The sequence below is a fragment of the Propithecus coquereli genome, unplaced genomic scaffold, assembly GCF_000956105.1.
Source record: "Propithecus coquereli isolate 6110/MARCELLA unplaced genomic scaffold, Pcoq_1.0 Scaffold155, whole genome shotgun sequence".
NCBI lineage: Eukaryota > Metazoa > Chordata > Mammalia > Primates > Indriidae > Propithecus > Propithecus coquereli.
This window is the reverse complement of record NW_012139969.1, coordinates 4,396,212-4,448,577: the sequence shown is the minus strand read 5'-3', so window position 1 is coordinate 4,448,577 and position 52,366 is coordinate 4,396,212. Positions and strand designations below refer to the sequence as shown.

General features: G+C 47.0%; 2 protein-coding genes across 2 annotated transcripts in view; one reads left to right on the top strand and one right to left on the bottom strand.

The window, feature by feature from the left end:
* Window positions 1–20,654: 20,654 nt before the first annotated feature.
* On the bottom strand, window positions 20,655–21,781 carry CT62 (cancer/testis antigen 62; the record flags this gene model as incomplete). The annotated part of the gene is given in 5 exon segments (XM_012640556.1): window positions 20,655–20,728; window positions 20,731–20,821; window positions 20,823–20,868; window positions 20,870–20,927; window positions 21,655–21,781. Coding segments are annotated over 5 exon segments (396 nt in total), but the record flags the coding sequence as incomplete, so codon positions are not given.
* Window positions 21,782–48,442: 26,661 nt separating this feature from the next.
* THSD4 (thrombospondin, type I, domain containing 4) overlaps window positions 48,443–52,366 on the top strand; it is a 655,655-nt gene continuing 651,731 nt past the window's right edge. Inside the window, exon 1 of the mRNA XM_012640568.1 lies at window positions 48,443–48,549. Within this exon, the coding sequence (XP_012496022.1) occupies window positions 48,521–48,549 (29 nt within the window). The 5' untranslated portion in view covers window positions 48,443–48,520. The remainder of the gene's footprint in view (window positions 48,550–52,366) is intronic.

Below are 52,366 nucleotides of genomic sequence, written 5' to 3'. Positions count from 1 at the left end.
CAGTTCAGGACGGACTCCCTCAGCAGGGCAGGGTCGGGCTCTTCCCAAGTGTGCCTTTCTGCCTGAGCTCTGTCTAGATTCCAAGCTGACTACTTCTACTTGATTTCCATGGATTTTATCAGCTATATTCTGATAAAATATAAAATGAACATATTTATATTGTATATGTTATATATAAAATATGATATAAAATACAGCAAGTGCAAGGGCCCCAAGGCGAACGTGTGCCGGTGGGTTTGAGAACCACCATGGAGCCCCTGCAGTTGGAGCGGAGTGGAAAGCGGCTAAGTAGCAAGAGGAGAGATGAGGGAACAAGGGGCTAGACCAGGGCAGGCCTCGAAGCGCATGGTGAGGACGTTGGCGTCCCCTCCAAGCAGGACTGGAAGTCTTCCAAAGCTTCGAGCAGAGACCGACGTCTGACCTTCACGTTGACAGTGTCGGTGTGGTTACTGCGCCGAGAATCGGTGGCGGGAGGGCGCGGGGCAGAGTGGGGAGGTGCCCGGGAAGCTAGGACAATAATCCGGGTGACAGGCGATGGCCGGGCAGGCGGGAACAGCGGGGGTGTGAGGCGTGGTCAGCTCCCATTGCGTTTGGAGAGCTGAGCCAGCAGGCTCTGCTGACGGATTGGATGTGGGTGTGAGAGAGAGAAGTCAAGGATGACTTCAAGGTTTTGGCCTGGGGAGCTGGAAATGCCTTTAGCCGAGGGGAAATAAGAGATGGGCAGGCTGGGGGAGGACAATCAGGACCTCAGTGTTTACTGCGTTAGGCTTGCGGCAGAAATGTAGGAGGAACAGGCAGATGGGACAGTTCCACAGAGGCTGAGGGCAGGAGGAATGTGCCGGATACCACAGAAAGGTCAGCAGAGATGTGCACGCAAAGAAGGTCCTTGGATTTGGCAAATAAAATGGTCACGAGATCACAGAAGCGGCACAGGGTGTGCTTTGTGACTGTCCCCCAGTCCCGCGCTCCCCTGCATTACGAACGGGCTCTCTTGGCCGTGTCCAGTCCCCTCCCCAGCTCCTCTCAGACCAGGGCCGGCCTGAGCCCATCCGCTGCTCCAGGACTGGCTTCAAAGCCTGTGCAATTTAATGGTCACTCCAGGGATCTCTTGGAAACTGGTGGGAGGGTGCCCTGTCCCCCTTTGGTATTTTTATGTTCATTTTTATGGGGCATTTATTTTTCCTGCTAAAAATATCTCATGCCTTTCTGAGGGGAGGGGAGTGGGGGAGTGGAACGGAAAAATTATTTCAGCATCTCGCTTACAGATCTGCTCAGTGGAGCTGGAGTCCTTACCTACCGTGGGTTTGAGCGCTGGTTTTCCATGCTCATTTCTGGGTGTCCTCCCAAACATACTCCAGCCCAGGCCCTTCCTGTTTTAATAAAGGAAAGCAGCGAGATCCCACCCACTCATCCCAGAAACTCCCTCCGGATGGCCTGGCAAGTTTCCATTCCAGTGGATGGCATGACACTGAGTTCATGGAGCACAGAAAGTCCGAACATCTGTTTCTATGGGTCGCCATGATGTCATCTGAAACACCCCCAGCCCCACACACAGACGGCCCAGATTTTACATTTGGAGCAAAAAATAAAAAAGCCCAGAAGGGGAATTCCTACCGGGGGTAACGTTCCGGATGTGGCGGGCACCCAAATCTGGCTTCTGGGAAGAGACTGACCGAGCTAGGTAGACACAAGAGGGGTGCTCTCCCCTCGCTGCTTCCATAAGCTCTGTCTTTTGAAAACAGAGAAGAAAAATAAGCTGAGAAAAGTCACTGCTGTGTGGCTGGAGCTCAGGATTAGGATTTCCATGGGTCCAAGAGCAGTTGAGTCATTGCCATCGTACAGACTTGAGGGCGACTTCTGGGTGGTTAAATTCATATGTCACAGAATATTTGAACCGAAAACTTCACTGTGTTCCAGCCTGAGGTGGGGTTACAGCTTGCTTCTGAAAGGCAAAAAGAAGCCAATAAGGTCCCACATGCAGGAGCTGGGGGTAGAGACTGGAGCGAGGAGCAAGAGGGGGGCGGGCGGTGACCTCCTCCAGGTGTGGGAACCAGGGGCTGGGGAGGCCAGGCTGGTCAACTCTGGCTTGGGGAAGGGCGAGAAAATGATTGTTTGTGAATGATATTTAGTGCCCCAAGTCAGGTGGGGGATTTAAAGCCCAGCTCAGTGAAGGCCACGGTGCAAGGTGGTCGTATAGGTGGGGGTGGGCGTCAGGGGCTGGGCAATGGGGGACGTTCCATTTTGCCAACTCAGAGCACTAGAATCCTGATGGCAGTAGCACGTGGGGTCCTCTTGTTAGAAAAAATACATCCGCGTCAATATTTGCAGGAGTGCTCTATCTTAGGACTTTAAGAAGATAGCAAAGGATTTGTTAATACTTGAACCTATACTTGTGAATGAGAACTTTGTAGTGTTACTATATGGATAACACAAGTTTACCTGCATACACCTGTGCAGAAAAGCGTTACTATAGCCGCCTGAGACTGCTGTCCTGAGAAAGGCCTGCTTGCAAAGTTGGCCCTTGGCTGGCATGTGGGAACTCGGTCGGTAAACAGTTCCCTACACTGATATAAAACTTTCCACCAATGATAAGGGCGGCTCGCTGCACCTACGCTGTTTGTACGAATGATGTGGTTTATGCTGAGCACCTGCCTGCCTCTGACAGTGGAATTTTGGTCCATGCTAGGCCGAGGGTGCCTACGTGACCAGCCCCCAATAAAACCCTGGGCACTGAGTCTCTGATGAGCTGCCCTGATACATAACACTGCCCATGTGTAGTTAGAACCTGTCGCTCGAGGAATGAAGCTTGTTCTGTGTGACTCCACTGGGAGAGGACTCTAGGGAGCTTGCACCTGGCTTCCTCTATGTTATTCCTATTGCTGGTTTTGCTTTGTGGCTTAGGTGTGGGTACATATGTGGATTCCATATGTGGAATCCTATGAGTCTTCCTAGCAAATCACTCAACCTGGGGGTGGTCCCGGGGACCCCTGGCACAATTAAATCACCCACACTATGGGGCCATGATCTAAAAGTAATGACCAGATTCCACTTTACTAAAAAACGTCTTTAAGCAGGTTGGGTTAAAGGTGGGTGTTGATTGCAGTCTGGATAGTTCTGTTGACCCTGTACTCGGTGTTGCTGTCGCACGCCCCAGCTCATGAAGTAGTTGCTTCCCTGTACCACGGCCCCAACTCTGGTGTGCACCATTCTCGGTCTCAACTTATTTGTCCTGGAAGCAGAGGCAGGTCAGCCACAAGGGAGGAGTGTTCACATCTGTCAGTGGGGGATGCTGAGGACACCACAGGTGTTTGCATCTTGCCTCTGAAGCCAGCAGGAGGGTGACTGTGACCAGCTGGCCTAATGGTGCAGTTCAGGACGGACTCCCTCAGCAGGGCAGGGTCGGGCTCTTCCCAAGTGTGCCTTTCTGCCTGAGCTCTGTCTAGATTCCAAGCTGACTACTTCTACTTGATTTCCACACTTTCTTTCCTTAGATACGCTAATGCCATTGATTAACTAATGCCCAGTCTTGCCCGTGGGCCTCCAGCTTCTGCAAGGTCTGCAACCGAGTGTGGATTTTGCTCTCAACAAGCAACTTGATGCAAGTTTTGGGGGCACTCTTCACTCGTGGTCCCTTCCCCCACTACAATTATCACCTTGTACACAGAATTGCCTTGAAGCATGGTGTCCTTTCTGGACCATCCCATGGAAAAAAGCGAGTTTTTAGCTTGCATGTGCTGTCCAGGGTCTTAGAAAGCAATTTTCCATGTCCCCAATTCTGGGTGCCCAGACAGCCACTGAGATGTGGAGGCTTCCTGGCAGGATGAGTCTATTTCTCCCCCTCACTCCCTTCTTCAGACATAGCCGACACCAGTGGGGAGATGAGGAGGAGCCAAAGGAGTCGTGCTAAGAGGAGGACACTCTTGGAAGTCTGGGAGATTTGATTATCTCATGGACCTTTGAGGACACGAGGGCCGGTTTTCTGAATTTCCTCCTTTAACTGCCTGGGTCTGTAGCTCTCATTAGCTCATCCTTGGAAAAAAACAATTCATGGATCTGACAGCCCCCACAGAGGGCCAAAGAGATGTGGGACTCCTGCGTGTGGAGGTGAGGGGACGGAGGGAGCTGGAGTATCTAGGTGACCACAGGGCCCAGGGCAGTGGCGAGAGTGGGAAAGAGAGCGTGTCCACGGAGGAGGCAGCTCCTGCAGGGCCAGGAAAGAGGTGAGCATGTGAAACTCCAAGCACTTTTCAGAGCGAAGTCTCATCACCCCACTGGGCAGTGGACTGGGATCAAGGGGCCACTCATGGCAGTTGGCCCAGTGTGGACTTCAGGAGTTGTTATAGGTCAGGTGCTCGGGTCCAAAGTGAGAGACGATTCAACATGTTTCTGCCTCTGTGTGATTGGTAGGCTGAGAGTAAGTCTCTTGGGCAATGTACTGACCATCCTTCCAGGATTACGAGACTATAGGAAAATAGGCAAATCTCAGAGTTATCCCACCATTATCACTGCAAAAGGTGCTGGATCACCAGGGGAATATACTAGAACTCCAGACTTCCAGTAGGGAAGCTTTTCCTCGTTGTTAACTCCAAAAGTCTTTTTGTCAGTGGTATTTGGGGTCCACGCTCCAGGTTCAGTAAGAATTCTACAAAGGAAATGATGTGAAGAGGGTCTCCCTTTATATCTAGGGGGTCTGCTCTCCCTCTCTACCAACTGTGAGCAGCGGCCCCGTGACATCTGTGCTGACACGCATTGGCTGAGTGTCTGGCGATGCCATAGAGAATTGACTAAGACACGGCCTATTCTTTTAGAGAGCTGACAGTCTAACACAGCTAAGATCGGTATGTGGGGCTAAGAACATGCTTGTCACTGAACAGATGCCAGGTCAGTGGACCCGTCCTGGCTCTCTGTGGTGGAGAGTCCCATTAGGTCATGTTTCTCGTCGTCAGACAGATTTGCTTAGAAGACCTCCTGTATTGGCTGCAGAGGCCGCGTTCACTGCCCAGAATAATGGTTTTCTGCATCGTCTGTAAATATTTTTTAAGGAGATCTTCAACAAACAATTTTAGCTTTTCATAATTCCAGTCAACTCAACATTTACTGAAGGCCTGCACGGATGGAGAAGCACGTGGTCTCTGACCTCACATCCCTGCTTTTACTCTCCTGCGACTGGCTGTGGACCCCGAATCATCGCGTGGCTGGCAGCACAAAACCTCCAGCCCCAGTCGAGCCATTTCACAGGTGCTTAAGTTGAATTTTTGGAAATTTTCTAGAGAAAAGCCATTTCCGTAAGTGCCCAGGAATGTGTCACACAGCTGTACTTCTCCCTGCTGCAGGGGATGGCCGGCCGCTGCCTCTGTCCCAGGCATCGCCACCTGTACACAGGGTGCACCCTCTTTCCTGTTCAAGGACTTGACATCTTTCTCTTGTATCGTTGAGCTTCTCATTCCTAGTGCTTCATCCCATTGGCATTCCAACAGGCGATAACGTCCCGTATTATATTTAAAAATTAATTTAAAGATAAGTATCCCCTCGACCTCCAACTCCTCCTTCATCTATTGCTTTATTTTGCTCTCTTTATAACACAACTCTTCAAGGCAGCTGTTGCCACCATCTCCACTTCCCCTCTTCCCATTCTTCCTTTGACCATGTCCATCAGGCTTTCGTCTCCATAGTAACACTGAAACCACCACGCTCAAGGTCACCTGCGACTCCCACCTTGCTCAATCCACTGGTCATTCCTATCTCCATCTCCAACAGCCTCAGAACCCTTTTCCTGCTTCCTCTCTCCAGGGCCTTGCCCCGTCTATGCTCTCCACCGCTGCCCAAGTGCAATTTTAAAAATGCAAATCAAATCATATCCACCCTGCTCAACACTTCGAATGGAATCCAGATTCCACCGCTCACGCTGCCCTTCTCTCCCTTGCCCTCCTTGCTCTCCCAACAGTGGCCTTCTTACTTTTTCTCAACCCACTAACTTTATTCCCACCTCATGGCTTTCATATTTCCTGTACCTACTGCCTAGAATGCTGTCCCCAGCATCTTTGCATACTAACTGCTTTGCATTACTTAGATCTCTGCTCAAGCACTTATTATTACCTGAAATTATAATGGTTATCAGTTTACTTACTTGCTTATTGTCTGTCTCTAAGACAACAGAATCTAAATTCCATAGCGATTTAGATGGACTTGATCTCCATCAACCCATTTATCACCGGTGCCTGAAATAGGGCCTGCCACATGGAAGAGACTCCATAAATATCTGTTGAGTGAGCATGAAATAAAAATAGCTAGAATTTGTTGAGTATTTGTCAGGTGCCAGACACTGTGAAAAGGGCATCGTCTCATTCAACTCTCACAGCAACCCTATGGGGAGTTTACTATTATTTTACCCAGTTTTACAGATGAGGAAATTGTAAAACTTCAGCATAAAAAGATGAAGGAACTTGCCTACAGTTAACAAGGGATGGAACTGGACCTCGAGCCCAGTTTGGTCTCACTCTACACTCCTGCTCCTAAACACTAGATGTGCTGCCCCCAGGGACAGCAGCCTCCCAGTGACAGTCCCAGAGGCATCAATGTAAGATCCCTGCTTATGGATTCTGCACGTGACTGCCATAAAAGCACCTTGCGTTGACTCACTGTACTGAGAAAAGCCATCATGGCTTAAGCAGGAGCTGCGAGGGCACTCTCAGCCTCCAGTTCTCCCACCCTGCACCCTCTAAGCGGGCACCTACTGCGCGGGCGGCCTGGGGCCAGGAGTGTGAGTGGAGTGAAAGAGAAGCCTCTACCCCGGAAGCCCGCCTTTCTAATCTTCTAGGCCTAGGCTTTGATGTAGGGCAAACTCCACATGTTTTCCTGATGCCTTAAACTCCAGCTTCACTTTCCTCTGTGGCCGTTTCCCTCTCCTTTCCTGGAAGGAGGGGTGGGACTCTCTTTAGGAGACATTCTTGGTCCCCAACCACAGCCCCTGGGCCTGCCCTGGCGGTCTCCTGCAGACAGTTCTGCGGGCCAGCGGTGCCAGTAAGTTAAGGCTATAGGAGTGATCCCCTGCCTACCAGTGGTGGATAAAGACCCCTGCCCCACCCTTCTCAGTGCGACAACTCCAAGGTGTGTTCCACAGTTCTCCAGAGAGTGGCCAGGGGGACAGAGTCCAGCTGCCCACAGTGGGAACCCTGACAATAACACACCCTCGATCAACTCTCCTCCCTCCCGGCCTCGCCTCTCCCTCCCTCACTTGCCTCCTGAGCTCCCCTCCCAGATAAGTGACACTTACTGAATCCTTGTCTCAGGCTCTGCCTTTGGGGAAACCAACCCAAGACGGACTCCTTCTCCTGAATCTGCACCACCTGCTGGACCCCGCAAACTCCAGGAGTCCCAGCCACAGAACCAGCCCGTCTCCTTCCAAACGCAGGTTAAATTACAATCCAGTGAGCTGGAAGGCACATGATTTCATGCTACGCCCTTAATCACTCCGCAGTAGACACTTTTAGGTAGGGTCAGCCCACTTCACACGTGTGGAAACTGAGGCTCAGAGAGGTGAATTAAGTACCTGTCTACAAAGAGTCCAGGTCTGCTGGATTAAATAAGCTTTGCTCTATAGTGCACCTAGCACTTCAACCCACCCACCTAATTTCTTTTTCCTCTTTTGACTTTTATTATTTCAATAAATGGTCTTCAAATCGTTTTGTCGGTGGAGTTTGGCCCATAGTTCATAATGAAAAAGATCGATGCAGTTCGAGCCGTCCTTCTCCTAGGTGCGCCCGTGCACGTGGTTCAGGAATTTCCCACTGGGGTTGCCCCTCTTCCCTTTACAGGCACGGTCTGTGAACCAGCCTGGCTGTGACTGGACAAGCTGCCCATCTCCAGGGGCGACATGTCTGCCTCCATTGTACCTGCCCCCTGTATGTCCCAGACGCTGCGACGCCCGGGCAGCCACACTTCTTCTCAGGCTCCCCAAGAAGGCAGGGACCCCAGTTCTCTTAAGGGCTGAGATCAGAGCAAAACAGCCTCAAGTGGGAGCACTGGGGCTAAGCTCTGGGTCCGGCACAGAGCACACTCCCCTGCAGGTGTGGCCTTGCTGTGGCCTGCAGCCCAGAAGGTTGGTCTCTCTAGTGCCACATTCTGGAAACGTGTCCGCTTCTGACTGTGGCTTCCTCGGGCGGTGGAGTGTGCGCTCTGCCCGTTCATGCTGTGTTTCCCCATGACGCCTTCCTTTGCTATTCAACAATAAGGCCCGTCTGCCATGGCAACGCCCACAGCCAATGGCACCGTGCAGCGTGTTCCTTCTCAGCTGCACAATGTTTCCTTAAAGAAACACACACCTGGAAATGGAATTTCTAGAACGATTCTTGGATGCTTTCCAGAGGAACCCTGGCAACATGTGCAAATATCCTTTTATTTTTAAACATGGGAAAAAATATTTCCTATCTTTCTTTAGTGTTGGCGTTGGGTACCATAAATACTCAGGTGACACTTTTCTGGGTGGCAGGGGTGGGTGATGGGAATGACACTAAATTAATACTTGTGAGTTTGTGTCATTTCCACCAGCACTGAGAGGGTGATTATTTTAGTCTCCAAGTGGAAATTATGGACTCAGGAAAACAAGAGATAAAAATTCTGGAGTTACCTTCAGAGGGGAGGAATTTTCAGCTACGGGAACGGGTAAAATCTCCATGGAAGAGAAAAGAGAGAGAGGGCAAGAGCAACAGGTGGGAGGAGAAGGGGCCTTAGGTAGGTTGATCAGATGATTTTTTGCCCCGACTGGAACAACTTTGAGAGTGAAATTGGGTCACGATTAATGGTGACACTGGGGCTTCAGATGTCACCCAGGATTGTCTTGGGTACACAGGGACATATAGTCACCCTAACACTAGGGTCAGTTTATTGAGGGGGCTGGTGATGATTGCCTGAACTTTGCCACAGCCCTGACACTCGTCGCATGACAGCGGGAAGTGGTGAAGAGGCAGTCACTCGTACAGCCCAGCACAGGAGACCTTCCGGTAGGGCCTTCACTGGGGAGCCATTGTCAACTGCTGCAACTCATCTTCCCTTGGCTGGCAACGGCCTCCCTCCCTTCTCCCACCTGCCTCCTTCATTGCGGGGGCACATAGGGAGGACAGGACACAGATGTACTTGTGCTTCAAAATGTCCTGGGGGGGAACTATAACTATTGGAAGTTTGATAGAATTGTCAGAAGAATATAATCAGCTACATAAATTGTTTAACCAAAGTTACAGTTCTATGACAGAAATAAAAATTTTCTTTGATATTAAAACTAACCATTACCATATCCATATAATCCCCTAATTTAACGACAATATAACTTTTTCCCTACTTTGCTGCCACCCCTATCCTCTCCTATGCCTTACTGCCCCTTTTGGGATCTTCATCTATATTTAAAAACAAATCAACAAAAAATCATCTCTTGACCCTGAGTCTCCCTCTCGACCTGCATCTGGAAGAGTACAGATGCAGTACCCTCCATTCTCTCCCCCACCCCTTTACTCGCCAAGCCTGTGTAACTGCCCTCTACCCTCCCACATTTTGTGTTTCCGACCAGACCCAAGAGTTCTAGCTGTTTGAGTCTGAGTCAGTGCGGTTCAGCAGGCTCAGCTGAGCCAAGGCTGTCATTCTGAAGGTCAGATTTCTAAGAGAAACCAACTGGTTCTCTAAGAAGCAAACTGATTCCAAGTTGGTTAAAACCAGTTTAAATTGGTTCTAAACTGGTCAAATCCAACCTTCCTGGATCGAAATGGCTAAAGCCAGCTCAAACAGGATGAAACAGTTCCAAACGGAGACCAACGAGACTCAGAGCAGTTCATGCTGACTGAGACCAGATCAGCCTGCATCTAACTTGTCCTTACTGGATTGGACCAACAGGAATTGAAGCACAGCAGTTCAGAAAGGAGGAAACTGGATCCAGCCAAGTGACACTGCTTTATGCTGGGGGGAAAACAGTGTAAAATCAGTAGTAGGGCAAACAGATTCTAACAAAATTAAACCAGTTTAAAGTCATATTTGTCAAAGTAGTCTGGTTCAAACTGGATCAAATCAGCTCTCATTTCAATACCTTTTCCCTTGCTGATTGAAACCAACTTTGACCAGTTTAAACCAGATCAATCTGGCAGCATTACCAGATGGCTTCAAAAATATTTTGTTAACTATCGAGGAAAAAAAGAGATAAACAGTTTATAGATGTTGTTATACATTATATCGTATAATTTATTTTGCTTTTGTACATCACTAAAAGCTATATATTTCTTAAAATCCAGAGCAAGCTCTTTCCTGACTCAGCACACAGTCCATAATGTGCGTTGGTCTATAGATCACTCTCGGCACTAAAATTCTTTATTATGCTGTTGCCATCTTAAGTTTTAATTAAACTGGGGCAGGTTGTCTGTCAAAAAACATTTTTCCCCCAATTATCTAGAGATGAGCTTCCCTCTGTAGACGTGAACTTCATATCCAGGTGCAGACCTTCTCACAATATTTGGGGGAACCTCTTTTTTTCATGGGGACAACACCCTTGAATTACTTCATAGGAGCTAGACCCACAGTAGGACACATTTTCAAGGAGAAATGATTTCTCCAGATCTATGAGGTTACTGGTCACAAGGCAGTGCAGCTCTTATGGCAAATACGGTGACTACATGAGCCACTGAACGGTTCTTCCATAATCTGAATATAACTTTCCATAAAATTCGTTCACTTTTTTTATTCAAAAAATTTCTGAACTAAATCAACATTTGATTCCTGGCTGATGGACAGTGCAAAAATGAGTTCAGCGTTACATTGACTGCGTAGGAACCACTGGAACTGATATGTAATCAATACTTATTTATGCAAATGGCAAACCAGTACAGAAGTAGATGGAAAATACATAGAGGCTGAATGAGAATACAAGTTAAGTTAGAATGCAATTAATAATAAAAACTGAAATGGAAACGTGATTTATATGAACCACATTTTTAAGAAAAATATATTTCCCAGACAGAAAAAAAATGTTGGATTTTGTGTTTCAATACCAGACACCTACAACCCAGGTCCGGTCAGATCAAACTTGCTTAATCAGTTCTATGCAAATAAACGTTGTTCTCAATTGTCTAAACTGTTGCAATAGGATTAAAATGAGAACTGCCTTTTCATTTCAAAGTTGGCGCTTACCCTGGTCCCACAGTGACCTTCAGGAGAGCCAGCTCTGAGCTTGATTGTAAAGTAAGAAAATGCCTGTCCCCTACCCCACCTCGGTGACCAACACCTCTCCATTTCAGTGGTCACAGGTCTTGCCTCCAGCAGAATGGAGAAGAGCTGTTTTGTGCATCAGAGGCCCCAGAATGTTCCACATACACTTGAAAGAAACAGATGTTCTGCTGTTGGAGGAGTGGCTGTAAAGGTCCCTTAGATTCAGTTGGTTGGTGGTGTTAGTTCTGCATCTTTGTTGATCTTCTATCTACTTATAGTGTCAATTACTGAAAGGGGAGTTTTGAAATCTTCAGCTCTAACTGTGGGTTTGTCATTTCTCCATATATTTCTATCAGGTTTTTTTTTTTTTAATTCTGAAATTGTTGTTAGGTACACAATGCATTTAGGATTGCTATGTCTTCTTGGTGAATTGACTCTATTATTATGCAATGTCTCCTCTTTATCCCCAGTAATTTTCCTTGTTCTAAAGGCTAAATTAATAATAAAATAGTATTCCAAGTTTCTTTTGACTAGTGTTTACATGGTTTACCTTTTCCCCCATATTTTTATTTTTATCACATATATATCCTTATATTTCAGGTGGATTTCTTTTAAGAAGTATATAGTTGTGTCTTGGTTTTTTTGGTTTTTAAAAAATTTATTTTTTTAATCTCTGTCTTTTCATTGGTAGGTCTGGTAGACAGACTCTAACACGGTCCCTGTTGATGCTTATCTCTTGAATTCATGTTATCACTTAATCTTCTCTCCTTAACTATGGACAGGCCCTGTGAGTTGCTTCTAAACCACACAATATGGCAAAGGTGATGGAATGCCACTTCCTTGATTATGTTGCCTAAGACTGTAACTTCCATCTTGCTATAGACTCTCTGGGTAGACTCACTCCCTTGTTGGCTTTGATGAAGCGGGTTGCCATGTTGGCAAGGACTGAGGGCAGCCTCCAGCCAATGGCCAGCTGAGAGGTGAGGCCCTCAGTCCAACAACCCAAAAGACACTGAATTGTCTCAACAACAACGTAAGCAAGCTTAGAACAGGATCCTTCCCCAGTAACCCCAGCCCTGGCCAACATCATGATTACAGCTTCATGAGAGACCCTAGAGCAGAGGCCTGAGCTAGGCCGTGCCTGGATTCCTGACTCACAGAAACTGTGAGATCATAAATGCACATTGTTTTGAGCTATTAGTGGTTATTTGTTACACAGCCACAGATAACTAATATAATGTGTTTATGCCATTTAAATTGAATATAACAACTGATATGATTGCAATTGGAACACTATTTTATCATCTATTTTATGTTTGTTCCTTCGGTTTTTCATTTTCTCCTTCCTACCTTCTTCTGAAATATTTGAATGTTTTTTGTATTCCAGAAATTACAGCATATATTCTTAACAGCCTACCTGAAATTGTATTTTACAATGTCAAGTGAAGGATAAAAACCTTACCACCTGTAGGTTCCTTTGGCATCCACTCTTTATGGAGTCATCACAGTATTGCATCTGTATGCACTGAAAACTCCAACAGTGATACAATTTTTGCTTTCATATATTTTAAAGAAATTAAATTCTATTATATTTTCCCAGATATTTACCATTTCATTTGCTCTTCCTTCATTACAATTGTTATAAGTTTTGCTCTGATATAATTTCTCTTTAGTCTGAAGAATTCCCCTTAACATTTATTATAGAAAATTTATTACAGAGCAATGAATTCCCTTCCTTTCCCTTTATGTGAGAGTGTCTTTATTTCATCTTTATTCATGAAGGCTATTTCCACTGGCTGTGGAGTTCTGGATTGACAGTTCTTTTCTTTCAGCATGTTAAAAATGTTATTCCACTTCCCTCCAGCTTCCATGGTTTCCGATGAGAAATGCATAGTCACTTGAATCATTGTTTCCCTATATGAAATGAGTCATTTGTCTTTGTTGCTTTCAGGATTCTTTCTTTGTTTATAGCTTTTATTAGTTTGATTATAATGTGTGGATTTCTTTGATTTTATCCAGTTTAAGAATCATTGAGTTTTTTCAATCTGCATGTTCATGTCTTTTGTGAAAATATGGTTTTTCCACCATTATTTCTTAAAATATTTTTTCCCATTCAACACCTTTTCTTGTCTCCTTCTAGAAGTCTAATGACACAAATGTTAAACTTTTGATATTTTTTCCACAGGTCCCTGAGGCTCTGTTAGTTGTTTTGTTTTGGTCTCTTTCCTTTGTTGTTCAGATTAGATCATTTCTATTGATCTATCTTTATTTCCATTTAGGGCTAAAATTTCCATTTGTTTTGCCTCTATATCTTCCTTTTTTTCTTTTTTTTCCTGCTAAGAATTTCTGTTTTCCACTCATTTCAAGAGTGCTAGCCCTTACTTCATGGAGCATGGTTACAATAGTTCCTTCGAAAAATCTTTGGCTGATAATTCTAACATCTGTATCATCACAGGGTTGACATCCGTTGTTTGTCTCTTGTCAGTGGAGATGTTCATGGTTCTTCGTATGCTGAATAATTTTGCATTATATCCTGGACATTTTGAATATAATGTTATGAGACTCTGGGTCTGGTTTAAATCCTAAGCAGGCAATCGCCCAGGTCATATTCTTTTTGCAGTTTCCAACCCGCTTTTGAGGCTGTGGTTCCAATATCAGTTCTGTGTTCAAAGTGCAGTCCTGTGTGTGCCACCCAGAAGCAGTCCTGGGCCTGCATCATGGTCTACCTTGTTGTTTCAGTTCTGAAAACACACGGTGTGCTGTTCAGGGTTAGATTCACACATGTGCAGCCTGGAGGTGAGCCTGGGAGTTCAAACGTAAGTTTGTGGGATTTCTGTCCTAATCTCCCTACACTCTGTGACCTCCCCAACAGCTGCTGGCTCCTCAGGACCTTCCTTTCTAGTCCTCCAGCCAGCAAGCCTGGGCTTTAGTTTCCTCTGCTGCACATCTGCCGTGACGGTTTCTGTGTTTGGAGGCAAGTGGCAGGACCACAGAGAGTGAAAAAGAGGAAGAGAGATTGCTGCAGGCTCTTGTGATCACTGTGCCTCTGGTCAGAGTCAGTCCCCTCCCTCAGAGTTTGAGGTGCCGGCCCAGCAACCCTGCCCCCGATTGCTGCCACAATAATGCTTGTGGGCAGAGGCTGGAAGGAAGGAAAAAATAAAGAAAAACCAGAGGATTTCCCTTTCTCTCTCTCTCTCTCTTTCCCCCCTCAGGAGTTCCCTTTCTTGTTTTTCTTTTCCTTAGAAACAGAGAGGACTTCTCTTAGAGCTCTTTCTGTCTGTCCCTGGTGTACACGTCTAGGTTTCTGGCTGCCCTTGAGTCCAGGCTGGGCAGTATTGGAGGGGAAAAAGTGGCATACTCACTGCTAGTTCAGTGGAACTTTGAATTCTGGTCTCTTTCCCAAACCCACCTGCTGTGATTTATATTTCAGAGCCCTCAGAGAACTCCTCCGTCCATCCTGTCCGGGATTTATGGTGGCATTTAGTATGTTTTTCCTCGTTCCATCTTCTCTGGAATCAGGCTCTCCTCTTACTTCTTAAGTCATTGATCATTTGCTATGTGGAAAATAGTATCTTAGTTTATATACTTGGCATTTATCATCCCCCCCAAAAAGTTTCATTTTTTAAAAAAATTTTATTGACCAGAAATAGCTCTTTATTATAGCCTGAAAGATTTAGGCGGTCCATCTGGAGAAAGCACAGATTGTTTCTCTACACTCACACAACACTTGCAACAGCAAATGTGTGAATTTTTCTCACACCAAGCAATCCTCCAACTCTGCCAACATCAGCTGAACGTCCTACAATTTAATTCAATTCCGACACTATCTACCTGGAGTTAGCACCAGATCCCATAGGTTAAAGGCTCAGTCCCCCAAGACTAACCCCATTTCAGATGCCAATCACAAGTCCAGGCCTCTGGTACTTTTGAACAACCAGGTATAAATTGGGGTTCCCACGACCCCTCCTCCTCGGATTTGGTGATTTGCTGGGATGGCTCACAGAACTCAGGGAAACACATTATTTATGTTTGCTGGTTCATTATAAAGGATATGTATGGACAGCCATGTGAAGAGGTGAATAGGGTGAGGTCTAGAGAAGGGTCCCAAGTGCAGGAGCAGCCGTCCCTGTGGAGTTGGGCACTTTCCTGAAGTCTTTATAGAGCTTAATTTCCAGCTTCACCTCCCCCAATCCCTCCCTGTGGCTGAAAGTTCCCATCCTCTAATCACTAGGTCTTTCTGGTGACTAGCCCCATCCTGAGGCTATCTAGGGGCCCTACCCTAAGTTACCTCATCAGCATAAACCCAGGTAGAATTGAAAGGGTCTCCTTATAAATAACAAAGGACACCCCTATCACTCGGGAAATTCCTAGGGTTCTAGGTGCTCTGCGCCAGGAACCAGGGACAGAGACTAAAGATAACTTCTTATTATGCCACATCTCCTATTCTCTGAGTCTACAATTAGAGGCAGGCCTGCCAAAGACAAATTCTTAAAGGACCCAAATTCACACTAAGATTGAACCACAAACCCACCTGGCCTGCACAATGCTTTCAGTTGTTTTTCTGGTTTGCATCTTTCCCTTTCATACTAATGGAATAAAAAAAGAGTGTTCCAAGAAGACCATGAGAACGCTGAGACGTCGAGCTTGAGCGATTGGGCAGATGATTACTCTTCACCGGATATGCAGTATGGAATGGGAAACAGGGCTTTGGGTCGTAGGCTGGGAAGTGATACGTTCTGTCCATACACGTCACACTTGGAGAAGCTGCCGAACTATCCAGGACATGGGAGCCTGGGGCTGAGGGTCAGAGGTCACACTTGGGTGGCATAAAGAATGACTCCGAATGAAATTGCTGTGGAAGCTCTCAAGGAGGAAATGATTATGGGAGGGCAGAGTGTGTAGCACAGCAAGAGAGGAAGGCCAGGGACTGTGTGCAGAGGCGAGCTTAACCCTAACATTGCCACGGACCTCCCTCTGTCCTGCAGGCCTCACTTCAAGACCCTTCCCACTACTGTGCTCCCACCATTCCTGACACTCTCCACCCCCCAGAGCCTGATGGACGTCCCCACACTCCCCCTTGTAGCACATGGATTGGCCCTGTACCTGGAGCTTATTCCAAGCCAGAGTGGTATTTAGGTACTGTGGAGATCTGAGACCTGCGGGGGAGATTTTCCTGATTCTGGCCCGGGGTGGAGACAGATGGTCTGGGACAAAGTTGCAGCCTTCTGGGGCCTCCCTGGGCTATGCAGGAATTCACCCCTTAACTTGGGCCTCTCATGAGCACAGTGACCTCTGAATGGTGAAATAACAAGGCTTTTCGCGCAATTTACCATTGCCCCGTTGTATTTACAAATGCCGCCATATTTTAGTGTAACAACCACTGTATCAGCCATGATGTGCTAGGTTTGCTGCAGTAACAAACTCGAATCTCAGTGGTTTAACACAGCAAAAAGTGCTATACTTCCCACAACGAGAAGGGGTGCCTTGCTCATCAACCTTCTGAGAAGCAATCTCAGCGCCAGTGGCAAGGGAACCTGATGGTTTTCACACTGAGTCCTAAAGCATCTGCCAGCTTTTTTTTTTTTAAATCTTTAAAAAGAGAAGTCGTATTTCATTGGCCAAAGCAAGTCACATGGCCACATCTAACTTCAAGGGGACAGGAAAGTGAAATCCTCTTTTGCCCGAGGTGGACATGGTGAACCTCAGTGATGACACCCTCGAGAATCATTATCTCCACTTGGGAGTTGAAAAAACTCAAACTATTAAGTCACTTTTCCGAAGTCACACAGTTAGTAAGTTTGCAGAGCAAGAATCCAGGGACACATTTGGTTAAGTGTAAAACCCGTGTGTGTTCCACAGCTTGGACGTCTCCTCTTCACGAAACCGTTATACAGAAGATGGTTCTTATTAGCTTCAAGAGAACTTCGGATGCTGACCAGTAAAAAATTTGCCCCTTCCAATTAAATTTAATCTTGTGACAATGTGTTTCTTTTATTTCTCCTTTCGAAACAACATGTTTCTTTAAAAAAAGAAAAAAGAGAGAGAAAAGAAAAAAAACCCAGGCCTCTGGCCCACTCTTGACCCCACCGCGGTATCTGATTGCTTGTCGGGGTGATTTGGTTTCTTTCGCACTGTGTGGTATTTTCCACTCATGGGACCCAGTCAGAAGACGTTTGTATCTTAATCTACACGCTTGTTCTTGCTTGTATTTGTTCTCTGCTGATCCCATACCCTTCATTCATCCTTGGAATGTTCCTGTGACAACAGGAGACTGGCAAGGTGGCTAGCCAGACAAAAGGGACTGACCGAGTGCACAGCCACTCTTGGACTTAGAATGCTAAGAGGGAACGTAGAGGACACGACAGTTTTCTCTCCCTGTTTGCCCCACTGCAGAGGAGTCAGCAGTGAGTGCTAGGGCTGCTCTGCAGAGGGGGAAACTGAGGCTCAGAAAGGTGAAGTGATTGCTCAAGGTCACATGGCCGGAACCCAGATTAAAACCAGCTGCTGTTATTTTTTCACGGACGGTAGCTTAGTTTTCCATCCATTCCGCTCTGCAGCCTTCCATCTATCCTCCTCCTGCTAGGAGACCTGCCCGGAAGCACAGCAGGTGATGCAGGGGTGGCTCTGTGCTGTCTGATGACTTCCACCTTCCTGTGGCACCCCCTGACAGAGGCAAGAGCAGGCGTGTCTGCACAATGGAGACCTAAGAGGTGAGGCTGCCGCCGCACAGCTCAGGCCCGCGAGGTGGGAGCCCTCCTGACGCTATAGCAGGCGTGCTTCTCGGGCCTCAGACTCCTCCTGAACAGACCCGAGATCCACGGGAGAAGCGTTCTGGAAAGAGGCGTGAGCAGTAGTAGGGATTTGGGTCCACATTGCTGGGCTGAGCCTTGGGACAAGCCCACGAGGGAGACCCAGCAATGTTTTTATTATAACTTCAAAGAGGAAAAAGAATAACTTGATTAGATTAAATATCCTCCGAGTGGGGCCTGAAATCCTCAGCTTTAATGTGTATTTGAAATTCAAGACATTTTTGGAGGTTTTGATGGCACTTTCTGACAGCATGAGACCCTCAGTTTTCTCCACCCGTGGACTGCGAGGGGCGGGACAATGGGGGCGGGGGCAGCTGGAACAGCTCAGAGCCCACCAGGTTGGTTCTTGTTTCTGGTCAATCCCATATTCGCAGTGTCGATGTCTGTCATTCATTTTTTTTCTGGGCCTCTGTTTATCTGAATAAGAGGAAATGCTCTCTTCCATCTCTAGAATTCCATAATTTTAAATAGGGAAAGATGACTTTAGGAAGAAGCTGGCCATGGACACAGATCCTGTAGCTTTTGGACTGACATCTGATTTGAGAGGAATATCGGAGCCATTCCAAGGTCACCCACACAGGCATTCTCTCATCCTATCCACATCAGCAAACATCCACGTCAACAAACACAGCACCTTCATCAAGGAGTCTCAATGACTCAACACATGGCCATGGGGAGTTTTCTCTTGAAGCCATGACGTGGCACCATAGTTGCATGGTCATCCTCTACAGGGAAGGAAAGAAGCTATTTCAAATGCAGCTTGAATTTGTTTTAAAAAAGAAGTCACACACTTCTCTGTGTATGTCATCTTTTCCCAGATGGATCCAACACGAGCCACATGATTTTCCTGTTGTAGAGTTTCTGAGAAATTCATAGACCTGAGAACAGAAAGGGGCTTCAAGAGATAGTGTGAGCCTTTCCCCCTTTATTTCAACAGGTATAATTATGTTCTTCTCATTTTATAGATGAGCCGACTGCACTTTGGAGGCTGGTGACTTCTACAATGGCATGGCCAGAGGGTGACGCTGGTATAGTGGTTGGGGGACTGACTGCCTTCTTTTACTACGCCAAAGTGTTTCTCACGAGCAAAAGTTTCCACCATCATGGAGATAGTGGTTAAACAGGAAACTTTAAAGGAAAACAAGGAATATAGGACCCATGAAAATCCTGGCAGCAAACAGTAGGTGCTCTGTGTACTGAAGAGTGGCAAGAAGAAGGTGAATGAAGCAAGATACAGCCATGAGCTTGGAGACCATGTGACTTCGTGTTTGTAGTACCTGGTTTTATACACAAGCCATATCTGGCTAATGTTCACTGGATACTCCCTATCTCTGAGGCTTTATAAAACTTAATTATTCAACAAGAAAGCCAGTTTGCTAAAGAGGGAAGATTGCCAATGAGGCCAAGGTGACAGCAATTTCAGGCACGATGTAAGCTGATTAGCCTCAAACAGAGAAACTGCTTCTAGGCTGAGACCTCCGACCCCACCAGCTGTCTTGGAGATTTGCAGCACTGGGCACAAAAGGTACCAGGCAGCAGCGTGCACGATGGGTGAAGGACAAGACCTTATTAGGAGAGTCTCCCAGGAAGCAGAGGAAGGCAAACACAGGGCATTCCTTTAGAATGATGGATTTGTTTTATTCTGCATTTATTTTTTTCATTACACAAGAATTGTGGAATGATGCTTTTGCATTACCTTTTTTCTTTTTAATAACAAAGGGGATTTTTTTTTTCTTTCTCCCTTTGGAAAAACACAGATCTGGTCATGTCAGCCCCAGCTTAAACCCTCTCAGAGCCTTCCTCTTGCTCATTTGAAAATGACACAACTCAAAAAATGGCCATCAGCATCACTGACGTTTAATGGATTTGCACAGGACAGCTTTCTCAATTGTTCAAAAAAAAATGACGCACTTCTGTATCGGTCGATCAACAGCCATTATCCCAAGATGCCCCCTACCTCTTCCACTCTGGGAACTCTGGGCCTCCCCAACATCCACCATCCAGCACAGAAGGGATCCAGGATCTTATGCCAGCCTGTGGCCTGTATCTGTTCTGATGGGACAGGCCTGTGCCTTTGTGGATGTCCAATGACAATTAACCATGTCTAGGAGGCTCTCCACAATCAGACCCCAGACCCCCCCCCCCACTCCCACAGCCTTCTCTCTCTCTATCCCCCTTCCTACTCGCACTGATTCTGAGCCCTGGCCACACAGCCCTTGTCTGCTCCTTGGAGAGTGCCCTGCCTCCCTCTGGGCCTTGGAAAGTGCACGTCCTTCTGTCTAGAGCAGTCTCTCCCAGGCCTTTCTCCTTAGACTTTGGGTGACTTTTCTCATCCACCCTTCAGTCATTCATAGGTGGCTTCAATAAGTACAGGCTGGGTGGGCGACTGAGTGATCACTGACATTAAGAGGAGCAGGCACTTGCCAACAGACTTACTCCATCGATAGCCGTCGTCTTCATCTCGTCAGTCGTCACCAGAAGGAGAACGGGCGCCTGCGACTCGGGGGCCACAGCGTCTGCGTTGCTGCTCCTGGACAGAAGTGGCTTCAGATTCAGGCAATGCCTCTCGGCTGTGAGTATTATCACTTGCTAAAAGGAAAGTAGGAAATAATCTGAATATTTGGGATTCCAAAAGTCATATTGTACCAGGTAACAAGAACTTCCCTATCTCCTCTGATGGGCTGTGGGATGAGAAAGAGAATGAGAACGAGAGTGAAGCGGGAAAGGGAAAGAAGTTAGATAACCTGAAGTGTAGCCTGAAGACTCCCTGACGCTTATTGGGAATCCTTGACATGCCGTCAAGAAACCATTCTGCTTGTGTCCTCAGAGCTTGTGGCTGCAGAGTACTCTCTGGCCTGGTCACGGGTTACAGGTCAAGCAGGGGGCGGCCCCTACAGGGGCACAGGAGCTCAGACTGAGGGTCAGCATCCCAGAACCCTGGAGGAGGAGGAGGAAGAGGAAGGACTGGGTTAAAGACCAAGCAGGGGGGCGAATTTACCCTGCGGGTGCTTAGAGACAGCTTAAAACCACAAGTTTACCAGCTCTCAAAGAGTTTTGTTTTGTTTACCATGCTTCCCTTATTTTCTTATTATGGCACAAGCTTGCCTTGCCTTTACAGTCTCCATTAAGTTTACAACCAAGAAAATGAAAGGAACGATTTTACAAGCATTGTGATGGATCCTGGTACCTCCGCTGGAGCCTGAAATTAGGGGTTTGAGTGTAGGTCTATTTTCCTCCCACCTCCAAATGCCGGCTGAGTCGGGAATAACATAGTGGTTTCCTTCCCTGCTGGGACACAACCCCCTGAGATGCCGTTAAGATGAAAACGCCAGTGTTTGTCAAGAGCTTAGAGCAGTGTTTTTCGAAGCGCAATTTTTGGAAATCTAGCCCCAAGAAATGTTCTGCTGGTAAAAGGATTCATGGTCAAATAAATTTGGAAAACACTGCACAATCTCTTCCCTCTCGGGCACTCTCAGTGCTTGCTAGTCCAGTGAGGAAGCTGTGTTACTCATAAGGTCCCCCCCACCCAAATGTCTGGCTGTCCCGCATTGCCTTCCTGCAATCTGTTCACATTTTGCCTTATTCCAGTTCCACATGCTTTGAAGTTCCTGGAAGTTGCTCCCAGCAGTATGCCATTCATTCCTCAGACACTTGGGAGCCTCGCCATGTGCAGACACCGTGCTCCAGGCTGGGGAACCGCAGGAGAAATAGCTGAATGCTCTGAGGATGTGGCTCCAGGCAGAAAGCCAATTAGCGAGGTGGGGCGGGAAAAGTCTTCTATAGGGTGACATATATATATGTAAAATTTATCACTCCAACTGGGACAACAGAGGGAAGGGGGGCACTGTTAATTAATAATTTTACTGGGACAACAGGTGTAAACTAGAACTGTCCTACATACACAGAGCCGACACATGACAGAGGGGTTATGTTTTTTGTCTGTCATTTTAGGAGCCACCTGTAGGGCCAATGGGTAGTAGTTACAGGGCAAAAAGTTTCAGTTTGAAATTAAAAGGGCCTTTCTAACATAGAGCCTCTAACAACAGTATGGGCTATTTCAGGGGATAGTGAGCACCTCTTTGCTGCAGATATGCAAGAGAGGGACCCACTCTCCTAGATGTGTTAGATGACACCATGTCAGGCAGGCACCCAGGGCAGATGCCCGCGGGTTGGCCTCTGACTGATCTCAAGCACCTGGTCCTCTTGGCCTCTCTGTCAGTGAGGGTTAGTGGCCTGTCTCGTACATGAGGGCCAAAGCCTGCCAATCTGACTCATGTGTCCGGACATGTTGGATAAAAGTAGAAATGTAACAGGGCTAAAGGATTAAAACCTGGCTGTTTTAGGGTAATTAATACTCACTGATGCTTATATATAAGCATCTCTTTGATTAAAATGAGTACACATTGACTTTAAATAAAGAGAACACTCTGTGACAAATAAGCAAAAGATGCTCAAAACAAGTTGACCGAGTTTGAAGTGGATCAGAATCACTCTGGTCAGTTGGATCAAGTTTGGCCAATAATAATTGTACTTTGGTTATATAAGATGTTAACATTAGAGGAAGAGGGTGGGGGATATACGGGGATTCTTTGTACTATTTTTGCCACTTGCCTGTAAGTCTGAGAAAAAAAACCCCATATCCTTTTCTCCCGAGCCCCATTCATAGCAGGCCCTCTCCGATGCACCCCCTTCATCCTTTGAGACTCAGCTCAGCAGAACACCCCAGCTTTCCTGTCTTGAGGTAGCCACCACCCCTCCCAGTCCCCAAATACTTCTGCATATTCCCCGATTACACCTACCTCCTACTAGTATGGTTTCCTGACTGCGTCTCATCGTTCTCGCCTTAGTCTGTGTTTCTTTGAGACTGGAACGTTTTCCTCCTCTCATCTTTGCCTTCTAGCACCAAGGCCATCCTCAGCCCTCGACGTATGTCTCAGATGAATTAGTAAATCAATCCAGTTTGAACACGTTTTATTAGCTTTTCTTCCTTTTAAAAAAATTGTGGTCAAATATACATAACATAAAATTTTCCATTTTAGCCATTTTTAAGTGTAGAATTCCATGACATTAAGTATGTTCCAGTGTTGTGCGATTTTTTTTTTTTATCAGTTTTAAGTGGTTTAAACTGGTCAGTATTTACTAGAGCTGTTAGATCTACTTAATCTGGACCCACGGGACTCGTGACACTCGGAATTAGTCCTATCCCATTCCCACCGGGTGCCTCCCATCAAAATCTGTTTGATCAAGTGCGGAATTATTTCGTCCCATTTGAACCAGCTTCAGTCAGTCAAAACTGGCTCTGCCCAGGCTCCAGGCAAGTAGTCAGGCACTCAGAGGTGATTCTCCTTCTTTGGCCTCATCTCTTGGGTTGCCACTTTCCCTCTTGTTAGTTTTTTTTTCTGGGGGCTGTCTTCCCTGTTATTCTCCTTTCTGCTCCCACAAAGCACACCACACCCATCCCCGGTGAGGCCTTGGCTCTGGGGCCGGGAGCTTGCATTATGCCACCTCCTCCATTGTCCCACCTGTGCACCTGCACTTTCAAAAAACCCCTGCAGGCAGGCTTTTGTGGCAGTGATAATCAAACAGGCTGACTCATATTTAGAGAAACTCCCTGTATCTGGACAGCCTCTTCAAATGTTTAAGGACACCCCCACCTCCCTTCTCAGAGAGGAGGGACACTTTTCACACCCACCTGCCCAGCTCTAAACACCTCAGTTTGCATGTAAAGAATTTAGCGCTGCATTAGGAGTTAAGAAACTGGGCTCTAGTGATTTTCCTGCCATGCACCAGCTGCGGGACTTTGGTCATGCCTTCTTTGGGACAGTATTTCCCAATTAGTAAAAAGAAGGGGTCGGTAATACAGATAAAATCTGATTATTATTATTATTAATAATAATGAGTATTTTTTTGCAGCAGGCTTTTTTTTTTCTCCCGAGAAAATATCACCCTGAATAAGACAAAGAAATACGCTGAATTGCTCTGGCTGTCAGGGAGCGCGTTTCTCTTCCCCGCGCTGTGTCACCCTCGGTGGAAGTTGGAGGGTCTTGTCCTTTTCCCTCACCCTCGGGAGGCGCCCACTGAGTACTGTCTTGTGTGCGAGCGAGTGTGACCCGGGGTTCTCTATCCTCTGCTCTGCTCTAGTTTGCAGCAAAACTTTCCATGCCGCTCCCTGCTTCAGCCCCAGTCCCACCCGGTCGCAGCAAGAACGGCTGTTCGGAAACACGAGGATGCCTGTATCCCTCCGGTGTCCCTTTCTTCCAACAGCTCGCGAAAAACGTCAGGGTAAGTAGGATGGACGCGGAATTCAAGGCTGGGTCTCACAGCCTCTCCCTTTTTCTCCACCTTACAAGTCCGGCCAGCCGGGCCACTCTGCTTTCCCCTCCCGCCCGGGTGGCCTCCGTCGAGACCGTCCTCCCCTCTCGCGGGTGACGTCCCCAGCACTCAGGGATCAGGTTCGGCCGGGTTGTCGGGGACCCCCCTGGGGTCGCGGGGGCGGACGGGGCCGGCCCTTCCCGAGGCGGCCGCCAGGGGGCGGCGGGCGCGGCTCCGGATGACAGCGGGAGGCCCGGGCGGGGGAGGCGGAGGGACGAGGGCGCGCGGGTCCCGGCGCTGCGGATCGCTAACCCGGAGCCAGAGCTCTCCGCGCGCCGCAGCCGACGCGGAACCGGGCGCAGCGGGAGCCCGTGCAGGGCGGGCGCGGGCGGCGGCGGCCGTCCATGCGGCGGCGCTCGGGGCTGCCTGGCGCCGGGAACCACGCGGGGGCGAGGCCAGGCGAGGCGGCCGCCGGCCGCTGCGGGACGCGGACGCCAGGTGAGCAGAGCCGCGCGCCCCGCGCCGGTGCGCGCCGCCCGACCCAGCCTGCTGCCTCCTCGGCTGCGGCCCCCGGGCCGGCGGGGCGGGCTGGCGCGGGCGGCCGGGCGCAGTGGGTGTGTCCGGGGCGCCGCGGGGCTGCGCCCGCTCCGGGCTCTGGGGACCCGCGCGCGCCTGGTCAGTGCCGACGGCTGCGCCTCCTTCTCTCCTTCCCTTCCCTTCCCTTCCCTTCCCTTCCTTTCCCTTCCCGGGAGTCTCGCTCTGTCCTGGCGCCAGCACTCACCCTCCGCCGCCCGACTGCGAGACTCTGTGGACGGTCAAACTCTGTGGACGGTCGAGCTCGGCCGTCCCGGGTCGAGGCCCGCGCTCCCTGGGTCGGGTCGGAGGGGGCTGGCAAATGCACACCCCACCCCGCGCCCCCCACCCCAGCCTCGGCTCCCCCTCGACTCCTGCGGCCGGAGAGCTGGCCGAGAGCCGGTCAGCGCCCACGGAGCCCCAGCCCGGGCCTCGGATCCGTGTGTCTGTCCCAGCTGAGCCGCCGCGGCGCTGCGCCTCCCGGAGCCCGAGTGGATGGTTGTTTCCGCCAACTCGGGACACTTCCTCAAGTGCAGCTCAAGTACCTGCGGCCCCTTGGCGCACTTACAGAATTGGCTTTTGCTCAGCTCGCTCACCTCAGGGCTTTAGAGATTTGGAGTTTAATTTTTCTTTTTCTTTGAAATATCATTAGTCCGGACTTGGGAAAGGGATTTCAGGGCCTTCTTAGGCCCACTTAGCATCTGGAATTTGTGGGTCCGGTGAGTTTTTTAAGCAGTCCACACCCAGCACCGTGCCCCCCAGCCTCCACTACAGCCTGTTAAAAGTGCACTCTTGCGTCTCTTCCGGCCTTTTTTGCGAACCCCGCCGCGCTGATCTGAAGTCTTGTATGTGGGTAGCTGAATCAATCATTGGATGCCTGTTGGAATTTGGAATAAGAGAAATAGAGACCCGAGAGAAGTCTGAGCAATCATCTCGTCCAACTATCGTTCGTTTCCCAGCCGAAGGCACCCAGGCACCCAGGCACAGTCTAAAGATTTTTCAAAGATCACACGGCTTTTCTACCTGTATGTGTCTTCTACTTCATTGATACAGTTAAAGGTGATGGAGTTACCGGGCTTAATAGGGTTTTACTGGGTTTCAATATACAAAGAAGCAAACATTTTAAAAATGTGATTTAAATACAGTACTACTCAATTCCTATAGCTTTTTGTTGGCACCATAGTCGAATTCCTTTAGAAAACAAAATCCTAGCCCCGAGTTAATATGAGGAAGCAGATGGAGTCCTGGGGCTTTCCTATAACCCTCTGCAGGCTTGGAGCAGGGATTTCCCAGAGGTCCTGACCTGGAAAATGAGTTTGGGTGATCAGAATACGGGAGCCCCTTTGGAACAAGCAGCTGGGGTGGCTTCTTGTTGGAAGGCTGGCCAGTTGAACCCAGGTGATCTCCATGCCCAGCACTGGGCAGGGCACCGGGTTGACATTGTCTTCTTTTCAGTCTCCTGCACCATGACGAAATGTTTCTAACTGGCTGTTAGGGAAAGAAAGATACAGCCCAGAGTTTGGGAGTAAGATCAGCACTGGAGATTGTGACTTGGAGTTTTGCTTGGTTTTGTTTTTGCCTAGAAATGCTTGTGACTGCAATCAGTTACCCCAGAAAGAGGCTGGGTGTTGTGTTGCCCTCTTCTTCCCCGCCGTCCACATTTCCCTCCATGGCACCACTTTTATCCCAGGTGCTGGGGTTCACCGTGTTTTAGTGTCCCCAATACTCCCCTGCCCGTCCCCCACATTTATAGCTCATGCATCACAAAATCCCTTCCACATTCTTTTGTGATATCTCAGGGAATTCCTTCCCCATCTCCATTCCTTCTGCCCCCACCTTAAGCCATGTCCAAATTACGGTAATAATCTCCTCTCTTGACTCCCGGCCATGAGTTGCTTTCTTCATTTTAATCCATCTTCTTTCATAGTGACGGATTAATATTCCTCAAATTCTGATTTCACCACATCATTTCTCTCAAGAAATCACAATGGCTCCCCAGTATTCACTTCTATTTAATTTTTCCCCAACAGATATTTTCGAGCATCTGCTGTGTGCCAGGGGACTGTCATTATGTGCTAAGGCTTACACAATGAACAAGACAGTATCACCGCCCTTGAGCCAGCCCAGGGGAGAAAGAGAAGGAAAGAAATAACCACACGACAATGCAAGGGGATGTGCAAAACATCCAGGAGACACAGATGAGGGAGAACTTGATTCTGCATGGGAGGAGTGAGGACAGTTCCCGCTGGGCTTTGAAGCCTAAGGAGGAGTTCTAGGAGCCGAACGGCTGGAGGGAGGGAGGGCGGGCATGCCAGGCAGGGGGAAAAGCTTGAGGAAAGGCTGAGAGATGGAAAAGTGCTGGTGTGGACATGGTTGAATCGAGGTCAGTCTTCAGCTGGGCATTTAAAATGTTCCTAATTCCCATGTGCTTTACTGCTCCAAGGGCAGCCCAGCTCTTTCCCTGGCTGAAACCCTGCACTGCACTCAGTCTCTTTATCACGGTCTTTTCTGTCCTCCGACCTCCCTGTAGCCCTAGCTCAGAAATTCAGATTTCCTCTTTACTAATCTAAATTTTTCCAGGCAGTGTACCTGGTCCCCTCGCACACACTCATCGCTCTCTTGCCTGCATTCTTCGCACTGACTTTAGATTCAGCCTGGACGTGTTGCCATGGGCAAGCCTTGTCTCCCCACCACCTTGAAGTTTCTCCCAAGCGGGCTCCTTGGCCCCTCCCAGGTCATGGGTCACACTGCCCGCGCATGTTAATAGCCCCAGGAAACTTGAAACGTGATTTGCCTGGGTTTGACCTCCCATCTCGTTTTTCCCTTCTTTCTTCTCTTCTCTCCACTTTTTCTCTTTCTTTGTGTGTATGCAGAATTGTGATATTTATTTACCTACGTGCAGATATGAAGGTTTTATGTGTATTTGTTGAAATGTCCTCTCTTTGAAAATAAGGGATTAAAAATGTTATGCCAGCCTGGGGCAGTGGCTCATGCCTCTAATCCTAGCACTTTGGGAGGCCGAGACAGGAGGATTGCTTGAGGCCAGGAATTCAAGACCAGCTTAGGCAACAGAGCAAGACCCTGTCTCTAAAAATATTTTTAAAATTAGCCAGGTGTGGTGGCATGCACCTGTAGTCCTAGCTACTCAGGAGGCTGAGGCAGGGGGATCGCTTCACTTGGGCTCAGGAGTTTGGGGATGTAGTGAGCTATGATCCCGCCACTGCACTTCAGCCTGGGTGACGGAGCAAGACCTTGTCTCAAAAAAGAAAAAATGTTATGGCAGGAGCCAACACATGACACAGGCTGATGCTGGGAACAGGGAGAGTCAGGGGAGGCTCTAGCTTTAGGCTGCTCTGCTGCCCCTCTCTGGATCCCCCGTTTTCCCTCCCCCTCTGCGGGACCTGCACGCTGAGGCTGGGAAACACCTTCATCTTCTGGGCTTGTTTCGCCCTTTTCTCCCCCTACCCATCAAAACTGACCTCTCCTATGCCCAGAGCCTGGCTGGTCTGAGAGCCCATTTAGGCCATGTTTGGTGGGCACTGGTGTGTGCCGTGCTTGGGGCTTTCAGTTACTTCCCTTAATCCTCCCAGCAGCCTGTGCTGGAGACATCGTCATCTGCACTGTACGGGAAGAAAGCTGAGGCTTACTGCCTGAGGTCAGCAGCTCTCTAAGTCTTGTGCTCTTTCCACTATGTCATTTTTTCCTGCAAGGGTTGTCTTTGGAACATCTGAATCAGAATTAGGATATGATAAAAAAAAATATACAGATTCCAGGGTGGAGGCAGGGCCTTGAGAATTGGCATTTTAAGGCTACCCGGGTGATTCTTCTGCACACTCAGCTTTGAGGACCATTGCCTTAGGCTGCCTTTACCATGACGTTCTAGTGACAGGTGGTGAGTTGATACGTCACTTTTCCCCAGGTAGCACATTCCTTTTTAACAGAGGCCCTGACCTTGACTCGAAGGAGTGAGCGATGGGGAATTGTGGCCAAGGCCAGGAGGGCAGCCCTCTTTTGGCGAAAGGGTCTTTAGTTCAGTCCTGAAAGCAGGCCCCCCTCTGCCCACCTGAAGGCACGTTAGCCCAGCCCCCATGGGACTCACGTGAATTTCTTTTGGATCCGGGACAAGTGCTGAGGGAGAAGGATCAGGGTGGGTTGGTTCAGGAGCCCCAAGTTGCCCAGGGTGAGAAATGGTCCGAGACTCCCCAGATTGGACTGAGCATGCCATGCCGGCTGCTCCCTCACTGCAGGCGTGGAGAGTCGAGCCTCCTTCCCCAGAGTGGGGGACTGCCCCTTGACAGGTCTCTTTCATTCAACAGCCCTTTATTTTGCCCTGTCTCATGCCGAGCCTCAGTTTCCCCATGTGTAGCAAGGGGATAGCTAAAGGCTGGAGGGGTGATGAGGGGGGTACCTGTGCACCAGTATGCAGAGCTTTAGGCAAAGCCCAAAGTCACATAGTAGGGACTCAGGGTCAGTTCTCATCCCCTTTCTCTTGTCTACTGTGTGCCTGATCAGTGCTTGAGACAATTGTGCTCAATATATGTGTTATGGGAAAAATGTGTACAATCTCAGGCCCCCTCAAGCGCAGGGTGTTTGTGTCTGAAGGACTGAATGTTACAACCTTGTGTTCAATTCCCGGCAAATGGACACCCCCGGCTGTGCGGTAACAATGATAATGCACTACCCATCCAGCATCCACACTCCTTCCCCAGCCTCCCTTTAGACTCCCCAAAGAAGAGCCTGAGAAGCAGGCAGGTAGTTTTGTGTATTGATGATTAATTGTCCTGGGAAAGTGGTCTCTTTGTGTTCATCTGTTGTCTTTTTACCCAGGCTTTCAGCTGAGTGTACCGTGCACTTGCCTTCTCCCCGGAGCCTTTCCAAAGCCGATCACTTAGGTGGTACCCCAGGCAGTAGCCCTGCTCCTCCTGGGCATGGTCCGAGGGCGGTGAGCCAGGCTTGTGCTGCCGTGTCTTGTCCCAGAAGGGTGGCACTGAGCAGCCAGGCAGCACGTGGCCTGCTCCACCCTCCCGGCCCCTTGGCTGGCTGCCCCAGGCCTGGCCAGCAGCAAGGACGAAAGTAATGAGTGATTAATGGGTGCCCCATCTAATCTCCTGCCAGGGGAAATGAAGGGCCAGCCATGGGCTGGGAGCTCGTCATGACCTGCTCCAGGTGGGCTTGGAATGCACCCAGCTCAGGATGGGGATTAAGGCTTGAAAGATGAGAGGAAATGAGATGTTAACCCTTTAGGCCATGGCCCTCTGAGCCCCAGCAGGGAGATGGCAGGGGAATTATCTGCAGGCATCTGATGAAAGGGGAGCATCACCTTTGATTTATGGCAGGGCTGCAGCCATGTGACTGCTCTGGGGAGGAGGGTGACGAGCTATGTCTTTGACTTAACCATTTCTCTTAGAGACACAGTTAGGAGAGAGAAGAGGATTAATTTCCTAGGAAAATGGATAAACGGACTGCTGGGAGGCCACCCTACCTGCTTCCTTCTTGGAAACCTTCCGATCATTTCTGCAAGTAACAAATTTGTGCTTGCCAAACATGCTTTTCCCTCTGAAAAGTACTACCGCTCATAATTTGAAGGACAAGGAGCGCCCTCCTTTTGCAGGTCTGGCGGCAGTCCATGGTGGTGCCGGGGGTGAGTGCGCTGGCTTCCTGAGCCCACGCCTCGGGCCACCAAGCTTTGCGTCCTGAACAAGTTCCTTAATCTCAGCCATCTCAGGCATGTAGAACTGCCACTTGAATGTTAGCGATCACTTTCTCCCTGCCTGTCCGGCTGAATCCTGAGACCATATCTCCTTTGGGAAGGATAGAAGCAGCTTCTCCTCCAGGGCTCTAAGGCTTGCTGTGGGTGAATTGACAACTTGCTCTTTGATTGAGCTCACTCGTTTGACCCCTGACCCTCACATGCCTCGAATTCTGGTCCCGCTTGTCCCTCCCTTTGCCGCTGGCTCTCTGGTCTACAGCTGCCCCTTTGAAGACATTCCCCTGCCTCTTGCCCCCTGCCTCCGTGCTAGGCGGCCAGGCCACGGTCGTTCCGTGGTGCTGCCCATTCTGTGCTGGCTCTGCTCGTTGCCAGCTTTGCTCTGACCTGACAGCCCCGAGCGAAGTGGCCAAGGGTGGAGAAGTCAGCTGCTCTGAGAGCAAAATCAAGAGGCTTGGAGACAGTCTGTCCCAGCTCTGCCCCCTTTTCTGCTTTCTCTGACCTCCGGTTGCCTCATCCTTGATGGGGGCTAATAATAGTCACAGTTACCTAATGGTTGAGAGGAGTCCAAACCCACAGTGGACACGAGGCCCCTCGGGCACTGTGTGGGAGAGATTATTGCTGGTTTTAAGGTGAGCCTGGGGGTAGAGCTGTGTCGAGTTTTGAAGTCTCATTACAGGGTGTGTGGTGACATTACAGCCTTTAGCTCCCTATAGTTTCTTTTCCAGAACAGACAAGTGCCCAAGGCCTGCTTGCCTTTAGTGATATTTCAGTTGAGGACCAGGATTTCATTCTTGAAGGTCAAAAGATCTTCTGACCAGCTAAGAGAGCAGGAGCTGCCATTTATGGAGCTTTTGTCAGGTACTGGGATTTGTCTGTGTTCGTTTATTTAATCCTCTCAGCAACCTGTGTGAGCTAGACATTATTATTTCTATTCTACTGCTAGAAAACTGAGGCTCAGAGAGGTTAAGGAACTCGCACAGTCTCACACAGCAAGTAGATGTCAGAGTGATGTTTGAATTCCAAGTCATCTCACTCCAAAGCAAGTGTTCTGGGGGAACTAACAAGCCAGTTAGTGAGTGCCTCAGTGATAAAAAGTCTCTTTTTCTCTCTCTTCTCTCTCTCTCTCTCTTGTTTGAGCACATGTATGCATAATATACCAACTGCTTATATTCTGTTTTCTCTGGACATGGGTTTACGTTTTAATTTAGCATGTGCACATTCGTCTTGCCGCCTGATACGATTTTGTGTAAACATTTCCCACTTTGGGCCTTTTCGGGGTCCCCATTTGTTAAGCATAACAATGCTGTCCACCACTTTGCTCCATCGCCGTTCCCTAAGACATTCCCCACCCTCCGCCAGGAATCTAGGTTTTTCCTAGTTTTTCCTGACTCTAAGAAGTAGCACTGTCATCAATGTTCAATGTGCCATTATTTATCTATTTCTGGTCTCATGTTTCATTTTAGAGATTCAGTTCCCGTTCGTGTGATTGCCAGGTCAAAGCTGTCGTGATAGTGTTCCGTGCGGCTCAAGGGCTCTTCAGAGGAACGCAGCTGGGAGGCCAGGGGAGAGGGCAAGGAACAGGACTGGCACTTATTTTCTGCCGACACTCTCTGTGCCTCATTAGTTACTATTCTTTCCTCGGGCTCCGATGGGAGGAACGCGATACCTCACTCCTAGCAAGATGCACCGCTGCGGTGGTAGCTTCCTGAGGTCCATAGAGGGAAATTATGTCCGTGTTCACGGAGGTCCCTTGAGGTGGAGGTCTCGGTGGCATCTGCGATCGTGCCGGTGCGCGACGGCGGTCCTGCGTGGGCACAGCTATGCGGCCGCTCGCTCACCCCCCGAACCCTGTCGGAGCCCCTCCTGGGCATCAGGGAGCAGCACGTGCATCGTCCAGTGTGAATTCCAGCCCTGACTAGTGCTTGTGTGGCTTTGGGCAGCTTCGTCTCTTTAAGCTTCACCTTCCTCTTTTGTGAGAGGGGCTAGTAACCTCTGTCCGTGCTGCAGGCATTAGAGCGAGCGTGCGCAGTGCATATGAGCACGTGAGCCTGCGGCCAGGCGAGGGCCTACTGTTGCGAGTGAGCCCTGGGACTTCTGTTCGTCTTAAAGAGGATGATGCTCCTGCCTGGGGGAGGGAGTGGCGGTGGTCCTACAGCCTTAGGAGGGGGCCGGTGGGAGGAGCATCACTGTGAGGCTGGGGGACCTAGAAGGGCATCAGACTCAGATTGGTGGGACTTCACAGAGACTTGGGGCTCCCCCCCATCCCAACGGGAGGAAACAGTGTGTGGGGGAGGGGAGGAGAAAGGCAGTAGAAGCCTGTTGTGTTTTATGGGAGGGCCACATTCTTGAAGGCCTCGCAGAGTTCAGCTCTCTCATTATTCAGACTTTTTCCCCCACAGAATAAATGTAGAGTGTGCGTTTACTCGATACGGTCTCAGAGTGAATAGTTTTGCTTGACTGTTGCTTCTCATATTGTCAGCGTTCTCGCTGACATTGCACAGTGGCCTCGCTCGTAAATTGCCCACTCGCTGTCTCGTGACAGTTACTTGGCTTTCTTAGCGGCTAAGCTGGTCGTGGTGGTTATTGCTATCATCATCATCATCATCATGTCTTTTCAGTCTGGCGCTAGCACCGCCATTTGACAGACTGTCTAGATCAGGGGTCGGCAGACTTTTTGGAAAGGGCCAGAGAGTTAATAGTGTGCCTCGGTGGGCTGTGTGGTCTCTGTTGCAACTAATTAGCTCTGCCTTTTGAGCACAAAAGAAGCGTAGACAATACATAAACCAATCGGCAGGGCTGTGTTCCAATAAAACTTTACTATGGACACTGCTATTTGAATTTCATATAATTTTCACATGCCATAAAATAGTCTTGTCTTAATTTTTGCTCAACCATTTGAAAATGTGATAAAAACAGGCAGAGGGCCAGGTTTGACCAATGGGCCAGTTTGCTGACCCCTGGTCTAGACTACTATAATAGTTGAAAATTTGTTTAAATTGTAGGAAGAGTGAATGTGAAAATAGTCCAATAGTCAACAAAATCATTCATACAAGTTCCAGTGCTCATAACAGTATAGCTTAATTCACAAATTTTATCAATCAAAAGGTCGTGGGTGTTTATTGGCATGAATGGTACCAACATAAGCAATTACTTTAACGCAATTTGTAGTTCTTTAAGTAGTTATTCTAATGAATTAAAAAATTTAAAACCATGTGATTTCAAAATTTTGGCATCTAATGACTTTGTTAATATTGTTGTATCATTCTATTTCTTGATTCAAATTGTATATCCTAAGCTTGTTTATTATTGTGCCACCCTGGACTCCAGCAACCCCACCTGAGTCCTGAGAGCCCAATGGCTGATAGTCAGGCATTTGGAACGTGATTCTGGCTGGAATTTTTACGGTAAAAGCCAGGGGAGGGCATGGAAGGAGCACCAAGGCTTGTGTCTGGCCCATGGTGAATGTGAGATAAACTTTTGTTCCCTCTTTACCCTTTCCTTTCCTCCCCACTCAGAAGTTCTGTATATTTGGGCAGCTCCAAAACATGCTGAGCCTCTTTGAAATTGTTACTTTGGTTCTTTCCACAGGCTATAAAGTCACTAACCTTTTTAAATGGAAACAAAAACAAAGACTGTTAGAAAGCACAGTTTCCCCTCCCAGGTCACCAGCTTTCCCTTACTGGAGAATAAGCAGTGCTGTGCTGAGACCGGCGGCCGGCAGGGGCCAGACGAGAAGCCCAGGGTCCAAGGAAGGCGCCTCCAGCTGGGTGCAGACCCAGCTCTGCAGCCAGGAGCGGGGGGCCTGGGCTGCCGGCTGCTCTGAGATCCACGGCTCCTGGGTGTATCTTGGTTTCAGAGATTCCAGTGGTAGGAAAGCCAGAATCCTCTCCAGATGGAAGACCACCAGCCCCGAAGGTGACTATGATGCTGTGGTTCTTGGCTCAGGAATGTGCTTTTGCTGTGTGTGTTGGATGGAAGACCCATCTTAAGTAGACGTGTGTTTGTGTTGTTTAGGGAGTGATGGCGCATAGCCACGTGTGCTTTCTGGCCTGGGGTCTGGCAGGATGTGAAGGGAGGCAGTCGCTATCCTTTGGCCGGTGAAATTTTTCATTATTATGTTGGGCGGGGGCTGGCATTCTTCCTGTGTGTTGGGAGCTCTTTGCTTTATAGGCAAGCGGTCTTGCAGCCAAGGGCATGGGTCTTGAGTCTTGACTTTGCCACTAATTTGCCCTTTGACCTCCAGCAAACCATTCCCATCTCTGGGTCACTAATTCTTCGCTCCTAAACAATGGTGATAGACTAGATCGCTTCTGAGGGCCCATTTCTCTTTGGGGGCTTGTGGGGAACCTGGGCTTCTGTTCTTACCCAGCAGCAATAAGACGTCCCTCCCCTTCCCTGCTGGAGTGGACAGAGGAAGCTGAGTGGACAGTCAGGACTCTGACTACCACCCAGCAGTAACAAGGCCACTCGTCACCATTAGCCTCCCGCTGTGGTGCCACTGGAGGCCACATGGGGCATTGTAGTGGGGCACTGCTACTCCTCCCAGCCAGGGGGCTGTCCGTGGAGATCTGTTGGGGAGCTGGAACTCCTACCTCTGCCTGGAAGTAGTGATGACTCCTCTTTCTTCCTTGGGTGTTGCTGGAGGCCAAGTGGGGAACCTGGACTTCTATCCCCACCTTGCCATAATGAGGTGGGCCCCTCTTCCCTGCTGGAGCAGGGTCAGGGAAGCAGCTGAAATGAAAGGTTTCAATAAGATCTAGAGCCTCTAACATAATACCCAAATGTCCAGGTTTCAATAGAAAATCACTCATCATACTGAGAACCAGGAAGTTGTCACACTGAATGAAAAAAGATGATCACTCGATGCCAGCACGGAGTTGACAGAGACGTGAGAATTATCTGGAAAAGATTTTAAAGTGGCCATCACTGAAATGCTTCAGTGAGCAATTATGAACATGAAAAAAAAATCAAAAGTCTCAGCAAAGAAATAGAAATATAAAGGAGAACCAAATGGAAATTTTATTTTTAAAAATTTTAAAACATTTTTTGTAAATTGACGATTTTAAATTATTAATTATTAATACTTAGGACTCAACACCCATGCCCTTGGCTGTAAGACCACCGACCTATAAACCAAAGAGCTCTCAAAAGACAGGAAGTATTTAACACACAGGAATAACTTAAGGGCTACAAAGTGATCTTATGATTTATGAATACAATGTGGAATAATTAGATCAACCTAAGTAAAATACCCTTCACCTCAATACTTACCATTTTTTATAGTGAGAACATCTGAAATTTATTCTCTTAGCAAGTTTAAAATGTACAATACACTATTATTAACTATGTTCACCACACTATGCAATAGATATCAAAAAAAAAAAAAACATATTCCTTCTGAGATTTTGTACCCTTTGACCATCACCTCTCTTTTCCCTCTACTCCCCAGCCTCTGTAACCACCATTCCACTCTCTGATTCTATGAGTTTGATGATTTCAGATTCTACACATAAGTGAGAACATGTGGCATTTGTCTTTCTGTGCCTGGCTTATTTCACTTAGCATAATGTCCTCTAGAGTCATCCATGTTGTAGCATATGACAGGATTTCCTTCCTTTTTCAGGCTGACTAATATTCTATTGTATACATATATGTATATATATCCCATTTTCTTTATCATTTCTTTTGTTGATGGACACTTAGGTTGATTCTATAACTTGGTTATTGTGGCTCGTGCTGCAGTGGACATGGGAGTGCAGATATCTCTTTGACAAACCGATTTCAAATCGTTTGGGTAAATACCCAGAAATGGGATCGCTAGATCATTTGGTAGTTCTAGTTTTGGTTTTTTTGAGGAGCCTTTATATAGTGTTCCATAGTGACTGTACTAATTTGCGTACCCACCAACGGTGTACAAGAGTTCCCTTTTCTCCACATCTTCACCAGCACTTGTTTTCTTTTGTCTTTTTCATAATAGCCGTTCTTTTAGGTGTGGATGCTAGCTCATTGTGGTTTTAATTTGCATTTCCATAAAGATTAGTGATGTTGAACATCTTTTCATATACTTGTTGGCCATTTGTATGTTTTCTTTTGAGAAATGTCTATTTAGGTCCCTTGCTTATTTTTTAATTGAGTTTTTATTTTCTTGCTATTGAGTTGTTTGAATTCCTTACATATTTTGGACACTAATCCTTTATCAGGTGGATGGCTTGCAAATATTTCCCCCCCATTCTGAAGGTTAATATTGTTACTTGTTTCTTTTGCTGTGCAGAAGCTTTTTAGTTTGATGTAATCCCATTTGTCTATTTTTGCTTTTTTTTGCCTGTGCTTTTGGGGCCAAATACAAAAAAATTATTCCAGACCAATATTTTGTCATGTTTCTCCTTTGTTTTCTTCTAGTAGTTTTACAATTTCTGGTCATATGCTTAAGTCTTTAATCCCAAACAGAAATTTTAGAACTGAAAAATATAATACCTGAAATAAAAATCTCACTAGACAGCAGAATGGAAATGACAGGAAAGAAGCAGTAAATTTGAAGACATATTAATAACAATAGAAATACCCAACCTAAACAACAGAGAAAAAATAGACTGGGGATAAAATAGACTGGGGGAAAAAAAGGACAGAACCTCGGAGACCTATAGAACTATAAATATAACAAAAGATCTAACATTTGTGTCTTTGAAGTCCCAAGGGAGAAGAAAGAGGGTGGGACTGAAAAATAGTCCATGAAATACTGGCTGAAAACTTCCCGAATTGAACATAAGACACAAACGTACAGGTTCAAGAAGTTGAGTGAACCCTAAACAGGATGAAAACAAAGAAAGCTATACCAAGACACATCATAGTCAAACTTTTGAAAATAATTTTGAAAAAGAAGATTAAAGTAGGAGGAATTGGTCTTTCTGGTTCGAAGACTCACGTAGTCATAATTATCAAGACAAGTGCTGTATCGGTGGAGAGATAGGCATGCAGATTAGTGGAACAGGATAGACAACCTAGAGATAGACCCATCTGACTTTGGACAAAGATACATAGGGAAGGCCGGGCCAGTGACTCACGCCTGTAATCCTAGCACTCTGGGAGGCCGAGGCGGGTGGATCGTTTGAGCTCAGGAGTTCGAGACCAGCCTGAGCAAGAGCGAGACCCCTATCTCTACTAAAAAATAGAAAGAAATTAGCTGGACAACTAAAAAAATATATATAAAAATGTTAGCCGGGCATGGTGGCGCATGCCTGTAGTCCCAGCTACTTGGGAGGCTGAGGCAGAAGGATCGCTTGAGCCCAGGAGTTTGAGGTTGCTGTGAGCTAGGCTGATGCCACGGCACTCACTCTAGCCCAGGCAACAAAGCAAGACTCTTGTCTCAAAAAAAAAAAAAAAAAAAAAAAGATGCATAGGGAAATCAGAGAAATGCTAACTGTAATTATCTGGATAATGGTTTGGAAGAGGCTGGTGGAAGATGGCATGGAAAGGGAAGAGGTTATCTGAGAAATAATACAAAGGAAGAATTTAGAGTTGGCAAGAGATTAGGCATATGGCACGCGGGAGGCAGGAATCACAGAGGCCCAGGTAAGCTTTGAGCTTCATTTGCTAGAAGGATGGTGATGCCACCATTGAAGTAGGAGGGCTCAGGGTGTAACTGGTGACGGGTCCTTTTATTCATCTTGGGTGGGCCCTGAGCAGGAGGAAACTGGAAGTACAGGAGAGCATTCTGACTGAGAGTGCAGATCTTGAGATGTTGGGTGTTTAAGACCTTAGCATGGGATAATAATCAAAGAGGTAAGAGTCCTACCTAAAGCACGCAGTTTGTTAGTGAGGGTTGCTTATTGCTGACATTTTTCTAGTCCTAGTTTAAGTCACAGGGAGAGCCAGCCAGCACGGCAGACTGAAGGGAAAGGAAGAGAGCAGATTTGTACAGCATCATGGCCATTGACGGTGGAGTTTAAGTAGAAGGGTGTGCTGACAGCTTTATTCTTTCTAAACCCAATTACCTTTTATTGTCCTCCTTGACCTCTAGGTGACCCTTAACCTCAAATGACTTGCCTCTCTTGGTTTCCTTGAAAATGTTTTCTAATTTATGTGATGCCTGTCTTTTTCGCATTATCATAATCTTTTAATCACGGCACCCGATTTCCGCTTTACCTAACATGGGCCCGTCACAGAATTGTGTCAAGGAAGTAAGACTAATTTGTTAGGTTTCTGCTTCCTTCTGTAAGGATATACAGAGCCTTTCAGCATACATTGCACAGTGGTGATTGGCTACAAATCATTGACTAGATTTTTATCGCTTAAAAAAATAATGACATAACTCAAACGTCCACACACAAGCTTCAGGAGCAGAGCAGGAAAAGGCAAATCCTTTTCCCTGATATTCAGAAGCACCAAAGGCTGCGTATGCGGCTGGCTGATTTATGGTGGCCGAGGCATAACGAGCCGGGATGCATTCTGGCTGGCAAATGCGTGGGGGCCCTGGGAAAATACCCTGGACTCAAGGCCAGAGCTGTCCCAGTGCGTGGGGCAGAGCGCAACCCCACACACACCATCTCCCCTCGCTGGGGCCTGGGCCGCAGTTCGCATGCTGTGCACGAGGTGAATGTCAACACAAGCAGCTCTCCTGGAAATGCACAGCTGATGCGCTGTCAGGAGGCCGGGGAGGCGGTTGAATGTAGTGCTATAGTGAGCTTGGGTTCAAATCATGCTGCTGTCACTTACTAGCTGTGTGACCCTGGGTATATTGCTTCACTGCTCACAGCCTCAGTTTCCTTCTCTGTGAAATGGGGATAGCAGTAGCATCTGCCTTGTAAGGTTGTCTTGAGAATTAATTAAAATAATGTTTGAAAGTGTTTAGCATAGGGTGTCACATATTATACACTTAGTACATGTTAATTTTTAAAACCCCTAGTCCTAGCTTTGCCTCTAATGAGCTATGGTACCTTGTAGCAGTCATCCGATTTCTTTGAAATCATCTTTGAATCATGATTACAAAATAATGAAATTGGGGAATTGGATTAGAATCTCTCAGATTTTTGTGTGTGTATGTGTGCTTTGTGTTTCTGTGGTAAGATGTCCATCAGAAAAATCACAAAGCAAATAATTGGTAGATTTAAAGTCATAAAATAAAAACTTATTTACATAAGAATTATAAATAAAATTAAAAGCCAAACAAAAAAAGGTCCCAAACTTAACAAAAAATAAGAGTTTACATCCTTAATGTAGAAGAGCTCTTAAAAATTAATTCAAAACATTATGTATGATCCCTACAGAAAAATAGGCAAAAGAGGTTGTAAAAAATTCATAGAAGAGACCATATACATGTCTAATAAACATGAAAATCTGTTCCAACTTTACCAGTATATGGAATATATGTTAAAATGATTTATCATGTTTTTGTCTGTTGTGCCAAACACTGGCTAGTTGTTCACCAGACGATTTCTTCCTGAGAATATCGGTAGACCACATTTCCCACACTCCTTTGCAGTTAGCTCCGCTGCCACATGACTAAGCTGGGTTGTGGAATACGAGTGGCAGTAATTTAAGCTACCTTCATGAAGCTGATAGCTCAATCCTCTATGCCTTCTCTTTCCCTTTGTTCGTTCCCTGGAAGAAAGAATCCACTTGAGGACTCCAAGGCCCTAGACAATGGTGGAGCCACTAGATGGGAGGAGCCTGGGTCACTGGATGCCTGCGTGACTGTGTGGAGCAGAATGGCCCTCCCAACCTGCATCAGACAGTGACTTGAACAAAAAACCTTTTATTGTGTTAAGTCGTTGAAATTTGGGGGTGATTTGTTACAGTTACTCTACCCTAACTCATTGCCTATCAAATTAGGACAGATTATAAATCATAACATTATTGGCAAATATGTTTATTTCATCCGCTACATGTAAGATTTTAGGTTGATAGCATTCTTTTTGAAATGATCCATATGTATGAAGGACCTTAAATAGTCATACCTTTAGTTTAGTGATTCCATTTCTAGGAATCTATTCCAAGGAACTAAGCAGAGAAACAGATAAAGAATTTTATACAAAGATGTTCTTCAGCTGTTCCATTGATAAGGGAACATCATTAGATATGTTTTCTGGCATTCATTAGAGTGGACTATTATGCAGTGATTAAAAATGATTTTGACTATTACTAATGAGATACTTATAATGTAAGACAAAAAAGAATACAAAACTGCATATATGATTTTTAAAGAAATATATGAAAAATATGTAGGCAATATGTATAAGCATCATGCATAGAAGAAAATAAACATAAGAACACTAAGAAGTTTCACACTGGTTAACTTGGATTATGAGGCAATGAGTAATTTTGACTTTCCTTTTTATATTTGTCTATAGTTTCACACTTTCCTCAATAAACAAACAATTTTATACACAAATTTCTTTCTAAAAGAATACCACATTAACTATGTTCCACTGAGCCCTAGGTCTATTTTGTGTCACTGAATGTGACACTTGCCCTCTGTGAGTGTTCTTTTGGTGTTAGCGCACTCGGCACACCCTGCTTCCCCGACACACAAGCACAGATGTGCACAGGTGGTCGCCAGAGTGGCAAGAAGAGGCCATTTGTAGGTAGCAGTTCCTGGGCCTTGTAGCAGAAGATAGGGAAGGTGGCCTAAACCAAAGCTGTCTTTCGTCCCGTGGTCACCTGCCTCTGGCCAAGGAGGCTGGAGAATATATTGGTTTTTGGAATGAGATGGATCATCATCTTGGAGAAAGCCTGTTTTCTGTGGTTCCCATGCAGAGCTCGGCTATGGCAGTCTGATCTTTTTTCCTTGGGATTATAAACTGCTCTTGGCAGAGGATGCTAGGGAAAGGCTGAGTCTGAGTGGGGAGGCTGGCAACTGTCTCTAGGAGTCTGATTCCTAGGTAGGATGGCCTGCAGCCCATCACAACTGTTTATTTGGGTGTTGGGAGCTTCAGGAGTGGGGTGGAGAATGTCATCAATAGTGTTAATTTTCAGAAACAATTAGCAATTACTACAGAAGAGGGAAGTTGCTGTTGAAATGTTCAGATCCTAGGCTGGGCAACAGTGCCTTGGAAACACAGCACACTCCCGCATGGAAGAGAAGGCCCTCCCAGCGAGTTTGAACAGGAGGACTTTCTGTCTCACAGAACACCTACTGGACGCCAGGTGCTGTTCTAGACACCAGGAATCTAACAAGGCAGTCTTTGAGGAAGAGGTCCCATGTCGTGTGGGAGGACAGACAAGCACAAATCATAGTGACACAGTGTGACAGTTCCTAGAATGGAGTTCTGCATGTGCGACTTACACAGAAGCAAGGAAATTGACCCAGGTTCATCAAGTGGTGTAAATCAAATGACTAAGTAAGTAATATCTGGGGAAGAGAAAGCATTCTGACTCCAGAATTTTTTCCCTGCTTTGATCTGCAGTATCGTGTCATCTGAAATTGAGAGAGCAACTTTGTCCAGAAGCAGGAACAAATGGCTCATGTATTTTAAATATCTTGCCTGCATGATATTTCTGCCCTTGAATGTTTTCCTTAGTTACCTGGGAAACGTTTTTTAGGGTTGAAAACAAATATAAACCACACCAATGTTAATAACCACAAAAATTATGCAATTTGTGTTGACATCCTTAACTAATCTGTGCTGATTACCTGATTCCTCAAGATGAACATGGAGAAGCAAGGTGTTTTCCTTAATGGGTAACGAAACCCACTGCAATGCGTTTGCTCGAAAGCAGCCAGGGAGTTTTAATAGATCTTCGCAATGTTTTTTCCTAATTCAGACTCTGTGAGTTTTCATGTTGCCCTGGGCAAGCCAGCCAGTCTGCAGCGTAGGGGTTCCACAGGGGGAACGGAGTTCTGTGGCTGAGTTTGGAAATGACAGGAATAAAAAGGATGGGCTCAGCGAGGTGGTAGGAGAAAAGATCGTGAGCCAAGGACGTGCGAGGGGAACATTCCTCTGGCTGTCCCCCGAGGAGCAGGAGGAGGCTGGAAGTGTGACCAGGCCTGGGTCTCCAGGGTCAACCCCCCTCCCTCCCCCAGGACCTCATGGCCTGGGGCAGGATTTCCTGAATGTGCTGTGGCGATTGATGACTGCCACCAGAGGGCTCGGGAGGGTCGGACCATGGAGGCAGCACGCACGTGTGGCGGGTGAGCGCCGTCATTCTGCTCCCAGGGCCGTCTGTAGACATTTACTGAACAGCGAGAGCAGAGGCAGAGGAGCCACACAGGGCTCTGCTTTCTAAGATGTAAGAGTCTGTAGGAAACATGTGCTGTTCGTCCTTCATCTGTTCGTCCGTTCATCTGTTCAACTTTTTTTGCATGACTGCCCCCTACCAGGCAGTGTGTCTGGTGACAGGGCTTTTGTAAAGGTGACTAAAACAATCTCTTGCCTTTGAGAAACTTCCCATCCAGTGAGGAGCAAACGCGAACAGATAATGTCTGGTACCTGTTAAAAGAGAACATGATCGCTTCTCTTTCAAGCTGCCCGACCCTGTCCTGTACCTCTCGTTGGCTGGCAGGTTTGCCCACTATATCGTTAATGATGACAATTTAAAGGATAGTCCTCCCTCTATTCCTTCCCTCCTGCTCTGGATAATCTTTTCATTTAGGCAGGGGGTGCATTGAAGAAATAAGAGCACCTGCTTTTCTGTCTCTTGCTCTTGGGCTATTCTTCTTGGCAGCCTCATCCCTTCTCCAGCCAAAGCTCTTTTTCCAGTCCTCCGTGTTCTCTCAGTGGGGGAGTGTGGGGGACGCTGCACACCCTTGTCCTGGGCCTGCGCCACTCAGCACAGTGTAGGGCAGCCTCCTCCCGGCCTCCCTGGCGTCCACCTCCACCCAGGCCCCTTCCCCGCCTCTGTGGTTGGCGCAGTGGGTGTTGCTGGATCCCTGGTCCTCCGCCTCTGTCATCCATACCGTGCCCTTTCTCAGTACAGAGTTTGTTCGTTCCCCAAACACACAAGCCCTTTGGCTTTTTGTTTTAGTTTTAAGTTTTTTTTTTTTTTTTTAAGACTCCAGAAGCTTTCCTGTCCAATCCATCAATCATCTGTCCCAAAACCTCATCCCTCATCCAGGTGTTGGTTGCCTGGACACACTGTGTGGCCTCAGTTTTGCTGTGATGGTCGTGTAGCGTGACCCACGTCCCATTTCAGGTGCTAAGAAAGAGCTGATTTCTGACTCTTTCCTAATAATGGAGGACAGAGGTGGCTTGGACATGCCCTGAGGTTGGGAACTGACATGCTAGTACTTCTGTCCACCCAGAAATAGAGCGTCAGGTAGGGGGTGGTAGTGGCTCTGTGAACAGCCGGTCCAGGCTCTGTGAGAAGGACGTTTGTGTAAATGGCGGCAGGGCAGGAGAGCACGTTGGTGATGCTGATGGAGACAGGGAGGGGACGGGGCACGGTCTGGGCCCCACGTGGAGGCTCCTGTCCTGTGGGGACCCTCGGGGCAGCTTTCACAGGGAAACAGGCAGGTTCTGGGACTTGTCCTCGCTCCATGTGACTGGTGCTGGAACTCCCTCCTTCTGAAATCTCTGGTCCTCATTCTGTGCTGGTGAGTCACTTCCTCTCCCCGGGGACTGGTGCTTTTGTGTGCCTGGGTGGTGGCTTTACACTGCGGGAGCTCCAGAGGGCAGAAGCTTGTGTGTGGGAGGGCGGGAGGGGGGTGGAACTGGCGCCTGTAGTTGGGCCTTTCTGAACCCAGACTCGAGAGGCCGTACAGACCCTTCTCTTCCGAGGCTCGGGCTGAGATTGAGGGGGGCTCCCAAGGAGTTTGGGTCAGGCTGTGAGGAGAAGTAGCAGGAGCAGGAGAGAGACTCCAAGGTGGGCCTGTGAGTCGTAGGGCACCGTGGCACCCTCGTGGGTCAGGAGAACCATTTTCCGTCCTGGGCTTGAGTCATCGCGGCCTCTCTCTGACCCTACCGTGCTGAGCCTTGGTGCCTCCTGCCACTTCCTCCTCGTGTGTGGGTTCTGTAACTTTGGCCTGAACCAAGTCAGGTGACTAGTTCAGCCTTCCTGTAGGATCTTTCTGGAATGGAGAGAAGGTGGGGCCTCCATCACCCAGGGAGCGTATGTTCTAACAGAAACTAGATTGTTAGATTTTTTTGTTCACTGTCAAAAAAGGTTATAAATCAACAGGAGCAAACCTCAAAAGGCGGACACAACTCTGTAGACCTCACGTGTGCTCAATCTGCTCGGTGCTCTGCCTCCAAACGGGTTTTTGGGAAACTTCACTCTTCCCACGTCCCTCCCTGCTCCAGAACCTTCTTGCCCATCTTGTCAACACTGGCCTGGGGCCACTTTGCGGGGCCTTGGATACCTGGCGATGCCCTGGGCTTTCGGTGTAATTCCCCACAGTCATGGTTGCAGTCCTCCGCTGCCTCTGGCCTTGCAGAGCGAGGACTCGTGAAGCTTTCTGACCGCGAGCCAAGTAGGAAATGCGCACCCTGACTGCGCATGGGAAGCGGGCATTTTTCTCTTCTCTTTTATTGTTTTCTACTTCATTAAAAAAAATACCGGTCATGACCCGCAAAATTAATTCCATGACGGACTCCCGGGTGGTGCCCCGCAGGTCGAAAGCAGAGCTGGTTTAACACAATACTACCCGTGGAGGCTCAGGTGAATGTGGAGAAACGTGGCAGAGGGGTAGTTCTCCCAGCACTCATCAGCCCTATCGTGACGTACAAGTGACCAGTCAAATCTGACAAGAAGTTGGTGAAAAACATGTTAGAGTAGTGGCCTCCAAAAACCTTTTTTTGATTGCACCGATTGCAAAATATTTTTACATCAGTAGAAAATGTTTGAGCATACAACTCCAATATATGTTTGGCTACTTATTTATTTTTACCTATCCATGTATTATGTGGCCACATTAAACGTACACCCAAAATATAAATGAAGAATGAGATAAAGATGAAAGAAACCGTATTTTAAATGACATGCTCATCATGATGGCTTCGTTCTCTTATCAGCAAGTGTCTGAAGGCGTGGTACACACAGAGGACGGATGAGGTTGGTGGTTATCAGCAGTCGTTATAAATCTGTTTTCAAGTTGTTTTGATAATTTAAGATGTGTTTCTAGCCGACTGCTGGTCAGATTTGCTTAGGCAGTCGCCCCATTCTGGGGAGCACTGTTCTACCCCCAACCTTCTTCCTTCCTTGTTACTCTTCTTTTCTTGCTGGAAGCTCCATTAGCGCCTCCTACCTCTGTCTATCCGGAGGGCGTGGTCTTTGGCACCTCTCTTTCCCTGGTCCCCCTCAACCAGGCCTTTACCATATTCCAGATACTTGACCTCTCAGTAGAGGGCAGCTCTTCCCACACTCTCCACCACGGCCTCTTCCTCCATCCGTCCGTCACATGCACCCTAATACTCCCGATCCTTCCCTGAGTAGCTCCCCTGCCCCACTGCACGCAGCCAGCTCCTGCTCCCCGCTCAAGCCCCGGCATGCAGCCACCTCAGAGGGATCTTCTCTGACCACGGCCCAGGGTACTTTCTGAGGCATCTTGGACTTTCTCTCATGGTTCTTACCACAATTTTACTTTTATACTTACTTATGTTTTAGTTGGTTTAAAGAGTATAGCTCTCCAGCATCTAGGCTGTAGTTCCTGAGGGCAGGGCCCATGCCCACTCCGTGTGTGTGTGTGTGTGTGTGTGTGTGTGTGTGTATGTGCGCATGTGTATGTCTAGCACCCAGATCATGCAGTCTCAGTAAATATTTAATTCTCACAGCAGCCCTATGAAGTAGTTACAAACAGTATCTACCCATTTTACAAATGAGGAAATTGAAAGACAGGTTAATTGCCAAAGTTCACCTGGTTAATAAATGGGAACGCTGATCTCACACCCAGGTCTTTCAGGTCAGAGTGTGCACACTCATACCAATGATTCTAGATTGTTCATTCATAACCTACTTAGCACAGGCTTGATTTTAAGTCCCATCTCCCTTGCTGGTGCCAGACCAGCCCTCTACAGCAAGTCCCTTCTCTTGATCTAGCTTGTTTTGCGCTTAGGGTCTGAGTGAGCACTGTTTACCTTGTGCTGTTCTGGATAACACCACCCTCTTCCCTGGTGGTCCATCTCCCTAAATCTTACCCACCTAAGCTAGATTGTAAAAGTGAAACTTGCACTTTCATAGCACCTGAGAGGGGACCTGAGCACACCACCTATTAAGTAAATAATTATTGATTAGTTGGTGGTTATTAGGAGGTTGGCAAAGACTCCCTCTGACTTCCAAGTTGAGTCCCCCGCCGTGCTGCATACCTGCTCTGCAGCCAAGAGCAAGCGGACCATGCCTGATATTCAGGAGTTTTAACTGTTCCAATTTGCACTTTTTGGCCTTCTTCCTGGTGGATCTCGGTGTAAGTTCTGGCTGAGGGCCAAGAATTTAAGGGTCTTCAATACCAAGGGTAATTTCATGACTTGCTGATGGCTAATTAGGGGTGATTACAGTTAAGAGGCTTTACGTTCTTAATAACCCCTAGAAAGTGCCGGTGGTAACTTAAAATCTTCATTTTTTTTCCCCTGCGAGTGGAATTGTCTGAGTCTCATGACTGTCTTTTCGTGAATCCTTGTAATTTATCTTCCCAGTCCCCTTTCCCAGTGAGAAGGAAGCTTGAATTCCTGGGAAGAATTCAGAAAACGATTTTTTAGGAAACTCTGCCTTTAGTAGAGAGGATCCCTGGCACACCTTGGAAGGCGGCTTCATTTATCCGCCTTTCCCTGCAAGGAGACGTGGCAGGAGAGGCGGCTGGGCCGTGCTCTGTTTTCTTCTCAAGCTCCATGACATTCCGACCAACGTCCCATCCCAGGCTTTCTGACGCTATTTATAACTTGCCTTTACGACTCTTGGCCGGCTCGAGGATGTTTAGAAATTCTGTTTAGTGAGGGCTTTTGAATAAAGCAGTGTCTGTAGGCGAGGGCTTCAACCTACGCATGTTACTGTGACAGCGTGTTTTAGTGTTGCTCCACTCCTGTGTGCACAAGTACGGTCAGAGCCACTGTTCCCTGTCTCTCCGTCCGTGCCAGCCACTGGCTAAGCGTGTCACATGTGTCCCCTCGTTTAATCTTCACCATAACCTGCAGTAGTTCTTTAGGCAGTATTTTTAAAAATGGTTGTATTGAGATATAGCTCATGTACCACACATTTCTCCAATGTAGTGTACAGTCCAGTAGTTTTTAGTATATTCTCCAGGTTGTGCAGCCATCACCACAATCTGATTTTAGATTATTTCTGTCACGCCAGGAAGAAACATTTGTACCCTCCCATTAACTCCTCCCCACCCCAGCCCTTGGCAACCACTCATCTACTTTCTATCTCTCTAGATTTGCCTACTCTGGACATTAACTATAAATGGAATCATATAGAGCATGTTTCTTTGTGTCTGGCTTCTTTCCCTTAATGCACTGTTTGCAGCATTCCTCCGTGTTGGAGCATGTGTCAGTACTTCATTCTTCTTTTACTGGTAGGCAGTATTTTTACCCACTCTGTACAGTTGGGGAAACCGAGACACATAACTGTGAAGTGACTTTCTATGGTCGGATAGCCGTAAGAGATGGAGCTGGATTGCCAGTGCGGGTTTGCCGAGTGCCGACTCCCCAATTAACTCAGAGTCTGAGGGGATCATTCTGATAGCACTAATTGAACGTCTCCTGCGAGTCGGGCGCTGTGCTGAACGTCCTGTGAACTTGTCAGCACATGTGCACATGCACATAACAGCCAAACTTCAATTGGGGAGTCCTGGTGACTCTAACTAGGCAGTGATATTCTTGTTTTAATATCTTCCATTTGCCCACTTCTGGTTTCATTGACCCAGAAGTGAGCAAATGCCTCTAGAATCTCCCTAAGCAAATTACGCTAAAAATAACATTGTTCATTTCTGTAGGAGTTGAACGCCACTCCCATCTGCGAAACTTGGCAACATCTCTGAGGAGCTCTTGCTTCTGCCTGGACCCCCAGCATCATGGTTTCCCATTTCACCGGGTCTCTCAGGTAAGTGAAGAAACTTTTAAAAAGAAAACAAGACAGTAAGAAATTTGATATTTGCATTTTACTATATAGTTTCTTAAAGTAACTGGTCTTAAGGGTCTGCAGCTCACTAACATATTTGATATAATACATACATATGTGTAAGAGTTTGCTATTCAGAGGGGCCTCTGAGGCTGAGGGAGCCGTGGGCTGTGGTGAGAGATCCGGGAGGCTTGGGGTCCAAGCCAAGGTCTGCTCTTTTCTGGGAGACCTCCCCTAGGCCTCAAAAAAATGTTTTTGAACTAAAGATGGAGCCAGATCAGTGGTACTTACCACAGTTGTATAATAGAATTATCTGAAGAACTTTAAAAAATATTGTTCTCTCGTTGCAACCCCACAGATTTTGACCAAATCTGGTATTTTTAAAGGTGCCCTGTCTTACCCCTTCTGAACAAAAATGCCTGTGACTTTCATCTGCATTTTATAATTTAATCTTTATGTCAACCGTGTGTGGTACGTCTAGCAAGTACTCGTATCCTTATTTTGTAGATCGGAAAACCAGTGTTGCTCAGAGGGCTTAAATCCTAGTTTCCACCTTCCTTTATGCGCAGAGGCAGGATGAGGACTCCAAGCATTGGAACTGTATTCTATGTTATTGAGGTTTTTTTCCAAATGATTTTTTAAAAGCCAACAGATCCTTTTTAAAATTCTTCGCTCAAAATCCTGTGTAAAATCTCAATATGGAAAGTAGACAATGACAATAATATGAATCTACTTTCTAAGTTCAAATTTATAATATTTATTCATCATGAGACCAATGAATCTGTTTTGATAAACACCAGCATTTGAAATCAGGATCGATAGATGGTAGCTCATCCGTCTGCCTCAGCATCTGGTTTATTTTGCACTTGTTTCATCTGTGCAGCGTTAAGAAAACCCTAATCCGCACAGGCAAGTACTTGCAGTCGGTAACAATTCTGTGCTGAAGCTCATCTTGCAATCTTAGGATGCTCTTTAAATAAATTGATTGAGAACCTGGAATCAGGGAAACAAGAACTTTTTGTTTCAAAGTTGAATCATTAAGGATATCTTGTAGTCTTTTTTTTCATAACTATACATTAGCCCCAAATGCCTAGGACTTACAATAAAAAGTCAAATGGTCTATAATATGTTATTATGATGGTGCCACATGTGATTGCCCAACCAGGGCTGGATCATTTGCCAAGCAGATGCTCTTGGGCCCACGCCTGGCATTTAATTGAGTGTAGTGCATGTGTGTGAGCTTTAGTATGTAGTTGCTTGTATAATTTTACATGAGCAGACATGTGCAGGCCTGAAATCCTAACACCCAGAGAGAACTACAAACCTCTTCATCAGCGACATATTCACAAGCATGTCGGATACGGTCAGAAAAGGCAGGAAGAGCTTCATTCTGAAGTCTGTGTAATATCTAGCCATTAGCAGGGCAGCCTAAGTTAATGTCTGGTGGTCTTTTCAGGGTAGATATTTGGTATCTAATATAAATTAGCATGGCATGTTAAGAGTTAAAAGATATTACAAAATCTGCAAGATGCTGTATTAATAATTTGTGGAAGCTCCAAAACACTGCTGTAAAACCATAAGGTAGTGAGAAGTGCAGTTGGACCACTGGGTCACTTAAAGACCGCAGCATAGTTGAGCACTTGGACCCAATGGAGGATGAAGAACTGGAGGTCACAGATATTGAACTGGATCGAAAAGAACAAGTGGAGGATGAAAGGTAGGTTCGCCATATGGTAAGCAGGTATAAGTCTGGCTGTCATCAAAAAGGCCCCTAAAAGTACTTGCGGACCCTCAAAAATGTGGCCACCCAGTCTGCGCAGGAGTGGTATGTCTTGGGAGAAGTCCCTTTTGCAAAGCTTTTTCTCGATGTCCTGGAATTTTAATTGCTGCCGCTGCAAACAGTTAACCTACTGTAGTGACCTGAGCAGGACATGGCACGGAGGCCATCTCTCTTTGAGGAAGGCACACCAGGAAGCTGTGCATTGTTTCGGGGGCATTGCCCGCAGCTTAGAAGTTAGCAGGATGGGAGTAGCTGAAAGCTAGATGTGACCTTCCTTGCTACTCTCCTGGAGCTCTGGAAGCCTTGACAGGCCTCCAGCGTCGGGGTCCTGCTGCAGGGCTTGTTTGAAACAGGGCTGCTCAGCCAGACATTTCGCCAAGAATCCTGGTGTCAGGACTGGAGCAAATAGGTGTGAATTATGAAGCTGGGTGATTCTTTAGGAGATCTCAGCTGGAGATTTCCATCCAGCCCCTTCTTCATGAACCAGGTTCACTTTCATTATTTTACATCTCTGTTTCTGGAGCCATGTAAATATATTTTAAACAGAAAAAAAACAAAAGTAGGGTGCCTTTTGTTTAAATGCTTTTCAAAATGTTCTGAGGAAAAGGGTTATGGTTACTTTAAGAGTGAGAGGTCTTTAACAAGATTGGTAGATGAGAAACACACACACACATGCATTTAAGGGATTTTAAATATTTATCAAAGCAACGAAATACATAAAGATCAATTGGAAAAGCTGCAAGATTTCTCCACCTATAGAGAAAACAGGTTAAAAGTAGAAGTTAGCTGCCAAGAAGTCCCTGAGAGGAGAAAACATTTAAGGGGATTCACAATTCTGAGACGCAGAGATTTTGTTTAAAAATCCCTCCCTAATTTTTGCCAAGCCACAGAGAAGCAGAAAGCCAGCTTCCCCCTCATTGAAAGAGACAGAGGAGCTGCGGGTATTAACATAATAAGAGTTTCTGTGCCTTGCTCAGAGTATGTTGTAATAAAAAGAATCACAGTTAAACCCAATAGCAGAAGAGGCGCTAAGATTTTAACTCTTGACGGATCTGGTTAACGGATTATCATTGAATCTCGGACAAGCTCTGGATGCCGTGAAAAATTCAGGGCAATTAAAATCCATTTGGACCAAAGGGTAGGCCAAGGCTAGATGAAGAAATGTTTGTCGTCTGTTACAAATTAGAGAGGAAATGGCACTAAATGATACAGAAGTGTTTTTATTTCTTAAAGATTTGATCTAAATTGTGCACCTCTTTGTTTACGCACGGTTAGATCTATATTTGTTTGTTCAGTGGTTGATGGAAAGGAAACACAATTTTCTCCCTAGAAGCCGTGCAACAGTAAATGATGACGGCCTCCTACCGTGGCCAGCCGACAGTCCCCGGGAGCTGCTGCCTGGTCAGGTGCTCTTCCTTCACCTCTAGGGGTGCTTTAGGAGAGTGGACACATTTTATGTTTCAAAAAACGTAGAAGAAAACTAAACTATTAAATGCCAAACAAGTGGCTAAATTGGCAGGAGAGAAAATTGATTTGGTGATTTTTATTTTGAACAGTAGTTTTTGAAGAAACGCAGATATAATTAGAGCGATTACACAGTGAGATGGTGATTTTTGTAGATCTTATGAAGGAGCGTTCTGGATCATTTTAAGGTTTTTGCAGGTTGATGGCCCTAGGTCAAATGTCTGGTTTTAGTCTTCTGAAACAAAGTTTTTCTATTCTTTGATATATACTTCAGGAAAGTGTTACGGCTTTAATGCCTGTCAGCCTACTCCACTTAGAAATACAACCAAAAGGGATTGAGGAAATGAGAAAGAGAAAGGTGGCTGTTCTTGGGTCAATTGAAAAAGAGCCCGAATCCAGAAAGGAAGAAAGAAGTGGGTTAAGAAAATGTGTTTGTTTGTATGAGAAAGAGAATGCCCCAGGTAGGTGTATTTAAATTATGATTGATTAGTGAAAACGTAAATTCCCCTCAGGGGTAAAGAAATATGTGATAATTGGGAAGGGTTATGGAGTCAA